Consider the following 69,487-nt stretch of genomic DNA (forward strand, 5'->3'; position numbering starts at 1 on the left):
TTGCATGTAGGAAGCCTCTCGTTGGCTGCACCCAATTAGCACTGTATTTAACAAGGGCCTGCCTCGTTTCCACCTCTCCTGCTGTAATTATTTTCAGCCCTGTTAAGCTGAACGTCACTGGCTGCGGCATGCACATGATGGCAGACGGTATGGAGGCAGAGCACGGACTTCAGGGGCTGATTTAAACACCGGCCTTGTCAAAACTGGTGGGCTTCTCAGAGTTTCAATGTGCCAGAGAGTTTATTGTGTTGAAAAACGTCGAATTATCAGAGGATTAAGGAAAATTAATTCGCTTTTGGAACTTCTTCTCCCACAAAACGTTGCCATAAACAACACCTTAGTACTGACAGAATAAAAACTTTTTTTTTTTTTTTTTTTCCCCCAGAGCAGGGGCTCTGGAATGGGGCTGTCATTTTTTCCCAGTGGACCATGAACTTTAACTTATTTACCTTGGATTGTCGCCTCAATCCCAAAGCACCAGAACACACCAACGAAGAGGTTTGTATTTTGAAGAGCTCCTGAGGCTGACAGCGAAGTGCACAGCGGCAGTTCCATGATTTAGCACCTCAGCGTGGCCCGCAGCCTCTCGTGGGACGGGATTGAATTATGTCAGCTCTGCGTGCTGAGGGAAAGAGGTTTGTCCTCTTGCACCTGACACTTCCCTAGGCCACAGCAAGCTAATGCTCTGTAAAGGAGCTCTTCACTCTGAGAAACCAAGGAGCCGTGGCACTGAGTCAGGGCAGCGCAGGGAAGGGAAGGAGCGAAGGGCTGCTCTGGTGACGGTCTGCGGAGCTGCCAGGAGCGGCCTGGCCTGCGAGCTGGAGCAGCACGAGCGCTGCAGAGAGCTCCTATGACGGGCCCTTGGCACTCCCCTCTCATGGCAAGGCCTTCACTCCCTGCTCCGTCATTCTACCTGGAAGACAAGCCCAAGCTTGGGATAAAAATTAACCCGGGTCAGAATAAAAAAAAAGAGTCCTGGGCCTGGCTCTGTCCAGGGCAGGACGCCACGGTACAGAATCAAGTTGCCCTGCTGTGTGCTGGCATTTTTGCAAGCAAGGGCTTAGGTAAAGCACATGAAGGCGATGGTGGTTCAGCCCAAAGACCCTTCTAGCCCACCACTGCCCAAGGCAGTGCAGGCTGAGGCCTCCAGTACACAACTGTTGTCAACCCAGAGGATTCCTGAGCCAGCAGAGGAGTTCTGCCTAGTTTATAAGTGCCAGCGCAGGCAGTTGGAACTACTGGACTCCGAGTGCTCCATCTCAAACTCTTGTTTTCCAACCACAACAGCTGGATGTGGCTGCACAAAGTATCCTCATGAATTTCATGCAGAGATAACCTCTGTTCAGAACAGCCCAGGATTCACAGTTACCACAGGTTTTGCAGCGGCCAGTAGGACCAGCACATGGCTAAGCTAAGGCTGTGTGCTAGGCCCATCTAGGCCCAGCTCAGATCCCATGACACCAGTTCAGTGCATCCATCCAGCACTGCTCAGGAGCCTCAGAGTTGGTGGAGCAGAAGGGAATCAGAGCATGGCCCATGAGAGCAGGCTAGCTTGGTAGAGGCCTTGTAGTTATTGCCATTTCCACGATGGTTTAGGAAGGAAGCACTGGTCATACACCAAGCATTGGTGATTAATGATCAGAGGAACGCCAGTAAACATACACGTGGAGCAAAACCAAGAACTTTTAGTAAAAATAGCATTGTAAGTATACTTCTAATTTCCATGTCAGGATTTAAGAGAGAATGCCTTTCAAAAGCCAAAAGCAGCAGCAATCTGTACTTTTGTGCATGCATGCATAACCATGAGTCAATTAGATGAGCAACTATAAAGCAAATCCTTCTGTCTTTCGAGCTTCTCTAGTTACCTGGCATCCTTTTAAAATTGGTGTTTTTTTTCTTCCAAGATACTGTAGTAAGACATCAGTAGCGCTTTCTTATCACCCCACACTGTCAGTGTGCAGAGCTGCCACTGACACGCAGTGGATCCATCTCGCTCTTGCCCATCTATCCACTGCAGGGTTTCCACTCTCCCCAAAACCTCAGCTCCACTTTGAATGTAAATTCGTCCTGCGTGTCGGCCTCTAGAGGGCTCTGCCAGCTCAGACTGCTGTCATTCTCCCAAACTGGCTGATAAGCGTCCTTGTGTCTCTGGTAGAGCTGGGCATACAACGTGTCTCAGGTGAACAGAGGCCCTTGCTGCACTCACCGTAGTCTGTGGCTTTGGCTGTCACCCAGCTGGCTGAGAGCAACACGGGCTGTGAATGCTCCCTTTCCCTTTCTCTGTAAGCATGGATGACTTTATGCACATTAGGTTTAGAGGAGGTACAATTTGCTGAGTGGGCTCAGTCTAAAAATTTAGAGCAGATGTCTCCCCTTACAGCATGGCCTGCTGCATGCTGCTAGTGCCTGCACTGCAGGCACACCTGGAATAAAGCACCACTCAGCAGGAAAGCAGGGCAGCAGAATCAGGATAGGGAAAAAAAGCTGTATTTATCTGAAGCGCTTGACTCACTGCGTCTGGAGAACTGAGCTGCAGGACCAAGAGTTAGGGCAGCCCCAGGGCAGAGGAGAAAGCTATCAGATCCCATTCGCTAGAGGCACGAAAGGCACTTCTGTGCTCTAGATCCATGGAGACCAGCAGCTAATTCAGGAACTAGTACCTTTTTTTTTGGGGGGGGTGTTATCCAGTCCAAATGGTTCCACCCCTAAAGTGCTATATCCCATGGGTCAAAGCACCATCCATGCTGGAAACTTGGGCACAGCAAAGAGAAAAGATGGATTCCCTTCAAAACCTCGCAGAAATCGAGTCAGAAAGAACATAGTCATGTGGACTTGCAACGGGTGTCAGAGGCAGGGACATCACTGAAGAAAGAGAAGCATACCTGTGAGGCAGAGAGTGCCACACACTCATCCTGGTCAACTGTGGGTTCAAAGATTCAGCTGTCACCAGCAGTCCAAGCTGCCATGGCATGCCCATAGCCAGCTGGCTTCATACCAAGATGAGACCTCCTCTCTTGTGCAAACTTAGTGTTGTCAAAGGTCTGGCCAGCCAACAGATGGCTCTGCTTAAAGCTGAACAAAGAGTAGGGGTAGTTCCCAGCATTTTCCAGCCAGGCAAGAGACATACCTTGCGCCCCTATGGACTACCACAGGAACCAAAATAAACTGGAGAGACAGCTCCACCCTCCCACATTTCATTTCACCTACCCCAGCCTGAGCCCCATAGCAAGGTGTCCTCCAGCTTCCAGGCCTTCTTCAGGCCCAGCAGTCACCTGGAGAAAGCAGCATGACTCAGCAGCTGCAGGCTTAAGTGCATGCTGTCCTGGCAAGTGAGCCACTGAAGGCACCATGTGTAAAAGAGTAGGTTCCCCTCCTAACCAGTTAAGTTTACGTACCAGTGAGGAAATGCTCTTGGTTTATTTATTTATTTTTGTGATTTTACACGCACAGAAAAATCTCTTTCAAGACTCTCAAGAAAAGCCCTGCCTGGTTGGATCATTTGCACCATGTTGTGGTACCACAATCACTATTTCCTACAGATCTTCAGCTGCATCCCTCAGTCACACAACACAGAGTGAACAGGATGGGTAAAATTCCTCTGACACCTTCCAATCTACCACAAAGCCTGGCTAAGTCCCCAAATGGCCCTACATCTACAGCCTTGCTTCCAGGGGCAGGTGAACTCCTCACAAACATCTGTTCTCTCTCTCTTTCAGATACAGATAGTTGCTACTGGGGACCTTCCACAAGGTGAAAGAGGAGTGATGAGCTCCATTTTTGCTATATCTCTTCTTCCTCTTCACTAACAACTTCCTCCAAGTCCCGAGATCCCTGCTCTGCTCTCCCTTTTACATAGGCTGCTTTGATCTGTTCCAGCTCACACAGCTCTGTCTCCAGCTCTTCCCTGTGAATTCTCCTCCGGTTCCTCAGCAGTTTCATGGGGAAGGGGTTTAAATCATTGAAGGCAATGTTCATCAGCTTCCTACAATGGAAAAGAGGCCCGGTGAACCCATTTACAGGCTGAAATGGTAGCAGATATCCAAGTGTTTTAGGAGAGTGGGACTTCCCAGACCAACCCTCCCTAGTGCAGTTTGTTATTCACTACCCCGGATGCTGCAGAGAGTATTTCAGCTCTCTGCGTTCAACAGTCACCAAGCAGCAGAGTCATAAAGAAATCACAGGCAATTGCTTCTTGCACAAACAACAACCCAAGGGAACCTTTTAAAGTATACTTTTAAGGTACACTTTAAAGGTATGGAGCACACAGTGAGGAGAGGGGCTATCCAAAACCAACTCTGATGACTCATATTCCTTGGAGGAGGAACAGTCACTATGCTCAGCTCTTCTGATTATACAACTGTTCTCCTCAAGCACTTGGTGCTATTAAAGGCCAAGAGCAACGCTGCGTTCCCAGATACCCATATCACTTAAGCTGTAAGAAACCCAGCAGGTAGGCCTGCCAAGTTCCAGCTGCTGAAAGAAGAGGGCTGGCCCAGACTTTCTGGCCAGGCCTGTCGTAGTATGACTTTGTCCCAAGCCAAACAGGCCTTAAGTAAAAGCATGCAGGAAAAGGGAAAAAAGAGGCATGTAGATCTATGTCCCGTTGACATGCTAATGTACACATCTCTGTTAACAGGCAGGTCACATCTCTTTTTAGGCTGATGTAACAGATGAGCAAGTACAGACCTAGGATAGGAGACTGACAACACCCCGCAGTCCGTCCTACCTGCCATCCACGATCATCCTTGTGAAGAAACGCAGGTACTGGTAGATCTCCACATTGTCATGAATTCTTAGGATTTCCTCCTCATTGTATTTAAAAATTGCAAGAGCATAGCGGAAAATCACCTGGAAGGTTGAAAGGCAATTCAGTTGGCAAAGTCTTAGGCAGTCGAGGGATCAGGCTCTCTTGGCTTAAAACATGGGGTAAGGGATGCACACTACAGTACATGGTGGCTTCTGGGCTCCTCCTGTACTCTGTAGGCTGCTTTAGGATGGGCCTAAAGAAGCACAGAGCTAAACCCAAAAGAACAAACCCAAGAGAACAACCCCCTGTAAGCTAATCTACAACTCTAAAGCATACCACAGCCTTCAAAAGGACCCTAAAACTAATCTCACAACAGTTTTCCAGTTCTCCCTAGGCAGGGGGACAGTGCAAAACTCACAGTTATTTTCAGGAATATTAAATCTCTGCCCATCTTCTGATCCCTGTATCTGTCTGCTCTCAGCTGTGTCTGGGTGGTAGAGCAGAGGACACCATGACTTGTCATAGAACTGTTTTATAGCAGGACTACATGCTAAGAAATGCTAGGGGCACCATGCACAATATCAAAGACTTGGTCTGCCTGCAGGCATAAAGTACATAGCAACGGAGGATGAGATGTCAAGGCACCACACTGAAGAGGCAGAACAGGACAACAGGCTCATCCCCACACCTCTTTGACACATGTGAATGTTCATCACTCTGCTGTCATGTCAGATGTGGTGTAGATGGAAGGAAGGCCATATTAAGGGTTTCACCTTAGTTCCTTCATACAAGAAGGCATCCCACACTCGCAGGAGGATGTCACTGACCAAGCTGTCCACAAAGGCCACCAGAAACCAGTTGAAGGTGATGAGTGAGACATCAATCTGATACTGCTCAAAATGAGCCATGAGACGAGGCAGCTTCTCTGCCAGGAAGTCTTTGAAGACTCTCTGATCTACCTAAACTTGACCAAAAAGAAGAAAAAAAAAAATTAGCAAGCAAAAACCATCCTAGTGGTGAAGGAGAGGAACAGTGCAGCAGAACAGTGGCCTACACATGCCACTGGTGTTGCCTTCTAGCCTAGATATAGCCCAGGAAGAGCACAGCATCCTTTGTCTCTCAGCCCTTCAGAATTACTGAGCAGTATACTTCCGTGTGGTACCAAGCGAAAGGTGTGGAGCTGAAACAGGGCTGAGATGTGCAGAAATGTGCTCTTCTCACATAGTAAGAAGAGTTCCACATCTCAAAGTCACAAGGGAAAACACTGACACATCTTTCCACATTAATCTTACTGTAATTTTCTGTGATGTCATGCACAAGCAGCTGAATGACAGGGACTAAAAGCATGCCCAGGTCTGAATGACTGGACATGGCCTAATAGACTAAATACATAAGACCGCTCTCTGCCTTCACAAGAAAGAGCTTATCTTCTCACTTCGCTTCTTTGTGGGCTCACTGCTGTCTGTGCTTTGCTTATAGCTGCATGAACCTCAACACACAAATGCAGCTGGTGAGATCCTTTAATCAAGTTTATAAAGACTTCATCTCAAGGAAGCTGTGGTTCTGTGAGAGGAAGTGTACAGAGCAAGACCAGGGTTAGGTCTTTCCCTACACCATATCATATTACTATACCAGTTCTGTCAGCCTACTTAGCTTTGGCCCTGTAGTACAAACCAGACAAAGTGATATGTTTTAGTCTTTAAAATCTATAAGAACTAAACCTTAACATTCTCAGCCAGCTTTCACTTTATCAAGCCAACTCACAAAGACCCTAGGCCTACCTCTTTACTTGTGCCTTGGCTAGATTTTCAGGGGCCAAACACAAGGCCAGGAAGTCTTTCCAAAAAAGGCTCACTGATGGTCATTTCTCAACAAACATAGGAGAGCCTCCTGTCTTTTTTTTTCCCCTAGCAGTCACTATTTGTCAAGTATTGACCGCAGTCTGTCAAATTTCACTGTCAACACTACCTGCTCCAGATCAGTACACCATAGACATTTTGCTATCTGCACAATAATTTGGCTGCTTCCCAAGTCTCCGTGGGCTGGCCTTTTCCCAGAGACTTGGGAAACAGCATGGCCCTGTCCCAGTAAACTCCAGTCAAACAATTCAGCATCACAATCAGTCACCCTCTGCTACTGATGCCCACAGCAGTAACTCCTTTCTCTGTGAGATGATCATGCACAACAAAGACACCAAGATCATGGCTGGGCACACCAGACTGAGTGCTGTTGGGTGTAAGTGCTACAGTCACACCACTGAACTTCACGGAATGTATCTTGGCTCTGTGTCCATCTGGAGGGACATCTTACATCTGATACCAAACAACATGCCTTAAAACCTTGAAATCCACTGACTTAAAACAGGAAGGTAAAACAACATTTTATATCAAACGGCAACAGAGCTTTCTGATCTGCATGGAGCTCCAAAGCCAAAGTTAAACTGCATTTGATCATAAACTGAAGCACAGTTCCAGTACTTTCCTCCATCTGCACAGGGCTCCAAAGACAGAGAGCAGTTTCCAGAGTAACATCAGCTCTAGAAAGGCATTTTCTTCATATTTGGTTCTACATGTCAGAGTTAGCCACTCCACTTTCACTGGGTCCTCCTAACAATAAATAACTGTGCAGTTAATGGGCACCTTTCCCCTGACTAACCTGACATCCAAGTGATTATTCAGGAGTGGTGCCCCATTTCTTCAACAACTTTGTAACTGCAAAGGAAAGAACTACAAGGTGATGTCAGCTGTCAGAAGTCAAACGCACTGCAAGCTGACTGCTTGTTTTTAAACCTTTACTGTAAATCACTGCATCAGAGTTCAAGCAGGAGTGAGGGTGCCAGCTCACCTGTGATGTTATCAGGGTGTCACTATAGTAGTCTGCTGGCATTAGGTTCTCCACAATATGGACTAGACACCAGAAAGCACTTTCCTCATCTTCCAGGACCAGCAGGGCAACAGCTGCCAATCTGTGATGAACAAGACAAAGTGAGGCATTATGGCAATGCAGGAGGAGACATAGTCCAACATAGGAACAGGAGAATCCAAGATTCTTACTGGCCTGTCTCTAGCTCTGGAAGAGATTGTAGTTGGTCAGAGAATGATCTGTTCTGCAGGCTTCTGAAGGAACCTAGGGTCTATGCTTTCCTTTCCTGTGCGCCTCTGCCAGCAAACAGGAAGCATCAAAAACAAAGCTTCTGCAACAAAAGCAGGCTCCCAAGCTAATGGAATGTTCTGTAGAGATCTTTGCATTTGCAAAATGTGCTGATTATGGCTGTTTCAACGTAAGAAACAGCTCACTCAGAGGTATTTCATATTATGTGACCTGGCTCATCTCATCCTCCCATCCATCCACCCTTACTCCCTCTAGCTCTGACGTACCACTTTTCAGCTAGATGGGAAGAGTTCAAGGCTGGGGAAGCATGCAGAGGCTGGATCAGGCTTTCAGCAGCGTGATCTAGTGGAAAGTGTCCCAAGGAGGGCAGGGCAGGTTGGGACTAAACTATCTTTAAGGGCTCCTTTCAATCTGATCCATTTTTATGATTCTATAATACCTAATTTCAAGGGCTTTCTAGAATGGAAAATGCCTTTCTGAAGACCATCCAAAGAGCAATAGGAATAGCTTACACAGATTTTCCTCGCATAAAAATGTGCAACCAGAAACTTCCTTCTTACAGCTAGTGACTGGTGCCTCTTTCCACTCTTCTAAGAAGTCTGTTTTTATCTTTTCTCTAGCCAAAATTTGAGAAGTGAAAGAAGCTTTCAGATTCCATGAGCCTCACAGACTAATGGAGCTGGAGCTGTTCAGCCTGGAGAAGAGAAGGCTCCAGGAAACCTGGTGGTGGCCTTCCAGCAATTAAAGGGGGGACTATATGAAAGAAGGGACAGACTCTTTAGCAGGATCTGCTGTGATAGAACAAGGGGACATGGTTTCAAACTAAAAGAGGAGGTATTTAGATTGGATATAAGGAAGGAGTTTTTACAATAAGGGTGGTGAGGCACTGGCACAAGTTGCCCAGAGAGGCTGTGGATGTCCCATTCCTGGAGACATTCCGGGTCAGGCACCCTGATCTAGTTGTAGGTGTCCCTGTTTATTGCAGGACAGTCGGACTAGATGACCTTTAAGGGTCCTTTCCAATTCAAACGACTCTGTGATTCTTCTTCAGATACAACAAGACCAATTTCCTTAGCTTCTCCTCGTGCGACATCTGCCCCAGCTTCTAACACTTCCTAACATTTCCTCCAATTGTTGCCAGACAAAAGCAATCACCAGGGTGTTCTGCCGAGCACATTATGACTCACAGATTCAGCCTATATCTCATGACATTACTCTGAGACTGCATCACTCCACCTCTTATAGCTTTTCCTTCCTATTTTGAAACTTACAGAGAAGACAAACAAGTGCATTCTGTTGCTTGCTACAACACAGCAATAACATTGGGTGGAAAAAAGACACCAAATGCAGAATGCTGCAGGAAAATACCTAGAGCTAGTACAGACCTAGAGAGGGACAGGAGCCTGGGACTGTTTGAATCACAGCATAGAGAAAGTATCCACACTGTCTCAGTGCTATCCCATGAAGAAGCAGCATACCTGCTTCCTCACCTGTTCAGTCCCTGGCAGTATCCAATGGCAGGATTGTGCCAGGAGAATGCCAGAAGCACCCTTCGGAGCTTGGGGATGAGCTGGGAAGTGGGAGATGAAAAATGTTTGTTGTTTGTCAGTGTCCGGGGCAGGTCGAGCTCAATCTGCCGGCAGGCAGGGTGCTCAGTGCTCTTGCTCTGTCTTAGCAGCCGCTGGTAGTGGTCGGGCAGATGGCTGCAGTGCCGGCTCACAATCCACTTCCACACCCGCTGCCGATGCTCCACAGGAATGCCACTTCGAATAAGGCTTTTCAGCTCTGCGGAGGGACTCAGCTCTCCAATGCTATTCCACCTGTCACGAAGGGGCTTCTCCACTACCTCTTGGCTCCGCAGGTTGTTGGACTTCATCTCCAGGGCTTGAATTTTGGCCAGAAGTTTCCAGTCCTCAACTTCGTAGTCAGGTACAGTCATAAAGCCGTACTCGTCATACTCACTGGAAGGGCACAAGGCAGAGGTTAATTCAAAAGCCACTTCTGGTCCACGTGTCAAAGGCTACTGCCATGCTCCTGTCACCCATGGCAGAGCACACACACTTCTCTGCTGCTCCTCTGGCAGCCGCGCGCATGAGCCTGTCACATCTGCTGTCACAGAACCATGAAGACAAATGGTGGCCTGCACCAACAGCATAGACAGACATGAACTCAAGGGTAGCTCTGCTCTGAGCTGCAGTCTGACCCCAGCAGACCTTTTCTCTCACTCCATCTGTTCTCCTGCCCACAAGGTAGTATTTTGCTTAACCTGTGTACCTTCTCCCTGCCATGTCCTAGGACAGAGACAGTTCTGCAGGAAAAGACTGCAAAAGCTTCAGAGCATCAGAACAAAGAAAGAGACTAGCAGTCCCTTCAGATGTCTCCCATGCACAATGCAAATCTCTTTCTAATCATAAAACTCCAGAAGTGCTGATAATAGTGCTTGTTGAGGGTTTGTGCACCCTCAGTCCACAGGCTGGGCTACTTGCAAGGTATCACACAGAATCACGTGGGTTGGAAGGGATTGCTGGGGATCATCAAGTCCAACCCCTTAATAAAGCAGGTACCCTACCATAGGTTGCACAGGAAACAAGTCAGTCCACGTCCATGCTTGTTTTATCTTTTCTAATGTATACCTATCATATTTATTATTTTCAAATTAATAGTGTTAATCTCAGCTAACATGGGGAGGTAAAGGGATTACAGCTCACCTCTACCTTAATACTTCCTGATCTCAAGGTAGAGCAAGAGCCACACACCCACACCCATACAGAACCAGGCAGGCATCATGCAAGAGACTTGCCAGAGAGACCAAGCCTGGCCTGAGAGTCTTAAGGCTAGCTGGAGAATCTGAGACTGATCAACCACTGATCAGATGTAACAGAATCTGCAATGAAACTAGGGCAGTAATTGTGTAGAAAAGCATAAACACAAAGGTCCTCAGCAGCATTGGTGGCAAAGCACTCTGGGGGACTGCAGTTCAGCCCCACTCCTTACTGCAAGACTGACCCACAGCTAGAAACAGGGCAGTCATGGCTTTGTATGAATGGGCCTAGAAAACTCTAAGGGATAAATATTCTCTACTCTTCAGGGGACCTCTCCTGCATCTCTGTACTCTGCTCTGGTGAGGCTGCACCTCAATTATGTCAGGCCGCACCTCAGGTACTGTGTTCAATTTGGGGTCCCTCACTACAAGAAAGGCACTGAGGCACTGGAGCACATCCAAAGAAGTGCAGAAAAGCTGGTGATACATCTGGAACACAAGGGTTAAGGGTACAGTTAAAGGAGCTGGCATTATTTACTCTGGAGAAGAGGATGCTCAGAGGAGACCTTATCACTCTCTACAACCACCTGAAAAGAAGCTGTAAGCGAGGTGGGGGTCAGCCTCTTCTCCTACGTAACTGGTGATAGGGTTTATATCATTTTTAACTCCCCTTCCTGCAGTGATATGCTACTAGCAGCTGTGCATGGTTTCCATGTTACCATGCTTCCTCTCTCTCTCCTTGTAGGTCATGGCTCCAACTCCCTGCTATAGAGCTGTCTCAGATCTTTCTTGCCTGCAGATTCCCCTCCACTGACAGACTCCTGCAAGGATGTGAACGTCCCCATGTGTTTCCCTCTTACCTCACAGGGTTCAGGTTCAGATCTTCTGCTCCTTCCTTCACATCCCACTGGAGTGCTTCCTGGATCAGGTTCCTCACCAACTCAGCATGGGAGCTGGGCAGGCCACAGACAGTCTCCTGCAGCTTCCGCAAGACCGTCAGGTATTTGCTCTCCATCTGGCAGTTCTGGGCTTGCAGGTAGGCACACTGATGGGAAAACAAGAAGGAATGAGTGAGCTCATTGACTATTCTTCCTGCATTGCCACTGCTCTCTACTAGCTTGGCCCACACATAAAACAAAGACTCCTGAATAGCAAAACCCCAGAAAACACATCCAACTGTTTTCCACAGTTTTTTCCCTGCTGCTTAGAACAGTTCTCTACCACAGACTGAGCTGTACCCTGACAATTTACACCACTCAAGGGACTGAGCTGGAACTTCAACAGCTTCAGCATACACAGTAGCATCACAAAGTGAACATGCCCCTGAGCAACCTCAGTACCATCATGCTGCTACACAACATTTCTCAAGCACAGGAAGCTCGAGTGAGTTCAAACAGAGCAAAACCACCACACTCCAGAGCACGCACAAAGAAAAGAAAAAAAGAAAAAAAGAGAGAGAAATGAGGATTGTTATCACCACTTCACAATTCACAACTGAGGCCATACAGGTGACAAGACTCACCCAATAAATGTTTCACAGGAAGCACAATGAAGATTCTTGCTCAGTGGGAAGCAGCAATTAAAAACAAAACAGAAATCGCAGAAAGAATTAGGCTGCATAGAGAGTGGACAGAAAAGAGCATAGGACACTGCCACACTACCACTTTAATCAGCATTTTGCCTGAAGTCAAGCTTGTCAGTCTGATTACTTCCATTCTGAAGGTGACAGCAGTTGCAGGATCAGAGAATGGCAATAAGCTGAGGTGTACTGGGTTTAAAAAGACTGGGAAGCAAACAGATAAAAGAATGACAATAACACCTCAGAAGCAGCTGTTTGCCCTGTTCCAGCATACAGAGCTATGGGGACATTCCTTGCAACCTAGTAAGAAAGTAACAGGGAAAACCTAGAGAACAAATGCCAGCCTGGAGCAGTGGTTTAGGACCAGAAAGACAAGTCTGATAATAACTAGGTTATGCATACTTACAACACTAGAAATAAAAACAGAGCCTGAAAAAAGAAATTAACTCTGAACTAGCTGCAGGAACTGAGAGAATTGCTACTTTTACAGACCAGGCCTTGTGCAGAAATCAAAACTCGATGGATCCATGACTTAGCCTGCCAAGTCTCAAGAAAATTTTCTCATTCTCTAAGCATAGCAATTTCTTTATTTGTTTCCAAAAGCATAGCTGAATCTACAGGAATCTGAGTTAGTTTTCAGCATCCCTAAGACTGAACTTTGCAAGCATTTGACTGGAGAAAGAAAACAATCATATCTAATCTGGGAACAATACAAAGCAAGAAAATGTTAAACTAAAAATAATTAAGAAAAAAAAAAAACAGAAAGCAAACTTCTTCCTGGTGTGTTTTGTATCAAAATCCATCCCGGTACCCGCTTTGGAAAGAACTTAGGAAAAGCTGTCCCCAAGGAAAAAGAATCACTTTGCCTCACCTTCATCAGAAGGGCTTTTTCATTCTCAGCAACTCTTGTCCAGAGTCGAGTAACCTGGTGGATCTCCGAGTTGAGAAACTGGTTCTGGGTTTTGTATGCATCAATATCATCCTGCCACAAAGCAAAACAGTCAGAGAGGAAGAGTTTTTGAGGGTCTCCAGAGAGACTTCGGGTATGGAATGAGTTAAGGACAAGAAACTATCTCAAAAATGTCATGTTCTGGAGACAAGACAGGACTTTCCAGGACAAATATTGTCTATAAAGGAAATGAAGGCACAACATTAAATAGAAGTGTTATGCACAGAGAAGATACTTGGCAAGTACTAAATGGACTTTGAAAACATATGCACTTTTAAAACACAGAGACAGTTGGATGACAGGAAGCTAAAGAAACAGCTAAATGAGATCAAGAATATTTTTTTTCTATTAAGAAACAGATGCAGATTCCAGCCTCACAACTGGCAGAAAAAAAACACTCCCCATAACAAAGTGGCTCTTTTGGCAATTCTCCACCCCACGCTAACAGTTCATTATAATGGTGCATATGGCAATAGTACAACAGGCTGGATTTGAAAGAACTAGGATGTGTCGGGAAACTGTTTGCAAGAGGGAAACACACACCAACAGAGCAAGTGAAGGCAGGAGGTTAGATTGCAGTAAGCAAAATAGAAGAGCAAACAAAGAGGTGGGCAATCAATGTTGACAGGAACTAGAGCAAAACAGTGTTTTGTTCTACCAGGCTGAAGCTGAGCTACATGCTTTTGAGAACTCTATCAGTACAAGGTGAGGCCCTCCCACCCTGTCTCTAATGCTCATAGAACTAGAAATACATTCTGTGCTTTCCACTAGGAACAGCCTCCCACTCAACTAGAGGGTACAGGAACGGGAGCTCCCAAATAAACTGTGTAATCTCCACACACCTTCAGGTGCTCAATCTCCTCCTGTTGTTTATACAGCGTCTCTGCAGTGATAGTGTTTGCTTCTTGCAGGGGGTCAGAGAGTTTTTGGGCCATCTGCTCTGTCAAGGCCATGATGACTTGCTGTTTGGCATGGTTCTTCTCCATCAGAAGCTGCACGTGCTCTTTGAGTTCCTGGATATGGCTGTCTCTCAGAGCAAGTATCTGCTCAAGTTCTTTCTTTTCCTGCTCAAGAGCTTCCAATCGACTGGTGAGATCTGCAATTTGTCTCACTTTGTGGCGCACTAACTCCAGCCTGTCCTTATCTTCTGCTGCAGTGAGATACATGCTAGATACTCGCTTCTCCCACTGGGCTGCCTCCAGGGCTTTGTGGAGAAGCTTAACCAGCTCCTGGAAAGAGAAAGCAAACTCATTACATCACAGTGCTGCCCAGGGCACTGGCGTTAAGGGACACTACAGACCTGCCATGTAATGAGTGAACAGCTAAAGATCCTCAGGATATCAAAACTGACTCATCTCTGAAGGAAAACGGAATGGAAATTGCTGTATTCATTTCAACTTTCCCACTGCAAAAGTTCTCCCTCGCTCCAAGACACACAAAGGTACGAAAGCTTGCCCCAGCACCGTGCTGCTGATTCATGCTCTGCTGTCTCAGACATTGAAGGAAGAAAATCAAGGATGTAGCTCAGTTACCCACCGTGGGACCTGGTTCTTTTGTCTCTTTTGCTAGAAGAGATACCAGAATTACTGGGGAACCTGGCATTGCTCCAGGCTTGTGGAGAACAGCATCACTCAGAAGAGAGAGGCCTTGCAGTGACCCATGTGCTTGGCTTCTGCAGTCACATCACATCTTAAAGGTGGATCATTGTTCAAAAAAAACATGACACAACTCAACCTGGCAGCTCCTGCCAGCATCATGATACCTACCCAAGACTGCACTTCATATGTATGTTAAGCAATGCAACACCAGCATGACAACTGCAGAACACACATGGATTTTTTTTAACCTCTCTTTTCCAGCCGGACTGCTAGATGTGTTTCCTAGCAATGGTTGACGGACATCTGTGTTTCCCTTGTGCTGGGCACCATCAGGTTATGTACACAAGGGTGACACTAGGAGCTTCAGCTGAGTGCCTGCTCAGCCTAACACCAAGGTCAAGGGAGTCCCTGTGACCACTTTCAGGGTCCTGCCCCTAGAAGCAGCAGATTCTTCACCACACTCACCTTCTGTGACTTGACCTCCTCTGTGAGTGTCAGCATCTGTTGCTGTAGGACGCTCACTTTATCCACTGAGTTCCTCTCCCGGGGCAGCTCTTCTGCCAAGCTACTGTTCATCCACTTGGCTTTCCTAAACAAGTTTAACCTAGACTCCATCCTCCCATCCTCTGGGGTCTCCTTCACTGAAAAGAAATAGAGTTAATTTACACAGAACCAAGTTTCTCGCTACAAATTCCTATGTCTTGCTGTGAGGGAACTCACAGCAGCTCCAACTAGAAGACTGACACACAGGATAAGAAACATTGATCCGCTGAGATTCACAAATTGCAGGGATCAGAACCACAGGTGCTTCCAGAATAAATAAATGATGACATTTTATGGCACCTGTAAACCTTCCTTTCACCCTACCTGTCTTACCTACAGCAAATGGAAGCTAGCATCTGTGGAGAGTGCAGGCTAAACTCAGCAGCCCCACCCTACATTTGGGAAGAAAGGGTTGAGGAGAATGAGAGTGTGCAGTAGTCTAACTTCCAACTCAAAGAAACAGTACGGACTAGCAACATGGATGATATTTTTGCCTCTGGAAAAGACTCCTCAGGTAAGAGATGGGCAGATACAGCCTAAAGCAGAGCAAAATGAGTCTTTCTTGTGCAACACTCAGGAAGGAGTGAGACAACATGGTCAAGCTTTCATGTCCCAGAACTACTCGCCACTCTATCCTTCAATTTCCTGCTGAGTCTGACTCACTGGTGAATTATGTCATACCCATACACATCTGAGTAACAGGCACCTGCACACTGTGCTTCCACTTCTGCTTCTTGTTCAAGGTGCTCTTGGAATTTATTGAAATTAAAGACATTCCCATCATTCCCCCCGAGTTGCTTGGAGCCACAGATATTGTAGACAGTGTTTCTGAAACAAGAAGAGATCAAAACAGACTAGTGAACAGAAGAAGCGATGAACAGTGCAGCCAGTGTATATTCAAACTACCCAGTGACACACTTCTCGTTTTTCGTGCTTCCTCACATCTCGTCCCTCCTCCCAGAACCTGCTTCCACCACTTGATTAAAAAAAAAAAAAAAAAAAAGAACCATTCATGGCACTGGCAAATCTAAGGAAAGCAAAGTTAAAACTGGCATATATGAGGAAGATGCTACAAAATTGCTACCATCGTAGCCAAGTGAATCAGGTGGAGATGTTCCTCACGTCCTTCAGCTCTGTACATACAGGCTGGACAGAAGGCAACAACAGATCAACCACAATCATTCCTTCCTTCTCTCTCTCCCTCTCCTCTTCCTCCCTTTGCTCAGTTCATTGCAGAAGCCCTCAGATAGAAACAAAAGCTCAGCTCTCTACAGCACAGCCAAAACTGCCACAACAGTCCCAGTTGAAGCTGCCACAGGTCCTGTGATCTGAGTCACATTTAATAACCTTGCCACAACTGATTTGATAAGCTTTGATACAGTAGAGAGATTCTGGAATAAAAATGCAATCAGATCTAGAAGCAGTCCATCACAGACTGTTTGTTACAGTTGCTGCTTTCAGATGCTGCCGGAACTAAAAGATGCCTCCACAGGATCATGAAGAACAAGCAACATGCCAGCATTTTTTGTAAAACCTATACAAGAAAGTGAGACTTGCTTATCTCTACATAAGTCCTTTGCCTTCCCATCAGCTGAAAGAAAATAAGCCCCTTGTTCTGATACCTACAAAAGACTTCACGTTAGCTACTTCTTTACTGTTAATGAAGCTGGGACTTAGATATTATTCTCCTTTTTTTTCTGAGGGTCTAGAGCAGAAGAGCAGAAATTTCTGACTTTGGGAAATTGTATTGGCAGAAAAGATCAGCAGACCTCCATTCCCTGTAGGCTGCAGTGGACATTCACCTGATGCAATTTTCCTGCTTTTCTTTATCTCATGCTACACTGTTTTTCCCATGAAACCAGAACAGCTCAGGGATCTGATGAACTTAGCTGAAATCATACACACTACACAACAGAACCTGCAGAAACGTTCACAGAACCAAGGCAGCAATTTGATCTGAGGATGAAAAGAAGCAATTATTATGCAAGCTAGCAAAAGGAAGGCTGGGGAGGAGTTTTAATTATAGTATTTTTAATCAAAGTGCAGAGGAGAGAATGCATATCCCACAAAACAGTACAGCTGAGACTGCTAACCTTTGGTACCATAGGAGGTTGTTCTTCGCACCAGCATCAGACTGTAGCCAAAGCAGCAGTGATAAAAAACTACAGACAACCTCCCTTTCAAAAACATTTGGCAAGTTCCAGGCTACCTACTGCACCTGTGACCACCTGCATGCTGTTGGTTATACGTAAATAAGCAATAAGGACACGCTTAAGGACACACTGGTGCAGACTGTCTTTGAGCAACAGTAACTGCTCAAGGTGTGTAATGTGTAAACCCCAACAGAGCCACAACTTGCAATCATAAACATGAAATCAGTGCAGGCAGGCGGACCATTCACATGCCTGAAACTCAGCCAAGGGACAGCAAGCTGTGTAATGTCAGGGCCTTATTATGGGCTCAAATGCCTTGTGCTTGAAGTACCTGCTCTGCAAAGTATTCAGGGTCCTCTGAAGCCACTGGAAAGGGCTTCTGTTGCTAACCTACAGAGTACAGTTCAACCTGCCCAAAAGTCCTTCCAAGAGCAATGTTCAGATGCACCACAGAAGGTAAGCAAACCACCAGCTGCACCTAGGAAAGCCTAGTCAAGCTCTAAGTCTGCCTCTAGGATCTACTGTAAGACAGCTAGATTTTGTGAAGTGGATTAGAACAAGGGGATGTCAAAGAAGTTCCAACAGAAAGTTTGTTTCTTCATAAAACTGCTTCATGGTTTATCTAAGTAGAAAAGTGAAACCAAACCAAACAATATAAAATAGGCAAGTAAGGCATAAAGGTGCAGGCGAGCATGTCAGCTACGCTGCAACTCTCCTCACACACTTACTGTATCTCTGTCCAAGGGTGCTTAAGGGAGATGTTCTGCAAAGCTGTAGCTGTTTGGGGTGCAGGCAAGGAGGCTGCCTGTAAACCCACCACTTCTGTTGGTGTTTTCACTGGAGGCAGAAAGCCCTCATCATCGGCAACGTCTACGTAGAAACAAACCAGAACATGAAAGGCAAGACAGACTTTCATTGGATTTTGACTCCTTAACATAACTTAAGAACCACAACATTTTCTTATATGTAGACATTCTGTGTGCAACACATCAGGATCAAAAGCAGCAGAGCAGGTTTCCCTTATATAAGATCAAATTACAGAAGGTTCCATGTAGAAATAAATTATCTGCTCAGGGACTACCAAGTGACTTCCGGCACTTGCACATGAGAAAGACTAACCTTAAGAAATCAAAATTCAACCCCCTAAACAAATAAAGAACAGAGTTATTGCCGTTCCCTACCTCTGTCACAGTGTTTGATAGTTTTACTGTGTAGGTTACAGTTCACAAATATTTTTTGTTGTAGTACTACTGCTTTCATAGTGAAATGCCAAGGTATTTAAAGCAGACGTTTAGCAGGGAGCAGGTTGGTTGTTTTAAATAAAACATGCATCTAGTAATAGCTAAATATACAGATGCTCTGTCTCTACCCTCCACTGATCCATCAGCCTCTATACTCAAACTGCTAGTAATGTGCATCCTTATTCCACCACCTCTACAAGATTTGCTTACTGCAGACTTCACAGTGGAAAGGAACACCACCAAATATGCAAGCTTCACATGTGTGAGGAAAACCAAGATGGGATTCATGACCATAAGATACCTGAATATTGCCAAACATATGCCGTGGTGGATCAGGAGACAGCGTATTCATGTTCATCTCCAGTAAGGCCACGACCTCCAAACATCAATCCAGGCATTGATAGTTGGCCCATGCATCTAAATAGCTGGGCAGTGCCCCCATCCACTTAGAGATGAGGAGCACCATTCACCACTGGGAGGCTGAAAGCAAATGAAGGGCTTACATACGTGACACTTACTTGTTCTGCCAACTAGAGGTTCATTTACAAGCTGGGAGCTGCCCACAGGAAATCTGCTCTGAGCACTGCAAAATTCCCAACGTCTCACTTGTAGCTGCTGCAGCCAGTACATCATTGCCTGTTTGCTGATTGCCTAAGATAACAGAAAACAGGAAGAAGCAGGCAATCTTATGAGCATAAAACATAATCTGTAGGGCTGACAACCATTGCTCTGCTCACATTAGCAAAATGAAAGCCATCTGAGTCATGCTTATGCTACATTCTCCAGTCCCAAATCTTAATTTGGAAAGACAAAGTAAATCTTCAGCATGGCCTTAGCAACACAACCTCAACAGACAGATGACCAAATTTTAACTGTTTCTGGCTTACTATGTTCCAAGACTAAGCAGAAATGTCAAGATTACTTCAGGTGGGAATCATGAACAGAATTCTCTAAATAGAGACATTCCCAGAGATAAGAATCTAACTAAGCTTCCTGCTGCAGGAACCATTTCATACAGGGGAGCTCATTTTTATTCAGTAAGTTACGCATGGATGCAGGACTCTTAAATTACTTCAGTTCAGCACCCAGTTTGGCTTTTATTCCTATTCTGTTAAAGAAAAGCCATCTCAGTAATGGAAACCCAGTCTTGCAAAAACAGTGCAAGGAACTTAGGTCTACAAGTTAACAGTCCAGGCTGAGAGGATTAACACAAAACTCAAGCTGAGGTGGATTAGCAGTGATGTATCTGTCCTAATGGGAAATGTTTTGTAACAGCCCTCAAATGAAGATGCTGCCTCTTACCTTTAAAGTAAAAACTCTGTTTGGTGTTCTGACCTCAAAAACCCCTTCATCATTTTCCACTTTGCAATCAAAGCTGGCACTGGAGAGATCAATAGAGCCCAAAGGGTTGATGTCCTGTGCAGTCCTGTAGTATAGTAAATGACATTTATTTTCATCGTAAAAGAACCATCGAGACTTCCAGGTCTTGATTGGACCCCTGATGCCTAGCTTATTTAAATAGCCACAGAGTTTTTTTCTGTGGCTTTCTCTGCTGGGTTTCAGCTGTATATTTTCCAGTTCTCCAGGAGTGAGAAGCATATCCTTCTCTTTTGCTGAGGCTCCATTACTCCTACTGTCATCTGAGTTTGGCTCTGTTATCTTGTCTGGAACGGCAGCAACAGGACAAGCACCACTCCCTGGTCCTTTCTTCATCTCTTTCAGGAAATATGCTCAGAATCAAATTGAAACAGGAGAACTTCCAGGTAAATGAGGTACAGCAGACACCAACTATATCAACATTATTATACAACCTGCAGAAGACAAAAATGAGGAATATGCTTAGTTCTCATATATGACAAAAGAAAAAAACCATTCCCTAGCTTTCAAATTACACAGCAGATGTCTCCAGTGTCTACTTTTGCTCATCACTCTTTCCCTTCCTGGGCTTTAATGATCTCTGCATCTCAGCTTTCAGTCTACAATTCCTAAAGTCTCTACTAGCAGCCAGAAACAGTGCTACAATCTTTCAGGAGAAAAGTAAGTACATCCCGTGGCCCTTTCAAGTCAATAGTAACAATCAGGGCATTTGAAGTCACAGACAAGAATATTAAGTATTAGCTGCAGAAAACAAGGTAACAAGCTCTGAAGGGACGCATATTCAGGTCAGTGGCTTTCAAGTAAGCTTACTGCTGCACGCTCAGCTAGTATTTTGAACCACAGTACCTGAAGAAAAACCCATCCTTATGCTTCACTTTTGTCAGCTGAAGACTGCTGTAGAAAAGCCTGCGTACCATGTCCTAGGTCTTATCCAGCAGGCTTCACCTGATGGATTATGCACCAGAGAAAGGGATTCCATGATTCCTACTAAATAGACTTGGTTAATCTATTGTCTAAAGCACCCTGCCGGGTTTCTGAGAGGAATGCAATGAAAAACAGAAAAATAAGGCTGGAAGGGATTCAGGTAGATTCTGAGCCCAGTCTTCCTCTCAGAGAAGGGGCCAACTTCAAATCTGTACCTGACTACTCGGGTTCACATCCACGTGAATTCTGATCTAGGTTCTGGGCAAGTTAGGGAGGAATGACTTTTTGCTCACAGCTGCACACAATTGCCAATGGCCCTTGCATAACCAAAAATAACAACACCCGAGAATAACACCCATTGATAATTTGGTAGGGCTTGTTTTTTTCTTCAGTAAGAGCATAGTTTAAAGCTCAGCTAACGGAAAATCTGCCAGAGGCTGCAGGTTAGATACTGCAGTATCAGAAGCAAATATGGAAGCAAACACATTCTTGCAGGGTTGAGTTGGTGGGAATCCAACTGCAGCCGCAAAACCGTTGAACACTGAACCAGTGGTGTGATGACAACAGGTCAATGGGGAAAATACAAAGGAGTACAAAGAGACACCGGCCAAGCTCATGCTTTTAGGAGCAGCATCCTCCCTACTGATACAGGCTTACACACGTTAGTGCTGGTTAAGTTCCATTATTTTAATGCTGTTTTCTCCTTTTCATTCATTCGCTTTTTAGAAAGTGACAGACAAGGCTCGCTATTTTTTTTTTCTTGAACTTCTTTGACCTTCTTCTTTTTTACTGCCAGGGAGAAGCAGCAGCCTCAAGCTTCCCTGCCAGCATAAGGACTTGCTGTACTGTCCAAAGACTCCAACACGCTTCTGCCTCTGGCCACGGCGATGCTCCGTGGGTCCACCACACAGGTTCAAGTATACTGTCAGAAGAGCTCTGGTCAGATCTGCATTACCAAGAACTCGAGAGAAAGTCTCACCTACTTGCAGGAACTGGAGAGATGCCCCTGGGAGCCACTGTCTCCTGGTGTAGAGCTGCAGGCACCCCCAGCCAGGTAACCACGGCCCCCAGAACAGCTCCCACAGCGAGAGGAGCCCCAGCTTCAAGCCTCCCTCCGCCCAGCCGCTGCCTGGGAGCCGTCTGAAAGAGTCGTTCAGCCGAACGCGGCTCCGGCACCGACTCACCAACGAAAAGGGAAGATCTGCACAGATGTTTCTGGAGCTGCGGGCGCACCAGGCAGCTCCCCCCGCGCTCCCAGAGCCTCCCAGCCCAGCTGCATCCCCGCCGGGGAACAGCAGCGCCTGGCACCGGCTGCGCCGCCTGGCGCGGGGCTGGGAGGCGGGGAAGGGAAGGGGACCCAGAGTGCCCGGCCGGGGGGCGAGGACGGGACGGGACGGGACAGCGGGGGGGGGGAGGCGCCGAAGGGCACGTCCTGCGGCCGCGGGCTGCCACCGCCCCGCGCTTCCTGCCCGCCGGCGTGACGGCACCGCACGGCGGGGCGGGGCGGGGAGCGGCCGAGCGAGCAGAAATAAGTAAGTCCACACAGAAGGTGGAGCTCGAAGCCATGGGAGGCCGGAGTCCCGAGCGCCGCCTGACAACGCCGCAGACAGCGACAACACAGCGAAGGGAGTGAACCACCAGAAGCGACGCGGCAACGCTACCCCGCCCCTCAGCCCGCCGAAGGTGGGGGGGGGCGCCGCGCCTGCGCACTACGCGCACCGCCTACTGCGCCTGCGCCTCCCGCGGGCTGTGCGCGCTCTGCGCCTGCGCCTGCAGGGGGAAAGATGGCGGCGCCGTGTGAGCCCTGCGTGCTCTGCCGCTGCCGCTGATCTCTCCCGCTATGAGGAATCTGCGGCTGTCGAGGACCGGCGGCTGCCGCCCCGCCGCCGCCCGCGGCAGCCCGCAGTGCTTCTGCCTCGGCGTCGATCCCGGCACGGTCTTTGTGGGCTCCCAGAGCGGCCTCCTGGAGCTGGACTCGGGCGCGCAGTCGGTGAGGCGGCGGTCAGGGCCTGCCAGCCTGCTGCTGGGACCCGCTCCGTGCAGCGTTTGGAAGCGGGTGGGGACGGGCATTTCGGCCCACACAGAGCTGCTGGCGGGCTTCTTGGGCTGTTTTGAGTCTATAATATTTACCCGATTGTTTTTTCTTTTTTTCCTTGATGTTTCGATGTGTGAAACACTCATGTAGTTAAATAGTGAAGTACTTGTACATCCTCTGTTTCTCATTGCCATCCATGTGCTGACCTCTCGTGTGCAGCGCTTTGTACGACTGCAGTAGAGGAAATATGCCCACAGTTGCTATTCTGTTATTTTTGTAAAAATTTAAGTGAGATGATGTGTAGTTATTAAGCTGTTGGCCTTTTCTTGTCAAGGTGGTGAGAGAAGTTTCTTTGGCTGTGGAGGGTTTTATGCCAGAGGATGGAAGTGGCTGCATCGTTGGTATCGAGTATCTTCCAGAGCAGGAGTGTGTGTGTGTTGCCACAGCAGCTGGAGACATCCTTCTGTGCAATGTCGGCACAAAGCAGGTAACATCATGGAAAAGAGAACAATGCTGAGGGATTGCAAAGGAAAGCAAAAAGTTTATGGGTTAGTTGTGTATTTATTGCATACCGTGCGTCAGTTAGTCTCCGTTTTCTGGGCAGGTGAGCTGATTTCTGTGGAAACTTCGGGCAGAATCAAGTACAGAGTCTACACTGCATAAACGCACAGAATCCAAACTGTAACTTGAACTTGCATATCCATAGCTCCAGTCCTGCATGCTTGCTCAGTGGGCTGTTGACATACAGTCAGCACTGAATGTCACATCCTGCCCATAACAGGAGGGAAAAGATGACCAGATTCACACATAGTTAGATTAAGGTAAAACAATCCACAGGTGTTTACACACAATCATCAATTTTGGTGAGAATCCATATACTACAGTTATCCCCAAAATACTGGCACTCTAATACTTAGAATCTGTCTTAAATTGTGCAAGTAACCTATATGCCATTAAGGAACAAAAATAAGTCTTGCAGTTACTTAACAACTTTACGAGAGATACAGATTTCAAGAAACAGTAATAGATCTTGGAATTCTTAATGATTTGATGAGAGAAAAAGAACGACAAGAGAAAATGGAGGAAAATGGAGAAAGAATGAGAGTCAGAAAAATGGACAGGAAAAAGGTTGATCTCTAATCTATTTTGAAGGTCTGTTTTGTGGAGTTCCAGTGTCAGCCTGTAGCACTGGAGAACAGGGAATGGGGTGAGTGGTCATCTGGAGGTCATAGTCTCAAACCGGCAAACAGATACAATGACCACAAAGAAGGCGACCCCACAGGGTCCTTCTCAGGCATCCTTTTATGCCTGCTGTGTTTGCAGATGCACTGTCCCAGGGCTGTAAATAAGCAAGTTTGCTAGAACAGGTTTGTCAGAAATAAGTTGGTAGCCAAAACTTGCAGGAAGGGTAGGCCTTATCCCGTTGAGAAAACAGAATATCATACTTGATGAGAGCAGCTTTCAGCTGGCTGTCATGATGATGGCACAACAAGTGTCTGAGACATACCATGCACACCCCATAAAATCATGAAGAGTTTTTTGTTGGTCCTTTACACTGGATTCATTTGACAAACAGTCTCACAGCTATTAGATACTGCTGAAACCAGATACAGACCTCTGCTGTGAAGAAAGGCTGAGGGAGCTGTTCGGCCTGGAGAAGACTCCAGGAAGACCTCATTGTGGCCTTCCAGTACTCAAAGAGAACTTACAAATAGGAGGAAGACAGACTTTACACAGTCTGATAATGACAAGGGGGAACAGTTTTAAACTGTAGATTTAGGTTAGATTTTAGGAGGAAATTCCTCACTTAGAGAGCAGTGAGGTGTTTGCACAGACTGCCCAGGGAAGCTGTGGGTGCTCCATCCCTGAAGGCATTCGAGGCCAGGTTGGATGGGGCCCTGAGCTACCTGATCTGGTGGCTGGCAACCCTGCCCATGGGTAGCAGTTTGAAAATAGATGATCTTTAATGTCCCTTTTAACCTAAATCATTCTATGATAACCTACAGGTTTGTTAACTCTTGTTTTATCAGTCACTAAAGAATACTGTGCTGACATGACTTAACTGAAGAGATAAGAAATCATTGTTATGATTTGTAGATTACTTGGAATAAAATAACAGAGCTTGAAAACACTGAAGGGAAATTAATATATCCCGGCTGAATAAATGGGGCAGAAACTGAGATGCTATCTTTCTGTTGTCTCATTATCCGATTTATACCGTCTTCACTAAAACACTACAACAGCATCCTCTGAAATTTTCATCACTCCCTACATTATTAGCCTAAAAGTCTAAGCAGGTGGAAGTAGGCTTGAGATGACAGTGGTCTGTTTGGGCTGGCTGTCACTGGTTACTTGCAGCTCACCTACTTTGGTTTCTGTTTGAGTTTGATTTGCAAATAGTACTTAAACACAAAACCAGCTGTATCTGAAAAGTGTGTCCTGCATTGCAACTCAATAAAGATGATAAAAGATGTGATATGTGTAAATTTTCTTGCACTATGTGTTAGCATACAGATTTAATTTCAGATCCCTTCCATCAAGGCTTTTTGGCTCATTTTCTTGATTATAAAGTTGTATACTTTTGGTTCAGTTTAGGCACCAAAACAAAAGCCTTGAAGATTACTCTTGGCTTCTGAAACCTTTTGCATGTGGATAGTAGTTACTCTGTATACCAGTACGTGTTCATACTCTGAAAAAAACACGTGCTATTCAATCTTAATTTCTCGAATTGCATTATCTTCTTGTTCATAATAATTGTCTGTTCCACAGCCTTTTGCAAATCAGATGAGGTGGGCAGAGATCTTCTGTCACGCTGTTGTTTATACACCCATAATAGCTCACTGAATCACTGAAGGGGTTGGAAGGGGCCTCTGGAGGTCGTCTCACCCAACCCCCCTTGCTAAAGCAGGTTCCCTACAGTAGGATGCATGCACAGGAATGTGTCCAGGCAAGTTTTGAATGTCTCCAGAGAAGGAGACTCCACAGTCTCTCTGGGCAGCTCATTCCAGTGCTCTGTAACCCTCAAAATAAAGAAGTTTTTCCTCATCTTTGGATTGAACTGCCTGAGTTCCAGTTTGTTCCCATTCTCCCTTTGTCCTGTCACTGGGCACCGCTGGAAAGATCTTGGCCCCATCCACTTCTGTCTGTAGAGGCACATCCAGGACACAGGAATTCTTAATTGCATGTATCTATGGAGGAAGGAAGGAATGCTTGCCAAAGACAAGATAATTCAGTAAGTTACTGATCACCAGCTGATTACATGCATCTGATCACATTTTCCAGTCAGATTTGTAGCATGTAGTTTTTCATAAAAGATTTTAAAAAGACTAACCCCTTCTCTAACTCTTAAGGTTATTTGAATTCTCAACAAAAGGAAGAACTTAGACTAATTTCAAATGTGTTTCTTGACATAATTTCCCTGTCTGTCTTCTTAATGTTTGAATCATTCTCACTACATGGCCACCTGAGTGCAGTCTCCATGGGTATGTAAATCCCATTTCATGTGCAGGAACCTAGATATTCCTTGGGTTTATTTCTGCTACAGAAGAAGGTCCTCTGTCTGGAGTGAGTTCTTCTAGAATACCAATCCATAGAATTTCTGGGCTGTTGTACGTAAGCGTTATGGATGATCTTTGGTTAGAAACGTTTGTTTCTTTCAACACAAAAAGTAAATTATGTCTTCTGACTTTTCTGAGTACGAGAGGATTTCCCTCGGTCAGTGACTGATGGCTTTTGTGCTGCGATGGTGCTACACTGGTGTTCTTGCTCATCTGGGATCTTCTGTCTTACAGGTGGAATGTGTTGGAAGCGTGGACAGTGGCCTGAGTGCCATGAGCTGGAGTCCTGACCAAGAGCTTGTTTTGCTTGCGACAGGTAGTATCAGCTAGCTAGCTTTCTGCCCTTTGGAGTGAAATTCTGTGATCAAAATGTAAAATACAGATGATTTTAAGATACGAAATACAAGATGTAAAATTACAAAATTGCGACTAAGATCTAAAGAAGAGAAAAAACGTCACCTGATTCTATATGTTAGGTTTTGTTTAATTATCAGTGAGGTGCTTTGGTGATCCAAGCTGCAGCTGTACAGGTCCGAAAAGCTGAGCTTTATAGAGAACAATATTGCATTAATCTTTCAGGTCTTCAGGGAGGTATATTTTCCATGTTGAACTAAAGTGTAAAGACTGTGTTCTAAGTCCTTTTGATTGCTTAATCGAAAGGGAACTTTGGCAAGAAATATCTGAATTAAAAGCTCAATGTTATTGACAAGGATACATAGATCTGTAGTAAGTTTCAGGCAAAACAGAATCACAGTACTTGAGGTTGGAAGGGAACTCTGGAGATCATCTATTCCAGCCCAGTCCTTGTGACTCTCACAGTAAACAAAAAAAGTCCCCAAACAGCACATTTTCTTACATTTGAATGGATTTTTTTTTTTTTTAGATTCCATTTTGTGCTCATTGCCTCTTTGGGTACTACTAGTTGTCTTGTCTTCTTTCCTGCACTCCACCTCCCCATCGCTTCCCTCCCCCATAAGATGTTGATGCACACCAATGATTCCCTCAGAGCCTTCTCTTCAGAGCAGTCTGTTTTTTTTCAACCTCTCCCCTTCTATCTGATTCTCCAAGACTTTAATAATCTGTGTGACCGTTTTCTGGACCCATTCCTCTGTGACATTGCCTGCCTTGTACTGGTGAGCCTAGAACTGGAACCAGCGCTCCAGATTTGTTTCACCAGTGCTGAGTAAAAAAGGAGGATCACCTCCCCGAACCTCCTGCATGTGCAGCAGGGGCATGTTGATGATTCTTGCTCATGCCCCATAACATCCACAACGTTTTCTGCCAAACTCCTTTCTATCCAGTTGGTCCTCACATCTGTCATAGTTCCTGATGTGCGGGACTTGGTTTTTCTCCTTGTTAAACTTCAAGAGATTCCTGTCAGATTCTCTCTTCCACATGCATCTGTGTGGCAGCACAGCCTCCTGCTGTACCTGTCACTCCTCCCAGTTTTGTGCCATCTGCAAACTTGGCCAACAATCTAGTCATTCAGGCACTAATGAAGATGTTAAACATTAGCCCAAGGTCCAGCAGTGGTGACATGCCACTGGTGACAGGCCTGAAGCTGGATTTTTTGCCAGAAATAACAAGCTTCCAGACCTCACAGTTCAGCTAGTTTTCAGTCCATGTTCTCTACTAATCAGTCTATGCCATCTTTCTTGAGTTTTTCTGTGATGTTGTGGGAGACTGTAAAAAGCCTCAGAAGAGTCAAGATAAATGACTTCACCTGATCTTCCCATATCCAGAAGCCAGTTGCATGAGTTCACCTTTATAAATCCGTACTGACTGCTCATCGCCTTCTTCCTATCTTAAGTAAAAATGTTTAGATGTTTAGGAAGTGCCAGGTACTTATTTTGAAAGTGGAAAGAAATAACTTTTTAAGGGTAGTCCAGGAAGTATGTTTCTGAATACAGTGAATTTGAGGTGTCCTTTTCCAGTTTCAGATTTTCATTTTTGAAGGAGGTGTTCTGTTTTGTATCATATTACCATTAGAAATGTTTCCATGTTCAAGTCTATCACTGAATAACAGGATAAGTGAGGTCATTTATAAAAAAAAAATCTGCTGAAGATTTCATTACCAATATTGTATTTGATATCTCCCTTCAGGTCAACAAACGCTCATCATGATGACAAGAGATTTTGAACCAATTACTGAGAAGCAAATCCACCAGGATGAGTTTGGGGAAGGTAAGAGATGCATGAAATAAAGTTGCTGAGACTGGTTGTACTGATGTGTTGTAAGCACATATAAAAACCAGGAGTGGAGTGCTTACTAGAGCCAGCAAGGCATTTCAGACTGTAGGGGTGCTGGGGAGCTGAAAGGGAATGTCAATATGAACTTGTCAGTGGAAATGGAAGCAATTTTTTAGAATTAAACTTGCATGGTTGGAGCAGGTGGCATACTGTTGTAGTCATTTACCACCCTTTGCAAAGTAACTCTGTAAATTCCACCACAATGATTGTTTCTTCCTCAGGAAAGTTTATTACTGTTGGCTGGGGTAAAAAGGAGACGCAGTTCCATGGATCAGAGGGAAAACAGGCAGCACAGCGGAAGCAAACGGTACTGTGCTAGTTTTCTTGTGTTATGCTCATGCTTTCTGAAGGGAGGATGTGTATAAAAGGAGTTTCTGATATCTCTGATACCTTTCCAGGTAGTTGTCCTTGTAGGCTCCTTCTGTTTGTTTCTGTTATCTGGAATTCAGCGTTTTTATCCTCCTCATAAATCAGAACAACTGGAAGTACATAAGACTGGTTCATACAGAGCTCAAAGCAAGATTTGCAGGAGTTAGTGCTTTCGGATGTAAAGCCTCGTGACAGATGTTGCTGACTTTTGCTGTATTTATATCATAATGTTCATATGACCAAAATCTGTAACAGTAGTTCAGCTGAGGAGAAATAATGATTTTTTTTTTTCTCTATGAAGTCAAGAATTTAAGGATTTGATCTGCTGAACGTTACATCACTGTCAAGTGAAGTGATTCCCTGTGCCTGCAGGTTTTAGGTCTTTGCTCCCTTGTCTGAGGCTTCCTGAAATTACTGAGTAATGAACTCTTAATTTTGCAGTTGTATGACTGCTTAATGGGTTGCCTTCATGTCAAGGCTCTTGAAAGAGCAGGCTTGGCAGTGCAGTCTAAGCAGGCAAAGCCAGCTGTTGCCTTTCTAAACTTTTGTGTAACTTCAGGAAATATCACCTGCTTCATCCTGGGATGATGGCAAGCCTCGGGTGACTTGGAGAGGAGATGGGCAGTTTGTTGCTGTGAGTGCTATCTGTCCAGAGACAGGTATGGAACCAAGTTTCATTGCAATAACAACTTGTTTAAAAGGCTTTTTAAGTGGAAATGTGACAAGGCAAGGACCAGCTAGTATTCATGATCTCTTGGCCACTAAAAATCAGAAATTTGAGCTAATGAATTGTTCCTTCCTCTATTTTGATCTCAAAGGTACAGAACAAACATTTTATATACTTGATGTTTTGAAAACTTTTTTAGCAGATTGGTTTCCAGTCCAGTGAGAGGCCAGGAGAGTTTACTACTGAGCAGTTACTACCTGAACTGCTTTTTTTCACCACTTTAAAGTCAGTACTCAAGCTCTAAGTAGTATGTAACAGACTGCTAGTGCCAAATGGATCTGTTTGGCTGTTACAGTACTCACAGTCCCTCATAGTAAGAATTCAGCCTTGCATGCTTTTGTTTAATTACTGGTAATGTTTTTCCATAGGTTTTGCCATAAAGTCAAAGAGCATACATTTTTTGTAAGACCATAATTGTGATCTTCCATGAATAATATTACTGAGAAGTTTAAAGGCATTTGTTTGGCATATTGAATTGAAGGAAAGACCCGCTCTTCCACTAGTTTGGGTTTTGATTCTCAGTACTTCAGATAAGGCAGGTTTAGCATATATGGAACAATTTTAATATTTTACTGAGAGAGCTGGAGAGTGAAATGGCTACCACTAAGCTACAACAGACTGACATTCCTGCTTACTTGTGTAGTTACTTGATTACAACGGGAGAAGAGCCTGAGACACGAGAAGTTCTGATGTGCTGTTCTTAGCCCTTAAGGTGTACAAAAGCTATTCCTTTCTATTCACATGCATCAAAATTTGCTCTTCCATCCTCATAAAATTAAGAGTCTCTTCCTATTGTTTTCTTACACTCTTTTTTCCCTGTCTTCTGAACCTGTAGGTGCTCGAAAGGTTCGAGTATGGAACAGAGAGCTCATGCTGCAGTCCACAAGTGAGCCTATCTCAGGATTAGAGCAAGCACTGGCCTGGAAGTGAGTGTCAAGGTGTCTGCGTGCAGGCACTAGAGTGCTTGTTTTTATTCTCTGGTCACAGTCTTTGCTTAGCATTTATTTAATTCTCCGGTGTTCATTTTCCTAAAACTTTTAAGAAAGCTTGATCAGCATGTGGATCAGAAGGTCCCTTAAGCCCCGAAAAAAGGCTAATACTTGCATTACAGCTTCTCTGTACTGTCTCAGTGTCAGATGTTTTGGGATTGAACTGTATAAATAGGAATATTACAGGTGCCTATATTACATGTACTGACAACTACTTGCTCACCTGAAGATGTTAGGAGCCCTAAGGAAATGTCTGTGCTGCACCTATGGCTTTGTCTGAACAGAGCTGTGGAATAAAGATGCTCTGCCGCCCTTTTCTTGATGTCTTGTGTAAAAATTTTGTCTCTGGAGAAGGGGATGTTTAAAGTGACAGCTGTTGATTCTGTGAACAACTCATTTTTGTTTTACTCTTCTATTTATTTTTTTTAAGGCCCTCTGGAAACTTGATAGCATCCACACAAGAAAAACCCAACAGACATGATGTGGTTTTCTTGGAGAAGAATGGTCTTCTACATGGGGAGTTCACCCTCCCATTCCAGAAAGGGCAGGTCAAAGTAAGTGCTCTGTCTGGGCTTCTTTGATTAAACTATACTGAAAGGGAAAACTAGATCTTTTTCAGTGTTCTTGGAGGAAGTTTTTAACCTTGCAGTCAGTGCTGATCCTAATGGGAAAAGGTGGTCTTTGCTTTTAGGCCTGAAAATAGAACAGTGAAGATGCAAAGTCCTCTGCAGGCTCTAGTACAGAGATAAACTGGGGGGTTGTACCCCTGACACTTTTCTGATCTCTGTACACTTTCTATGAGGTAAATGCTTCAGGAGTGTTCTTCAGCTTGTGTAGGAGTGAGGTGAAATACATACCCCAAATGAAGGAAATGCAGATCTACTTCTAGAGTGTTGTTTCAGATTTTGCCTTTGGATTCTGAGGAGTCTTTTGGCAGGTTATATCTCAGTGTCAAGAGCAGTGAAGAGAACTCTGCATTCACATTTGGGATTGTATCACCTCTCTAGCTGTGTAGAACTGCTGTGATGGGTTCTGCTTCAGGACACTTTGCTCCAACTGCCAGAAACTCCACGAGTGCTATGCTAGTACACTAACACTTGCACCTTATATTGTTGAAAAGATGGAGTAACTGGTGATCTTGCAAATCAGTCTGGAGTGTACCCACACTGTGCAGCTGCAACAGTACCCAGTAAAAGCAATGCTTGTTTCTGCAGGTTAATGAACTGCTTTGGAATGCAGATTCCACGGTCTTGGCCATATGGCTGGAAGAACTGAAGACTGTAAACTCCAACCCAAACAGTTACGGTGAGAGGACTCTGTGAAGCTCTAGATTTTACACTTGCCTGTGAACTTGGTCAGCATTGGGTATTCCTCTGTAGGATTGGAGAGTTTGGGGAGGCTTACTGAAAGCTTTGGGATCCCTGTACAGCTCAGGAAGAAATGGTAGTTCAGCTTGAGCTTGAAGCATCTTCCAAGTTGCTGTATTTGGAAGTGATATTAAATGAAATGTTTATGATGCCTTCCTAAAACCATAGATGCCTTCTCACAATGAGGAGATGGAGGAATTCTAAGATTGATTCTTCTGAGCAAAATCTGTGGTTAAGATTTTATTTTTCTGGATGTTGTATGAATATGAATGTTATTTTTGCTGCAGTTTTTTCCAGCTGCACAAGAGCATACTAGGGAGGATTTGAGATGGGTTTAAAGTAGTCTCTGGTAACCATTTCTTTATCTATAGTCCAGCTGTGGACTACAGGGAACTATCACTGGTACCTGAAGCAAAGTCTGCACTTTGGCAACTTGGAGAAAAATAAGTTGGTGTCGCTGCTGTGGGACTCAGTGCTTCCATATAGACTGCACATACTCTGCCAGAGTTGGCATTACCTCTTCTATGACTGGCACTGGACTACAGATCGCGGAATGGGAGATAACAGCCTGCATGTGGCAAATGTGGCTGTCATAGATGGAGGTAAGCAGTGGGACTGCTTTGCAGCTCAAGGAAGTGCCATAGCCCTTTGAATGCAAGCTGTTGGTGATTATGGTAGTACTGCTACCTTCTATTTATGCAGCGCTTTTTACTGGGGGGGACACATGATACTGGGGGGAGTTTCAGAGGTGGTTTAATGGGATTCCCTGCAAAGGGCACAGCAGCTGTATTTTCATAGAATCATAGAATGGTTTGCGTTGGAAGGGACCCTTAAACTCATCTAGTTCCTACCCCCTGCTATAGGCAGGGACACCTCCCTCTAGACCAGGTTGCTCACAGCCCCATCCAGCCTGGCCTTGAATGCTTCCAGGGAGTGGCCATCCACAACCTCACTGGGCAACCTGTTCCAGTGTTTCACCTCCCTCATGGTAAAGAATTTCTTCTTAATATCTAGTCTAAATCTGCACTCTTCCAGTTTAAAGCCACTTCCCCTCGTCCTGTTGCTACCTGCCCTTATAAAAGTCCGTCCCCAGCTTTCTTGTGGGTCCCCTTTGAGTACTGGAAGGCTGCCATAAGGTCTCCCCATAACCTTCTCCAGGCTGAAGAGCTCCAACTCTCTCAGCCTATCCTTGTAGCGTTGTTACTACATTAGTGCGCTGTTAATACTTCTCAGCCTGTCCTCTAGCATTGTTTCTGTATCCAGTAGAGAACCCCAATAACATTTTAACTGTATTACAGCTTGATTTCTTTTTCTTTTCTTCCACAGCTAAAGTACTTGTCACTGCATTCCAGCATGCTGTAGTGCCTCCACCCATGTGCACCTATGAGCTGCAGCTCAAACAGGCAGTTAATCAGATTGCATTTCATACAGATCCCAAATGTAGTGGAGACATGGCTATCCTGGATGCTGATAACAAGATCTACGTGTACAGATACGGTGAGAGCATGTTGCACTGTCTTTTTAAATGAAACAGTCTCTCCTTGAGAGTGGTGTAATATTCGATGTCCTGCGAGACAAGGGACAGTTGCTGTTATCTGTGAGTTTTGTACTGTAACATTATAAGGTAGTTGTGTTCCTCAGGATGATGGTTAATTAATTGTTAATGAGGTATAGGTAGGTGGTAGTTGTGCGTGTAGGTGTGGTATATTTTGACTTTCATAACTTCCTGGTGACATCTGTTTTTATTCATGAGAATGAAGATGGAAGTGGTTCAGCTGGCAAGATGTATAAACTCTGCTTTGTTCTATGCTTACTAGGTCAGAGCACGGTAAAGGACCCCACCGTCAGGTTAGGAGCTACAGGTGGAAATGGATTTAAAGCAAATGTGGAAATGCCACACCTGGATAAAACATACAGGTAATACACAGCTAGTGCAACTGTAGTAAAGAGAAAAAGGGTGGCTGGCTGGCTGATTTAGAGGTCACCGCTGTGACCACTGTCTGAAGTTTTTGAAGAGCTTGTCTGGTAACATGGCTTCACTGTACTGAGGCTGTGCCTTCAATTAGTGCTAAGGATTGCAGAATGCAGTTGGCAGTTTATCCTGAGTCCTTTGGCAGAGGTCTTGGTCTAGTGGGAGCTGTGACTGCTAGTGAGATGGCCTTTCCTTTGCCTGGTGCTCTTGACATTGTGATGCTTCACTTTGTTCTCCTGTTCCCAGAGCCATATGAGTGTCTGTGCATTGTACAGGGGTGTGAAGGAGCACAAAATAACCAAACTGGACAGGGCTAGGACAAAGTCAAAAAGAAAGCAAATGCAAACAAACGAATAAACCTACTCTGCATTTAATCCTGTACTCCACTGGCATGGGGACAGCACTACCTAGGGAAAAGAAATGGGACTCCCTAATTCTCGTACTTCCTCTCTAGTCTCTGCCTGTGGCAGGATTCATGCTTTCACTGACTGTTGTTTTATGCACTGGAGTCCTCTTAGCCATGCTGTGTGTCTGTATAGCTGATCTGTGCCTAGGAAGACATGGTGTGGATGGCCCTGTTCTGAAGGGATGGCCTGCATCCATGCTGAAGAAAAACAAGGATGAGCACCACTGGGACTGACGTAGAAAGAGAAGGATGGGGAGTGGGAAAGGGAGATGAAGCACAAAAAATAGTCATGCAGAATGCTGGTAGAAGATATGGGCAAAACTAAGGCCGGGATTTAGACTTACAGAAAGAGAGAGAGAGAGGAAAACAGAGGCAGAGGACAGGAGGAAAGTATTGTGAGGTTACAAACTGCAGGAGAGAGTGGTGTTCAGCTGTAGTGCTGAGATGGAACCAGAAGAAGGACGGGGAGCAGGACAGACAGACTAAAGAAGGCCCAAGCAAAACAAGACAGCTGTAGAAGGGGTAATGGTGGGGAAGAGCATGGAGGGATTGAGACAGAGAAAGAAGAGTTTAGGGCAGAGGTGGAGGAAGAATGTATGTCCAATGATGGGCAGGAGAACCAAGAAATGGAGCAAGGAAAGGTAAGACAGGGGAGCAGGTCAGGTGGATATAGAGTGGAAGAAGTGGGCCGCCAGTTGGATAGAGGGATATAGTGAGAAACACTGGGGCGAGAAGGGGACAGACAGAGCGCAGAAAGGGACAGAAAGTGGCACAAGGTTCAGACTGGACATCAGCAAAAGTTTGTTAGCGTGAGGGTGGTCAAAACACTTGGAAAAGCTTCCTAGATAGGTGGTCAATGCCCTGTGCTAGCCACTATTGAAAAGGCATTTAGATAATACTCATGGCAAGGGAGTTGGAACTAGATGATCTTTAAGATCCCTTGCAACCCAAGCTGTTCAATAGTCATAGAATCATTGAATCATAGAACTAGCTAGGTTGGAAAAGGCCTACAAGATCATCCAGTCCAACCATCCACCTACCACCAATAACCCCACTAAACCATGTCTCTCAACACAACATCTAAACGTTTCTTGAACACCTGCAGGGATGGTGACTCAGCCACCTCCCTGGGCAGCCCATTCCAGCACCTGACCACTCTTTCAGAGTGCCCTTACACTTCAATTTTTATGAGTCCAGAAATGGTCAGGCAGTAGGACTAGATGATATTTGGCAGTCCCTTCCAACTGAACTATTTTATTCTATTGTAATTTTTTATTCTGTTGTAAGACCTTAGCCTTCTGCAGTGTAGTTCTTGATGTGGCCTGCTGAAATCAGGTTCTACTTACTTCCCATCTCTTTTATTTCATGACAGAATTGATCTAGGCAGCAACACCAATGAGATGATGAATCCTCTGGGACTCCGTTTTCTGACCTGGCTGCCAGATGACAGCTTCTTGGTGGTTGGTGAGGATCAGCTTGCTGCCCAGTCTGTCCTTCACCATCTCACTGCAGCACCTGACATAACTGGAGCTGAGGAGGAGCGCCTCGATTTACGGTACTAGAGATCTGTCAGTTGTGGGTGAGGTCTGAGAGTGCCTCTGGACAGGGTTTAAAAGAAATTAAGTCTTTCATGTGTCTTTGAGGCTGTGGGGTGGATTTGTCTATCTTTCTGCAGGAGGAAAAAACAACTTATGAAACTGCCTATTATGCATGTAATCCCAGTGCCCACAGCTAGCTTGACAAGATGTGGTGTGCTAACATGCCTGTGTCAGTAACAGGATACCTCTGCTCCTTTGTCTGAAGTCCAGGCCTCTGAACTCTGAGACTGAATTTCTCCATTCTACCCTTTATCCACTATTACCAACGTCCAGAGAGCACTGGTAGCCCTTGTTATTCTTGTCATCTGCTGCTGGGCTTTGTGCAATCAGAGCAGAAAGAAAGTCAAATGGACTGAGGTCTTGACAGTCACTTTCTTTTAGCACTCTCACAGCAAAAGCAGGGTAATTTGCATATAAACATGCTGTAAGTATGCAGACAGTGGCTAGCACTGCTAGGCGAATGCCTCTTGACTCAGGTTGTTGGTGCTGCTTTTTGCCAATCACATCTGACGTAAGTGTGAAAAGAGTAAAGGAGGATGAAAGGATTTATATGAATAAGATGCAGGTCCATGCTGGAGATCTAGAAGTAAAACACTGCAAGCTTTTTAGAAGAGAGGAGCAGGGAGGGAGGGGCAGAGGAGTTGCCTTCTATGTTAAGTAATGGATGACTGCAAAGAGCTGCCTCTGAAAAGCAGCCATGAATGGGTTGGGAGCTTGTGGGTAAAAATTTGGGACCAGACTGATAAAGGACATCGGTGGTCGGGTTCTACTTCAGGCCACCTGATGAAGGGGAGCCTGTTGATGAGGCCTTCTTGCTTCATCTACAAGAAACATTGCGTTCAAAGAATCTCATCCTATTGGGGGTATCTCAACTGCCTGGATGTCTGCTGGGAAAACAAAGCAGCAGGTTGAAAGCAATCCAGAAGACTCCTGGAGTGTATTGAGGTCTAGGTATTAGACAGGCCAAAAAGGGGTAAAGCATTACCAGACCTGGTGCTCACCAATGCAGATGAGCTTGCTAAAGAGATTAAGACTGAAGACAGTGTGGGCTGTAGTGTCCATGCCGTGGTTGGGTTGTGATCTCCAGGAAGATGGGCCTAGCAAAGAGCAAAGTCAGGACCCTGAACTTCAGGATACCATTCAGTGGGAAGCTGTCCTTAGGCACAAAGGAAAGGAACAGAGCTAGCAACTCTTGAAAGACACCTTTCTGAGAGCACAAGAGCTCTCCATCCCCCAGCATATGAAATAAAGCAGAAGAGGCAGGAACCAGCATGACTGAACAAGGACCTATTGGTCAAAGTGGTTGAACTGAAGGATGAGAAGGAAATGCACAGGCAGTGGAAGCATAGATGTATGATCAAGAAAGAATACAAGAATGCCATACAGATTTATAGAGATGGTATCTGGAAAGCCAGGGCACAGATGGTACGAAACATGGCAAGGGGTATGAAAAATAAGAAGGGGTTCTGTAGTGACACTGATCAGAAGAGAAAGACCAGGAAGAGCATACGCCATCTGATAAATGAGAAGGGAGAACCGGCAACAATAGCCATGGGGACAAATTCTTTGCCTCAGTCTTCACTGGAAGTCAAGCTTCCTACATCTCTCATGTCCCTGAACCTTTAGGCAGGGGATGGGGGTGCAAAATCCTTCTCACTGTAAGAGCAGAGCAAGTTTGAGAACACACGATGAGTCTGAACATGTACAAGTCTGTGGAACCAGACGACATGCATTTCCAGGGTCCTGAAGGAACTTGGGGTTGTAGTTGCCAAGCCACTCTCCATCATATTAAAAAAGTCATGGCCAAAGTCCCCAGTGACAGGAAAAAGGGAAACATCATTGCGAGTTTTAAGTAGAAAGGAAGACCTAGGAAACTACAGACCAGTGAGCCTCACATCTGTGACTCGGAAGATAATGGGACAGATCCTCCTGGAGGCTATGTTAAGGCACATGTGAGACTTGGAGGTGATCCGAGACAGCCAGCACAGCTTCACCAAAGGCAGATTGTTCCTTGCCAGTCTGGTGGCTTGTGAAAGAGAAACTGTTATCATCCACCTGGACTTCTGCAAGGCCTTTGACATGGTCCCTCACCACATCCTTATCTCTAAATTGGAGAGTTGAATTTGAAGACTTGACTGTTCAGTGGATAAGGAATTGGTTGGATGTTTGCAGACAGAGGTTTGTGGTCGACAGCTCTATGAATGGTGTCCTTCAGAGGTCCTTTTAGGAACCAGTGCTCTTCAACATCTTATCAATGACCTGGAGAGTGAGACTGAGTGCACCCTCAGCAGTTTGCTGACAACACTAAGCTGAGTGGTGCAAGTGATACAACAGAAGGAAGGGATGCCACCTGAAGGGTCCTATATAAGCTTGAAAAGTAGGCCCACGTGAACCTGAGGTTCAGCAAGGCCAAGTGCAAGGTATTGCACCTGGGTCAGGGCAGTCTGAGATGTGTACAGACTGGGAGAAGAATTAATTGAGAGCAGCCCTTCAGAGGAGGGCTTGGGGGTCCTGGTGGATGAAAAACTTGACAGTGCGTGCTTGCAGCACTGCAAGACCAACTGTATCCTGGGCTGCATCAGAAGAGAGGTAGCCAGCAGGGCCAAGGAGGTGATTGTCCCCCCATTATTGTGACCTTCTTGTGGAAGCTCTGCCTGCATTACTGCATCCAGGCCTGAGGCCCCCAGCACAAGAAAGACACGGAACTGTGGGAGCAGGTTCAGAGGAGGCCCATGAAGATGGTCAGAAGGCTGGAGCACCTCTCCTGTGACAAAAGGCTGAGGGAGCTGGGCTTGTTCAGCCTGGAGAAGGCTCCAGGGAGACCTCATTGTGGTCTTCCAGTACTTCCAGCTTATAAACAGAAATGAGACCAATGTTTTACGTGGGCAGGTAGTGATAGGGTAAGGGGGAACAGTTTTAAACTAAAGAGTTAAGATTTAATTAGATATTAGGAGGAAGTTTTTTCTCAGAAGGTAGTGAGGCTATGGAACAGGTTGTTCTGAGAAGGTGTGGATGCCCCATCCCTGGAGGCATTCAAGGCCAGCTTGGATGGGGCCCTGGGCAACCTGATCTGGTGGTTGGCAACCCAGACTGAGGGCAAGGGGTTGGAAATGGATGATCTTTAATGTCCCTTTTAATCTAAACTGTTCGGTGATTCTATGTGCACCCTCCAATTACTCCGATATCCTGTGTCTTCTGTATCTTCTTTCAGGTTGTCTCTGCCTGTAGATGGAGAAGTGATCAGCCTGTGCTGCAGCCCAGTGACAAAAACTGTAGCTCTACAGCTGGCTGATAGACGGATCCTGAAGTACCTGTGGGGTAAGCTGAGCTCTGTTAAGGTGCCTGGACTGAGATTTAGTTGTTAAAAATTTATTAAAAGGTTTAATGGTGATTTGACTTGCACTGACAATGGGTGACATGCTGGTAGTCGAGGTAGCATTTCTTGTTCCATCTGCTCATAGAAACTGATTAAAATTAGTGATTCTTTTTGAAAGCACTTAAGTGTTGTTGGGAATGATAGCTGAATTTGAGATTTGAAAAGCGCATGACTGTTTTAGAGCCTCCAGAAGTGATGACTGACTGCCACACCACTGGCACTTCGCAATATGTAGTGGAATAAAGGTGCTGCAGAGCCCTAGAAGTTATCACCTTTGTTTCTGCCATTATCATGGACTTATGTCAGCATTCCTCTTCTCTCTGTTAGTTATTGTACCTTATTCCCAGATGCACTTTTCTTGAGGTTTACATTATATGGTTGTAATGTCTGGATCTCTGGCTGAATGAAAAACTATCTGATCTTTGCTCTCTAGAGGCTTCTACTCCAGTTCTTGAGCCCTGGCAGACTAGCAGTGGCTGTCCTGTCCAATTCCCTCACCTCTGCATGCAGACTTCTATCACAAGGATTGGTGGTGAAGTGAGTAAGACTGAGTAGTCTGAATTCCTAAGTCTTTTGCACCATAATACTCTGCCAGTGGGCCAATGATACTTCTCAGCTGTGTCCTTCATAAGGCACTATGTGGAGCTGAGAGCATGTATTTCCTTTTTTTCTAGAGCATTTCTGATGATTTGCAGTTAAAAGCAAATCTTCTCTTTCTGTTAATATAATAAATAATGTCATTTAAGAACAGGAAATTTCATTTTTAAGATTTCTAGCAGTCACTGTAGCATTTTACTCTCTTTTATCTGATGTTATTTTATTAGCAAATGTGGCCGCACTGTTTTACTGCAGAGGTACTACTGTTGTTTTCTATTAGTGATGATTTCTTGATAGACATTCCTTAAACTGTTGCAGCTAGCTGTTTTGCTGGTATTTTCAGGTTTTCTTTCCTTCACTGAGTACCTAGATGAAGACTGTATAGAGTTGCTTTATCCTTCTCTTCTATCCTCTGTAATTTTGGACCAAAGGCTACTGAAAAAAAAACCCAAAAACTGAATGGTCTGGTGTGTCTTCTGCATCTGTTTTGTTACTTTGCTGTTTGTGTGACAGGGTAACCCGAGCTGGGTTTCCATCTAAGAGTGTTCAGAAACACTTAAGTGAGTTCTGGGTACAGAGGTTGCATGATTTCTTTTCAGTTCCTCTAGGTAATTCACATGAGGTTCTTGATACTTAACCAAAAGGTACATGAATCCATTGGCGGTCAGTGTGGTGAAACTGGGGGTTGTGACACTGATACCTTATGCTTGTCATCCTTTTTGTTTACAGGAGATGATCTTGGGCCTCACAGATCGATGTCGGTTTTTTGTTAATGATACTGAGGTACCAACGTGTTTGCCCCTCATTCCATCCCCTTTTCCTCTGCCAAAGATTTCTCCTGTTCTGCTTCATACAGCAATAAAAGTAGTCATTTTTCTGCAGGTTGCTTCCAACATCACCTCGTTTGCAACGTACAATGAGTTCTTGTTGGTGACAACCAACTCCCACACCTGTCAGTGCTTCTGTTTGAAGAACATGTCAGTGAAAGGTAAATGCCAGTTCTGCCTGCCTGCTCCTGCCAGCTCATGGCCATTGTCTTGGAGCTGCAATATTTCCCCATTTTTCACTTCCAAACCTGCTGTAGTTGGGTCACTCAAAGCAGCTACTTAAGAGAGAGAGGTAGAGAGCTGTTTTTAAAAATCTGTCAGACAGCAAGGAGCACAGGGGACGTTAAAAATCATGCGCTGCTCCCAGGGAGCAGGTTTTGTCCTAGAGTTGTTGTCCCTTTGTTCTCTCCCTCCCCTTCAGATCCAAAAAAAAAAGAAAACGTTCTCTGTTCTTCAAAGGTTTGTGGTAGAGAACAGGTCCCAGTAGGAAGAGTTTCTGGTAGTATCTGACTATGAAGGAGGTGAGGACCTCAGGAAAGGTGCGATGACAGTTTGCTTGTGCTATACACTTTCCCTGCTTCTCTCATCTGATGCATTAAGCATTAATCTTGGTGAACAGAGGACATTACTTTGTACAGCGGCGCTCAGCGCTCTCAGCAGCCATTCAGGATGTCATTGTCAGAGCTGGTACAACGTTGCAGAGCTACATACCAAAGCCTGACTGGGTGGCACTGTGCTATGGTCTGTATGGATGCTAATAACTGTGCTATCTTCAGCCCTTCAGGTTGGCCTGAGCAGTGTTGCAGCCCCCAACAGCGAGACCTTGCGTAAGGTGGAGAGAGGATCACGTATCATCACTGTTGTACCTGAGGACACAAAGGTTGTGCTGCAGGTCAGTGCTCTACTCATGGCTGTTGAGGTCTGCTATCTGGGTGTAGAAGGGTTGTCTCAGTAGGTAGCTGGTCAGACTGCAGATAATACGTGCAGTGCTGCAGGGCTGCTCTCCTGTCCTTCTCCAGCTCATTGACTTCAATCTCCAGCTTCCTGGCTAGAAAGGAGTGGTTTTGAGTATGGCTCTGGGAGTTAGATTCAGCACAGGCATCTGAGCGTGTAGTGAAGTGAGGAGGACTGTTCAGATTCCTATGGCTGAGGTAGTGTAATGGTATATGTTTTGGCCTCTCCCGTGAATCTCAGACCCACTTCTTAAATACTTACTGTATGTGGTAGCAGCTCTCCATTAGGCTTGGAACTGAATTTGTCCAAAATTTGCAGAGCTGTGCTCACTCACGAGAATCAGCATGAGCTCACAGAGAAGGATTTTGTTTGAAATGCGTCTCTAGAGGTCTGTAGTTTGACATCCTCTTTAATGCACCACTAACACGAAAGTTAGATCAGAATACTCTGGGTTTAGTCTCATTAAGTGGAGTCCAGTCTTCTGAGGAAGCAATGTTTTTGAGCTGAAACAATTTTCAGGTATTTTTCCAGGTTCATTTGAGCTGTCCTTTGAAGTGAAAAAATAGGCCCATGTCACCTGCAAGTAGCAGCCTGGTCTGTCCTCACTTTGCCTTTGACGTAGGCAGAGTAGCTACAAATAAATAATTGTGTGGATCTTTTGCTATAGATGCCAAGAGGAAATCTGGAGACCATTCACCACCGAGCTCTCGTTCTTGCCCAGATTCGAAAGTGGCTTGACAGGTAAACGGCACCAGTGTGCTCTGGTCTTCCCTAACCCATTCTGAGCTGTCGAGCAGCTGGCTGGCTGATCCTGTGCTGCAGGTGGGAGGGAGACTAGTCTGAAATAAACTTTCTTCACCACTAGGAGTGAAACAGTTTCTAGGGTCCCCAGCTACCAGTCTAGGTTTTGGTACTGCTGTCCATCCTATGCTTCATCACTGAGGGGCTTGTTTGCTGAGACTGTGTGGGTGGGAGAGATCTTGGTTTGTTCCTTTCTTCAGACATCTTGACTGTTTCGTGATTTAGCTTGCTATTTTTCATACTGCATTTATTTAATCATTTTACATTCAAGTTTTCTGAAGCAGAATTTGGTCCATGAGATTCAAATGTACTTCTGTAGGAGAGGAATAAGAAACCAGTGCCTGTCTCACTTTCCCAGCATGACCTGCTGGTCTGTTCCACTGCAGAGGCAGCAATGAGTGGAATTGACCTCACATGTTTTTTCTGGAGAGCAATTTACATGGCTTATTGCCTCGCCTGTTGTCCCCTCCACTTGGCTCTGTGGTTGCCTCTAGTCAGTTACCTCTATTTGTGGGTATTGCATCTATCCAGAATATGAACTGTCCTGCTTGACTCTTTCCCTTAGGCTTATGTTCAGAGAAGCATTTCAGTGTATGAGGAAGCTGAGAATCAACCTCAATCTTCTCTATGACCACAATCCCAAGGCAAGTATAACCAGTTCTGTGGTGTCCTTTTCCATATCCATCCAGACTGGTGGGACTCTGTCATACTGTACATTCAGATAAGGTCTTTGAACATGCTCCTGTGAACAGTGTACTTTTTCAGAGTAACAGTAGTAATACTCTTGTTCATTTTCAGGTATTTCTGGAAAATGTAGAAACCTTTATCAAGCAAATAGATTCTGTGAACTATATCAACTTGTTTTTCACAGAACTGAAGTGAGTATAATTCTGCACATGGAAGCAAGCAAGTAATCAGTGGTGGTGGATTATTTCACCAAAATATTGGCAGCTCTTCAGTCTGAGTGGAATGACTCAGCCTGAAGTCTGGCATGTTGGGTCGTAAAAACTCGAGTAAGCTGAATAGTTTCAGTGTATCTTTTTGAGAATTCATATTTACAGGCTGTCATTAGATTTTTCCAGTAACGGATTAGGACACCATCTGATTGCTTTGGCCTGTCTTCTGCTTTGCTCTAACAGGCTAAATGTGAATAGAGAATGTTTTGTGCCTTCATAAAGAGGGGCAAGACAGCCTTAATGTCAAGGCTTTAAAGCATTCATTGCTTCAGGGCTTTTCAGACTTGTTGAATTAAATAACTGTTTGGGATCTGGAGCTATCACTCAGCTGCTCTGTTTTTTTTTCAGTTTTGACCTGACCTTAAATCTTTGCCTAGAAGTAAAAGCAAATGACTTTAATTTTCAAAAGTGCCCTGTGCTCAGCATCTGTACAGTGGATTTAGTAGAATACTGAGAATGTAAACTAGAGTAGTTCCGACCAGTTGTTTTTCAGTACCTCTCGTGGTAGAGAACCAGTTGAGTTGGATGAGAAATATTGGCAGCTTTGTAATAGTGTGGCAGATTGTGTCTGCACTGAATGACTTATGAGCTATTTTGTTGAGTAGTTACCTTCTGCATGTTTTAATATTATTGTCTTTGTGCTGAGCTACATGGTGAACCACACGTCGTTCACAGTGTCTCTTTTTATTTAGAGACGAAGATTTCACAAAGACTATGTACCCATCTCTGAGCTGTAGCAGTAATGATCAACCACGTCAGCAACCAGAACAGAAAAAAGTAAACCTCATCTGTGACGTGATGAGAGTTGCCATGGAATGCATTGACCCTGAAAAGTGAGCGTTTTCTTATTGTGGGTGAGGGAACGACTAAAGAGTCTTCTTTTAAGTCATTTACTGAAAAGGGAAACTGTCCTTAATATCAGTTTTTTTGCTTCGGATCCCTTGAGGGGAACTTGTGCTCTGCAAAACTTATGTAGCTATACCTTTTATCTTCTGAGGATGGTCTCCTGAAAAGCACCATGTACAGTAAATTCATCAGATAGCAAAACGTGTTTTCCCATCAGTATTTGAGTAACAGAGGCAGGAGGCCTACAAGGGTTTAAAAAATAAAGCCAGTGTAGGAACACTCTGTGTAGCACGGAGGATGGGAGATATGAGCAAGATTGTCATCCCAGGAGCATCACAGAATCACAGAATTGTAGAATCATTAAGGTTGGAAAAGACCTCTAAGATCGTGTAGTTCAACCACCCACCTGCCACCACTACTGCCCACAAAACCATGTCCCTAAGTACCAAACCTACCCTTTCTTTAAACACCTTTGCTTTAAGGAGCAGATGGCCTTTCTGAAAAATCTCAGCTGTTCTGTCTGAGACTGAACTATTTTTGTACATCTTCAGCTGTATTTCTGAATGGTTACCTTTTTGTCACCATCCTTCTTGGATGAATTGAGCCTGGACAGAGGGTGGGAAAGTATGATCATAGTGGTGGTTAGTGAAGTGTTAAACCATGGGTAGTTTATATGTGAAACAGTGGATAGAGGAGCAACAGACAGTGGGTTGCTGCTGAAGCCTGAACGTTTAGATGGTTGATGTCAAACAGTTTTGGTAAACAAAGCATACCATTAGCTAGGAAACCTAGCTAAAAACCTAGGAAACCTATTTTGAAATAGTACATGGGAAATGTATGAAAGTGTAAGTAACCTCCTAAAAAGCTTTCTCTTCCTTTGCAAGAAAAGACCATTTTCATGCCAAGATTTGATCTGGAATGTTGTGCCCAGCTATCTGAGCTTTCAGAGGGTTGTTTTCTCTCCGTTTATGTTGTCTGGCATGGTAAAAAAGCTTATTCTACTCAAAACGCACCTCCAGTGTAGTGTTATTAAGGGAAACATGCTGAATTAAACAAAACAAATATTTAAAAAAATTCTGTATACTCTGTTCTCTTACCTTTTACTGCTTTCTTTGAGAAAGCTTGGAATGCTGAGTACTTTATTTTTAGAGAGTGGTTTTGGTTGACAGGGGCCTGTAAGGATTATCTAATCCAACCCCTCTGCTGTTGGGCAGGTGCATCTTTCACTGGATCCAGTTGCTCAAATCTCCATCTGACCTTATACTTAAATGTAAACTAGGCCTTGTATATGCTAAAATAGGAACAAGCAGTCTTTCTGCTGTCCTGCTTTTTCATTTACTGCTTCTGTTTTCTTCAGATACTGCCTATCAATACTGACAGCACACGTAAAGAAAAATCCTCCAGAACTGGAAACTGCTCTCCAGAAGGTTCATGATCTTCGAGGTGTTGTATCAAGAACCCAAGTGTTGAAAATGTGTGGAGTTTGCAGGAGCTTTCATTGTTATGAATCATAATTTACCCTGAAAATTAGTTTAACATGGCTGTTTGCGGAGGCTGTCAGAAAACAAACGTTTCTGAAAGTGCTGTTAATGAAACAGCAGTTTGTCAGCTAAAAATTTTGTATTTGCCCTCAGCTAATCCTTTCATCTAGGTATGCCAGCAAATAGCCCAGAGCTGGAGGTGTTCTCCAGGTCAGAACTCCATTTCTCCCAGCATGATGTAGGCGGTTCCTGTTCTAGGTCCTGGTATCTCAAATTGTCAAACTTTACTTTTCAGTCTTTGCCGTTAATTCTGACTTGTCACTATTGCACATTTCAAAAGTTACTGTGCTTGGGTGAGTACCTGAAGTTGCCTAGGAAAGCCTCTGCAAACAGCCAAATAACCCTCTCCTGCAAGACAGGATTAGCCATTAATTTGATGGTCTTTATTGCAGTGTTAAGTACGTGCTATACATTGCATCCCTCCCTCAGAGCAGGGCTCCACTGATAATAACGTAATCTTATGCTTCTTTCTCTTATTACAGAGAACATTTCTCCAAATGTTGCATCTGTGAGTGCAGAGGAAGCACTAAAGTACCTGCTTTTCCTTGTGGATGTCAATGAATTGTATGATTATTCCCTGGGCACATACGACTTTGATTTAGTCATCATGGTGGCAGAAAAGTCTCAAAAGGTCTTGGCTTATGGTTCCAGTGAATCATTTTTCTACATTCCCAAAGGTTCCTCGTAGCCTGTGAATCAGCCCACACGTTTTGTTAGTTGTAGCTCTCCGCCTGGCAGGATTTCAGTCGCTCAGAAGTCCTGTGTGTGTTTGGGATAATGCTAGGAACGTGGCCTACCTTTGCCTCCATTGTCACTTTCTGAGTGCATTTTGGGGATCTTGCTCATACTCAAGGTGACATAGGGCTCTTTTAGAGCAGCACCGCTGAGCTGGGGAGGACTGTGATCTATGGTGTTGTGGCTGTATGCATTATGTTCCCAATTCCGTGCCTGTTCAGTTTTTACTCAGTTGGCAGTGGCTACAATAATTCAGTGTATCTTGCAGTGTGTGTATTTGAAATCTTTTCAAGTTCGAAATCTTCACAGGGTTCTCTGAGTTTACTACAGAGCCTGTTACCCAACAACTAAAACGCACTGCTCACGTGAACAGAAATGTCATTTTTACAACTTCTGGTGTGGAAGATACCAATCTGTTTTACCACTGCAAATTTATACGTGATAATAGCTATTAGTAAACAATATTTGACGTGATACATATCGTATAGACAGACTTGAATTTTAAATGGCATCAGTCTTTGGATACTGCTGAGGTAATTTACTAATTCCTGGCAAGAATACATACACTGAATTAATTCTTTAACATAGCTTACATGTAAACAAAAAGCCTTTCCTAGAGTATTAACGCATAATTTCAAATATGGGACTGTCTGCTGGTGAAGACTGGGATGAGTAAGGATCTTAGCAGACTAACTAAATCACAGTTTTTATTCTTTACAGGACCCAAAAGAATACCTACCCTTCTTAAATGCTCTCCGGAAAATGGAAACCAATTATCAGCGTTACACAATAGACAAACACTTGAAGAGATACACCAAAGCTCTTGGACATCTCAGCAAATGTGGTAGGTGTTCTGCACGTGCAGCATATTGAAGGAGAAATTCTGCAGTGTAGCATTTTTATTTTGGAGAACCTGTTGGGGGAAGGAAGAGAAGGATTGCACCAGGTCATCTCCTCTCCTGGTAATTCACGGTTAACTTACTTACACTCTGTGGTTTCTGTAGTGTAGCTTAAGGCAGAGAGAATCATGAAGGACAAGTCTTGTTTTCTTCTGGCTGGAGGTGATGTTTCCCCAGTTGATACTCTTGGCAAAAGTGAAGCGGACCTTAAGGAAGTGAATCCCTTGGGTTTACAGTGGTAGAAAGTGTATTTATGCTCTCACACCCAAGCACCTCTAGTTGCTTGTTGTTGCAGTAAATCCAAACTGCCTGGGAGCCATAAGAGGCATTGCGTTCTGTTTTGTTGCTGTAAGAATTAAAATGTTTCTACAGGTCCTGAACACTTCTCTGAATTTCTGAACTTGGTGAAGGATCAGAATCTATATTGTGAAGCCTTGAAGCTGTATCCCTCCAGCAGCCAGGAGTACAAGGTGTGTAAGCATGTGACCCTGTAGTGTGCAAGTTTTTCATTCTCTCAGTTGTGTTTACATGTATCTCCAGCACCTTGAGTGAGGGCAGGAATGAGACAACAGCTGCTTGCCTTCGAGTTCTGCAGGGCTTTTGCTGTTTCAGTGTTGTCTGAGACCTTTCTCCAACATAATACAGAGAATGACCCTCAGCACTGAGCCTGCAAGGTCTGGGCATTGAGAGGATAACTGTTATTTCTTTGATCCCATGACCTGGGAGTCTGATGTTTGCTGCGCTGTCTTGTGGTGTGCTAGTCTTGGTGTTTGTGCTACAGGATTTTTCTGTGGCACTACAGGAGACGTTCTGTATAGAGACATTTTGTTGTGTGTAGACATTTCTGGAGAGTGGTTAAGAGCTTGCAGCTATTCTAGATATACTGCAGGGTCTGTTGTTGATGTCAGTGCTGTTGAAGAACTGTAGCTCACTCAAAGCTAAGGTAAAATATAAATGAATGCATTTAATTTTGTTTAATTTAGATTATGTAAATATACAGCGAACAAGCCTTTATAAAAGAAGTTGATGAAGTAAGAGGGGAGATGCAGAAACTGTCTGTTTGCAGCAAGATGAGTGTGGAAAGGATTCCCCTGTTGAGGATGACTCCAGTGGCTCTGGCCTATTGGAGACTTTCTTTATTCCTTCTGTATTCTTCCAGGCAAATCCATCATCCTCTTCTTGATAGAGACTATGAGTTTTGAGAAGACTAGAGAAGCTCCATCTATTGATTCCCAGCAGCCTGTGCCTACAGAGTTAACAGGGCCTGCATTATCCCTTGTCTTTCCATCCTGGAGTGACATAGTTCAGATGGACCTTCTCACAGACTTTACTCATCTGAGTAGGAAGGAAGGGGCTGATTTTCTGCAGTCTGTAGTTTACCCAGCTTGGAAAGTTAGATTCCTCTTTGAGTCTCTTGCTTTAGCTCTGTGTGAAATTTCTGCATATGTTGATCATCAACCCTTGGGCTGATATAAAGTTTGAAATGTAGGAACATTGTGCCTGGCGGTTCCTCAGGGAAGGGGAGAGAAGGATTTTGGTGGTGGCTGCACAATTCTTAGTAGCGGAGAACTGCTGCTAACTCTACAGCTAATTTCTTACTTCTCTTTTGTCCCTGTCTTACAGGATATCAGCAGTGCATATGGGGAGTATTTGATTCAGAAGCAGCTTTATGAACAGGCTGCATTGATACTTGCTCGGGCTGGCATCTTTGCAGAAGCTCTGGATGCCTTTCTGAGCAGTGGCAGCTGGCAGCAAGCCCTGTGCATGGCCACTCGGCTAGGTTACACAAAGGATAAGCTTTCCAGCCTGGCACGGACCATGGCAGGTAGGCCTTGAGAAGATGGAAGCAAGCAGACCAAAACCACCTGTTCTTATTTCTGTTTCATTGTGATTTTTACTAAAAATCAGTGAAAACCTCAGTCTTCAGCAGTGTTTTTCTTAAAGGCCTGTGATATCCAAGGGTTTGCGTGGTTGCACGTTGCTTTTGTTTCTCACTGGAACCAAAAAATGCTGGAGCTGAGTTGCTGGGCACCCAGGAGTTGCTAAGCTAGGTGTGGCCTTGGTTGCCCCAGACTGTCTGGTTCTTGCACTCGCCTTGCAACCTGAAACCAAACCTTTTCCTTGGTTATCCTCTGTAAATGAAGATTCCTCGAAGTGTCTGACATGACTGAGGCCTCTAGATATCATTGACACAAATACTGCGTGATCACAGAGCTTAAGGGCTGTTGGATAATTCAGTTCTGCATCTTCGTGTTTGCTCCTTGATTGCTGCTGGTAGCCAGGACCAGCTGATATTTGTAAAGCAATCTGTGTTCCTACTGCAGGGGAAAAAAAAAAAAAGGATTGTCTTAGGGTTTGTGCTCACTAGGAAACATCACACTGTGTGTGTGCATGAGATGTGCTGTGGGCCTGGCATATATTTCAGCAAGACCAGTGGAGCATCATCCTGATTTTAGCTTACTCAGAGGCAGAGTTTATGAAACATCACATAAACAGTGGGAATATGGGTCCTGGGAGCGGTCTTCCAGATTTGGATGTTGCAGTATTTTCCTCTTTTCTGTCAGTAAATGCAATTTGGATAGTTCATATCTTGGTGCTGCTTCTAGCAAATCTCTTACATCACATCTGTAATTTAGTGGGATGTGCAGATATAAGTTTCTTGGATGCGAATGCTTTGCTCAGGTAATTTCTTCTGGCTCTGTGTGTCACTTTCTCTCTTACACCATAGCACACAAGTCAGTTACAAAGCTGGTGCTGGCTTTTAGGGGACTGGAGGTCCTGAACCTCACAGATTTGATGCTTGCTGTCTGTAGCTCAGAGAGCAGGAGGCAATCTCCTCCCAGCAGGTAGGCTGAAGCTTTCATGAGAGATTTCCTGTTTGCATCCTGCCTCCCTCCTGTTAGGAGGTTTCTGTCTCACACTGCTGGGGAGAAGTTCTTCAAGTGGCAGTGAGGAACAGGCACCAGCAATTTTACAAGCAACAGGCAGATGAAGTGGCATCACGCAGCCCTTATTTTATCAGGCAAATTAAGTAAGTGTGTAAGCAAGTGGAAAGTGCTACAGTGAATGTCATGTTCCTCTGCTTGATTGTTTTCTAGTAGAAAATTCAGCTGCTGATGACAAACCGAAATCTGCCTTTTCTTGTAGGAAAACTGATTGAACAGAGAAAGCACGCCGAGGCAGCCACGCTCCTGGAGCAGTACACTGAGGTAATGCCATTACCCTCTTGTCTGTCCCTGCTTCCTCTGTTCTCCTGTGCCACGTGAGACTCAGTGTGTGCTGACTATAGAGCAGTCCGTGCCACAGGCCCTCTCTGGGAGAACAGAGCAGGTCCAGGGGATACAGTCAGCAGGGGGTGGATGGATGCTCTGTTGCCAGGTTTCCTACTGATGAAGTTGCCTCTGCTTTGGTATGAGAAGCTTTTGGTTCCGAGATCTGGAGCATGAGTGTTAGAACAAAGAAGACTTAGTTCTGGGGGGACTTTCCCTTAGAAAGGGACTTTTATTTTTAAGGTCAGCCTTATGCTGTAGTTTTAGTGCTTCAGAATACGTGTCACAGCGGTGCTGTCCTGACCAGTACTGCTGAGTAGAGCTGTGCCTCTGGGCTGGTGCTGCCTGAATGTGTGTTACTAGCATCGGCAGCAGCACATGATTGCTCTTACTTTACAGGACTATGAAGAGGCTGTTATCCTGCTCTTAGAAGGTGCTTTCTGGGAAGAGGCTTTAAGACTGGTAAGGCATTTCATATCTCAAGAGCCAGAAGTATTGTCTGGATTGTAAGAAGCAGAAAGTACTTTTTTTAGAGTGCAAGTACAGGGATGGAATCTGGGTTATATCTTTAAATAATACCTTGTTTCCTTTTCCTGATCCAGATTCACAAGTATGATAGACTGGATATTTTGGAGACCAACTTCAAACCTGCCATAATAGAAGGTGAATATGTGCAAGAATCTGAGACTTGCTTGTGTTTTGGTGGTGAAAGGAGGTTTTTACTGGGTCTGTGGGAAGCCACAGCACGCTAATACTGGAAGCTCCGTGGAAGGATGCTTTGATTCCACCCAACTGACCTTGGCCAGTTAGCTGAAACAGTGATTTCGTATCTTTATTCTCTCTTCAGTCGTGAAAGGATGAGTAATTGATACTGGATGTTCTTTGTTCTCATGCTATGGGCAGTGAGTTCTATGAATTGAGGAATATTTTCATTTAGCTTAAGCCTAATTAATGTGAAGGCGTGGCCACATGGCCACAGAGCTTTCTCTTACTGTGTAAGAAGCAGGCTCTTGTTCGAAAGATGCTTGTCTGGCAAGTTAGTTCATTCCATAGACAGATGCATCTAAGTTTGGTGACCTCCTGTGCTACAGGCTTCAATTTTTTTCCACTCTAGTCATTTTATCAGCTTTGCAGCTGATTTCCAAGGTTCCTGAAGGACTGTGCTCCTTCAAGCTCCTTGTGTAAAAATGCTCTTCTGACTCCTTGTACAAATCTTTGTGTTCTTATCTCGGACCTGTTTTTGTTTTTTTTTAATTGAACAGCTCAGAAAAGTCAGCTGATATTCCTAGACTCTCAGAAAACAGCATTTCTTCGTCATAAGAGTCGCCTGCGAGTGGTCCGAGAACTGAAGGAGAAGGCCTGTGAGAGCCTGCAGGGTTGGTATTGAAATGCATATGGCTTTCTCCTGCATAAGTAAATGTGGTCATCTTTTCTTTGGTTGTTTTTCGTGGTTCCTATATACCCTTGTGCAGCTGTGCTCTTGTGCCTCCAGTAGTATCTGTGACTGTAGAAACAGCATTCGACTCAGCTGCTACTCTCACCGTAGTTCACTTGACCTTGATCTTCCATAAAGGTGCCTTTATTTTCAGTACAATCTGTATCACAGCTTTCCTGGGATAAAAAGGCTAAACACCACTGAAAGCTCTTCAGAATGAGACACCATTGTCTGTGTAGTGCTAGCTTACCTGGGTCAGACAGTGCCCAGCACATCCTTTGTGCTGAGAATCTACTATGCACATTCACCTACCAGCTTACAGAGGCTTGGGGAAATTTTCTAAAAGCAGAATGTTCTGTTCTGGTCCAGATCTGTTTCTCTGAGATTGTTATTCTTCTGACTGTGCTGTTTCAATTGATAATCACAGTCCTTGCCAGGGCAGAGGAGCAGCGTTCTCACAATTTCTTTTTCTTCTTGTGGGCTGAGTTGACTCGAGAGCCACCAGGCTCCAGTGTGCCAGCAGGTAGAATGAATCTACAAGGCTGCTTTTCCAGAAAGTACATAGATTACCCAGAGAGAAAGCCTGAAATAACTGTGATCTTTTCCTATACTGTGACAGTTGTCAATGTGTTTTGCAGATTATGAAGTGCCAAACTGCCCAGAATTTGACCTTTTGTCTGAAACCAGCAGTGTTATGACAGCCAGCGACATGAACAGCAGATATTCACACAGCAATTCAAGAATATCAGCGTAGGTATCTGCCTTTAAATTAGATGGTGGCTGGCCTGGCATCAGCCTTTGTTTGGGAGGGCAGCTTACTCGTGTTTGTCATGCTCCTCCTAGCAGCTGTACATATCTTGAAGCTGCTTTAATTACAGGCATTTCTTGATTGTTTTAACTCTTACTGGGGGAGATAGAGCAGAAAATGCCAGAAGCTAGTAGTGCAGCAGGAACAGATTGACCAGCAGAGGAGCTGTGAGCACAGATTCTGCAGGAGCTGTCTCTGTAGGCAGCAGGCATGTTGCCAGAATAGCTGACTGTAGGAGGATTGGCACAGGAAATGGGCAGAGTTTCTCAAACATTAACAGCTTGTGCGAAGGGCTTATTTTCTTTGTCTCAAGTTTTGCATTTTTAGTAGTTAATAGAACTATAGAATGGTTTGGGTTGGTAAGAACCTTAAAGCTCATCCAGTTCCAACCCCCTGCCATGGGCAGAGTTGCCTCCCACCAGCTCAGTCCGCCCAGGCTGTCTGGCCTTGAACACCTCCAGGGATGAGGCATCCTTGTCTTTGGACAGCCTGTGCCAGTGCCTCATCACCCTAATTGGGGGTTGTTATTCAATTTAATAACTATTCTCTTTTCACAGTGGGCTTCTTTGTTGCTTTTGAGCGCTTTTAATATGACCTCCAGTATTAGGCGGCTGCATTAAAGACTGATGTGATTTGTAGTTCCACTTCTGAATTACCTATCTGAAATGCAGAGAAGATGCACTTGTGGAAAAAGCGTGGGCTTTTCGGGGCGCTGTCTGTGGCTCAGATTGAACAGGGAAGAAAATGCAACCTTAATCTTCAGCATATCTGTATCAGACTGAGATGGTTGTATTGGGGCATTAAGTTACCCATACTGACTTGCGATTAGAAGTTGCTTTCCTGTGATAATGGATCAGGAGCTGTATTAGCACACAGATGGAGGAGATAGCAGAAAGGAAGATGTGCAAAGGCAAGTGCGGACTCTGACACCAAACTGTTGTAAGTGAAGTTCAGCTGCTAGCGACTATTGTCAAACAGTTTATCCTACGCTGTACTTGGAGGGATGCTTTAACCTTGCTGGAACAGAGGAGATGAGATTGTACAGCTTGCCAGCCCAGCTACGGGCTCGTGTTTCAGTGAGCAGGGGGTATTGGTGGAGTATTATGGAAAACATTGATACAGATCTATCAGCCTACAGGCAGCCCCTTCTTACTGAAGAGCTAAGGGAACTGAGTAAGAAGTTGCACGACCATTGCTGACTTCCCTTCAGTCTTACCCTGCTGCAGCTCATCCTGCTGTGCAGGGTGAAATGAGGCATCCTCCTTTCCTAGGCGATCCTCAAAGAACCGTCGCAAGGCTGAGCGCAAGAGGTACAGCTTGAAAGAGGGGAGTCCTTTTGAAGAGATGGCCCTTCTGGAAGTTCTGGGTGAAAACGTCCGTGCCGTTGATTCTGTGAAGGGTATGATACGGTGATTTTAATCTGCTCTCTAACTTCAGAGATGTGGCAGTGTGCTCCGTCTCGTTCGTAATGGGTGTGCTGGGGAGAGGAGCTTCACGGTGCATAGGCTGTCTGTGGTGGACTTTGATTTGGTTTGTCTGCCTCTGCTGGGAGGAGCACCTAGGAGTGTGATGAGCTCTCCTCATTTGGAAATTCGGGAGCAGAGAAATGAGGACTTCTCAGTGCCAGGATTGGCTCACGTTTATACTCGGGCACTATAGTGGCTGGGTAGGAGCAGAGAACCAGTCCCGGTTTGCAGCTCTTTCCTACACCTCTATACCAGAACAGTACTGCTGTTTATTTAGCACACCTGTGTGAGGTGCCATTACTTGTGTTCCTGTTCCTTCTGCAGGAGACATACATGTTCTTCTGAAGCAGCTCGTGCTGTTTGGTTTTGATGAGCAGGCTGAGGAGCTGCAGCAAGTCCTGGAACAAGTTCTGCAGTTGATGGAGACCTCAATCCCAGAAATCTGGACTCCAGCTTTGCAGCAGAGTTCTCTCAACCCGGTCTGTGCTTGTCCTCATTACCTGTAATGCCTGCTATACAATATCAAGCAATTGGTAGTGTTCTGTGTTCTCCAGTAATGAGTACAGAACGTTTCCCTGGCTTTCTAAATCTGCCCTTTTCTACAGAGTTGAAGCAAATACTTTGTGCAGGATATTGTAGGAGCACTGCGCCTCCTGAATCAATATGCAGTATAAAATGTATGATAGATACAGCTTCCTGTGGAACAGAGGAAAACTGTGTTATTTTCTAGCCCACGTGGTTGAATTTTAGCATAGCTTTTATGTAATGGAATGGTGGCTGTCCACCCTCATTGTCATGAGATGAACAGCTAACAGATTGGTCAGTGTAATCTGAACCAGTGTGTCATGAGGAGTGTATTGCAAGTAGATGGGTTTTGTCACGCTTCTGGGCTTCAGCTTTGCACGTAATTAGAAAATCGTGAGGACAGTACTAGTTCCCTTGCGAAGTAGAATATCCAAAATAGTTTTTAAGCATTCGGGGTGAACACAAAGTATTCCCCAGTATCTTCCCCATTTAAGGGCAGATTGAAACTGCTGAATGCGATCGGATGCTGAGGCTCCCCAGTGAACTTTAAATGTTGCTGGTACTGTAATGAAAGTAGTTCTGCCAATTCGTGACACTTAAAGCACAGTAAAGAAGTGCTGAGATGGGGATTCTGTGTCTTGAGAAGCTGTCTCAAAGCAGTTCTGCATTTCTGCCCCTCCTTTGGTTTTCCTGAGACACGACTGGGCTTTGATCCCGTATTTCTGATCATTTTAAACTGTGAGATCTCCTGCAGCTGCTTCCATTCTTGTTGACAGTTTTCTCTGTAGGCATCCATCCTTACCCTGTGCCTTGCTTTGTGCAGGTTTGAACATGGGTATTGTTTCTTCACAGGTCCTGGGACCCAATTCAACTGCAAACAGCATTATGGCTGCCTATCAGCAGAAGAGGATGGTGGTTCCTGCTGTACAAGGTTAGTTCAGGCTCCTGGCCACGTGTGGGTGTGAAGCATCATTGCAGCCAGAGAGAGCTCCGGGGCTCTCCAGGCATTGCAGTGTTCTTCATCTCTAGGAGTTTATTGCTTTACATTAGGTTGTCAGCTTCCTTTTGGCAAGTGAGCAGCCATCTTAATAAGGTTTTGTTTGCTCTGAAGTACGGTGTTAAAACTGCTGCCTGAACTGTGCTGCTCCTGGTTTCCCGTGTGTTTAGCCTCTGTGTGTTGTGAGGGAACTGGAAGTCCCTTTCCATAGGGGTGCGTCAGATAATTCTGCTTGTACTTTCTGAATTTATCCTTTTGTCTAATGTTGGCTGGGTTCTGGAGCAGGTGAGTCTATGGCATTTCATACTTTGCCACCTTGAAGCCCTTGCAGCTGATAGAATTTTAAGGCTGAGAGAGCCGCCATTTGTCTTCCCTCTCTCCACCTAGTACTGGAATTGCCAGGAAAAAATTAACAAACCCCTAGATGTGAGCCACCCATTGCTGCTTGGCTGGGCTGGCTGCAGAGGAAACTCTGCCTTCTAGGCACAGCCCACAGGTCTGGATGGCTGCTGAGTGCGACAGCGCAGCAGGGATGTCCCAGCTGCTGATGAATGAACCGAGTCCTGCTTTCTGCCACAAGTTGTTGCTCTTTGTTCCAAATGATAACACTGAGTAGAGACGGGACTTGATTTGTCAAAGGGAATCCATTTCTGCGTGCGGTTCTGCTGGGCAGCCTTCAGTGTGGGCTGGTGATCTGTCGCTGAAAGGTGATGCTGGCTGAGGCTTCTCGGTGTTCTTTGATGGGAAAGAAAGCAAGCTGACTAGATGACGGGACCTGAGGAAACCATGCTGCTCTTACCTTCTGTTCTGACATTTGTCATCTTTGCCTTTCAGATCCAGAATTACTCATTGCACCAAAACTCAATGCAAATCTACAGTGGAAACTGCATCTTTTCCAGTAATAAAAAGTCAAAGAATCCTGATGGACTCGGAAATGTTACTTTTCATATACTTTCATTACACCTTTATTAAAACGTTGTTGTCCTGGCATTCCTGCTTATATTGCTCCTGGGGCTGTGCAAGTGAATGATCCTTCCAGCTGATGCAGCTGTAACTTTGACCCACAGTTTGTTTGTGAGGTAGGGGAATAACAGGCTGTGTTGCTCTGAGCACTGCTGGCTAAATCCAACTCCTGCCACTACTATTCCCTCTCTTCTGGATGAAACAAATCCCCCTGTGGATTCAGTTCTCTGCCGTCACTTCCTCCTGTGGATGATGAAGGCAGGCCATATTTTAAGCTGTTCATCCTGATTTAGCTACATCACCAGTAAGTCTGTGCTAATAGCAAACTGCAGTTGTTGAACAAATAAGTTCTGTTTTCTCTGCTGAAGTTGGCTGCTGGTAACGGGAGATTTTCATTAGAATCATTTTGTTGCATCAGAGTGAACGCTGTAGCTGTAGCAGCCATCGCTGTCCTGGGAACTTGCACCAGGGAGGTCTGGGTACACGAGGACGTGCATAACAGTGGGGGTGGGTATCAGGTGGACAAGCTCAGCAGGCAAGGCTGGATACTGCTTCAGGAGGAAGCCCCCGTGCCCCTCCTTCCCCTCGGTTATCTTGGCCAGGCAGCTGTTCTGTTTGATGAAAGCCTCCTGGTGAGGTGCTGCTCAAACGCTGCCAGCACCAGCAGGATAATTCCTGTCCCTGAGCAATGGGCTGTGTTCTTGCTGCGTGGCATTAGCGCGCCCGGTGCTGCAGGTTGTTTGCTTGGTGCGAGAGCCCCACGTGCTGGGGTGGCCTTGAGGGTTTGCACTGTACGCGCTGTGCTGGCCTGGGATTGATGGAGAGCAGCGGTGGAACAAACCCTTTGTCAGCGTTGTGTAAAGCACTGGAGTGACCTTATTTTTTAGCCGCCTCGAGGTCCATGGCTTAAGCCTATTTCCAAGTGTGCTGATGAGGCTGGAGAGAGGTTCTCCAAGCACGAACTCTTTTAAGATAGCAAATGACATGAAAGGCTGCAGTGGGTAGCAGGTTTTTGGATGGATTTGGGCTTTCGAATTTGGTAGGCAAACCTAGTCCAAAATAACATGGAAACGATCTCGGTGCGCTCGGTACGTGGTCTGATAGTGGTGGGACAAGGGGGAACGGTTTTCAACTTACAGAAGGGAAATGAACATTGGATATTACAAGGAAATCTTCATCCAGAGGGTGGTGAGGCCCTGGCACAGCCACCCAGAGCAGCTGTGCTGCCCCATCCCTGGAGGTGCTTCCAGCCTGGATGAGCCCTGGGCAGCCTGAGCTGGTGGGGGGCAGCCCTGCCCATGGCACAGGGTTGGAACTGGATGGGCTTTAAGGTCCTTTCCGACCCAAGCCATTCTACCACCGTGTGATTTTTCAGATTTGGAAAAAGAAGTGACGGGGAGCACGCAGCGCTCTCCAGCTCTGGCCCTGCAGCTGAATTGCAGCTGTGCCACCGCTAATTCCTGACACTCTTACACGTGGTGCTAGGAAATGCCCAGGTCTTGCTCAGCCTCCTGTACTGCCCAGAATGTTTCCTTATTAAGGAACCCAAGAAAAGGTAAAACTGGATTGATGAGGATTTGATTTCCCTAAACACATCAGTTCCTTTAAAGTGCGTCTTTCTTTTCTTTTTCCTGTCATGCCGGTGGTTCAAATCTGCCATCCAGGAGGGAGGCTGCTTCCTAATCATTCCTATGGCAACTCATCTCTGAGCTCCCTTGTTGTTTCTCTCTACCTCACCTGTCCTGAGTGAGCTTGGACAACGCTGGAGCCAGCGCGTGCTGCCGCTGAGCCTGCAGAGGGGCAGCCCTGCACCCTGCTTCTTCCACGACTGAGCTTCAGCTTCTGCTTCAGCAGCAACCCGGAGTTTCCCTCCCCTGCATTTCTCCATTGATGTTTCTTTTGCTTTCTTTGCACTGCATCTCAAATACACTGTGGCTTAGCTACCACCTTTGCAGACACATTGCATTTTCTCTGCAGCGGCTCTTACAAACAGGTGCAGAAACAACTACAGGGGAAATGCAGTTAATTTAAGAAATGTCCAAATTTCTGAGTAACTATGCTTCTGTGGAAGCCTACTTCTCTCATTAGAATTTTGTCACCCATCTCCTTCACATGCAAAAAAGGCACACTCACAAAAATAATACAGCTGCAGCAGACATCCTTTAATATAACCATAGCGAAGAGGTGAAGGTATTTGCTCTGCATTGATGCAGGTACCCTTGGTGTAAGATACACAGAGTCCTAGAAGAAGCACTTCCTAAAAATGCAGGAAGCACCACGTAGCTTGTACTCACGCCTGTAAACCCAGAGCATCTGAACAGTGGAACAAGGCAGTGGTGGGCAAGGGGTACGGCAGGCACCTGGAGGCCTGCTAACAGGTCAGTGCATTTCTTGTCAGCGCTGGGACACAGCACAGGCACTGACACCAGAACAGCATGGTCCCCTGGCTGAGTTTTCCTCTCTGTCTTGAGAACGCAGCACAACGTATCTTGGATGCAACTCCAGCCCATCGCTGCGCCCTGTGCTGAGCCGATGAGTTTTAAGGGTATGGGGGCATTGCAAAGCTCTCTTTGTTTGTGCCCCTCTTCCTGTGCGTACTTAACACTGTGGATGAAACAATGCAGCAAGGCAACAGCTCCCCTGCAAAGCCACACTTCAAGTTACCTGTGCTAATGTCTACAGCTACAGTGCTACTTCCCCTTGTGGCCTTCGGGCAATCCGTGGTCCCTGGGCCATGACCATCCTGTACAGTGCCTAGTGCTGGTGTATTTGCAGAGCTTTCCAGGGCAGCTGTGACTTCCATAGGGCAAGGGCTGGAAATGCCCCTGGCTGGCATTGCTCTGCCACTGCGCCGGCTGGGCTCTGGCCCAGCAGGTGGATGCTGCCTGCTGCCCTGGCCGCAGTGGTTCTGCTGTCACTGACTTACAGCATCAGATGGATTTCCTTTCTGACCTCTCTGGCATGTGAGTAAGATCAGTTCTCCAACAATCTGCAATTGTTGGTGATGCGAAGTAGTTCCTACTGCTAAGCATTAGCACTGTTACACCTCTGGAACCAAGTGCACCCCTCACCTGTGTCAAAAATGAACCCCCATACTGATTTTTATTTTTTATTTTTTTTGGTAGTAGTTTCTCTCTTTGTGGGTTTTACAAAGTCATGCTTTCTAAACGAAGACATACCATGTCTAGTGTCAGCAAGGACTAAAGAAAGCGTGAGCAGCGTTTGTAATCGGGACACAGCCAGCCCCTCGCTGCCCTCCATGTCACTACAGGAAGGTCTCTGTTCTCTTCCAGCAGCAAAAGGGTCACACTTGTGCACGCTGGCATATGCAGTAACACCACTGCACACGGACACAAAAGCGAGGAACACCCTGTCCCGGAGAAATACATTATCAAGATTTGCAAAAAGCATTTTCCCTTTATGAAGAAGAGGTCTGTATGCTTTTACTGAAAGCCACTTCATCCAGAGGGCATCTTAACAAATCCAAGCCGCACTTAAATGCGTTTCAACCCTGCTGATTGGTTCTGGGCCCAGGAACAGATTTCTATTACTAATGACCCGCTGCCGGTCTGGGAGCTCTTATCTCGACAACAATCAGAATAAAGACCCACCAAAACCCACAGCAGCACCGGACCATGCTACCTTTTGTGTAGCGTGCTCAAAATAAGCAGCCAAGCAATTGCAAACCTTGATAGTGCACTACTCTACATGGGGACAGCAAAGCTAATCATGGTGTATTATACGTTCACCTGTTATATATAAATGGTTAAATAAGTCCCTGCGGGTGAAAATGTTAGGCTTCTTGACATCCGAGCAGAGAACACCTGGCACCCTGGAAGGGCAATGCCAGCTCCATAGCAAAGTGGAAACCCTGCAGCTCTGCCCTCTTTGAGCAGCACTGTGGCATGGTGTGGCTGGGATGCTAAGGCTGATACTTCTTTTCCCGTTCTTTCTCAGCACATTCTGATTGCAGTTTTGCTGTCATCCACACCAGCCTCTCCAATATTCTTTCTTCAGAGAATCCTCAGCGATGGGCAGGATACGCTGAAAGGAAGCGCTCTAAATCACTGCTTCATCCCCTCCTCTCCTGAAACCTACATCTGGGTGCAGAACCTCTGAAGTTCTGAATTAAAATGAATCCATTCATCCAAAGAAAACGCTTCTTCCAGGCTTCCATTCACACACAGCAGCGGGGTGGTGTCACAACACAGCTGCAAACACCTCTGATTTCAGAAGTCACTTTATTTCATTCTTTTTGTCTAACCTCTGACAATGCTAATATGCTGCTGTTAACAAGCTATGTTTTCCCATATTACATTTCTCACTCCAGTTAACAAAAACCATACACGTCCCTTCATACCCTGAGGTCTTAGTGTTAGCCTGAAGTCTGAACACACGGGTTGCCAGATGATTTTTTGCAGTCATTTTGTCCAGTGTTTCTTGAGATGTTCCTTTAGCTGTGGGATAGTGGACAGCTGTTGTTTGCAGAGATGGCATCTGAGGGGCAATTTGAGAAGCTCGGAGGCGTGATCTTTCACCGTTACTTTTCCCTTGCTTCTTACCATCTCTATCACATCTGAAATGAGATCAGACAGGAGGTACTGGGACCAGGGAACATCGTGAAATGTGTGGCACTACCGAGTCTGCACACTGCTTAACAGACATCACATAGCATTGCTGCATTTTTATTCAAACCATCCACGCAATTTGGCTGACTTCTACTTAGTGCTGATCCTCAAAATCTGAAATCACACAAAACCTTTCAATTACTGCAATAGAATTTAGGGCTTACACTACTTCTACGGAAAAAAGCTCAAAAGTCAGAGCCCACAGACACGATGATGGTATGAAATACCTTTTCTACTGATTACCTTCGGAGTTTAGGAAGTATTCTGTGGTAAAAGAGTTCCAGTGCTTTTTGGTTTTCAGAGCGGGAGAATCAAAGTCCTGGCTGATCACATGCAAATGCAGCTGACTGAAACAGATCACACAGATACGACAGAAAAAAACAGTGTTAATGTGTGAAGTTCTTCTGCAGTAGTATCAGTTGCAAACATGACTGGAAAGAGGCAGGGTGCCAGTCTTATGGATCAGTCTTAAGGGTCCGTCCTGCGACCCACAGTCCTGACACAGAAAAAAACACTCTCTGTGTTTTCAAAGTACTATCCATGCTAAGTGTTTTGCTTAAATAGCTTATGTCACTACCCTGCACGTTCCATTTGCCCCTAACTACGGTCTGCATGCCTGCTAGTTTCCTAAGAATCAAAGGCAGCGGTTTTAATGGACAAAAGGATTAAGCTTTGTGGAGCAGCTGAACAGGACACTTTATCAGCAGCTCAAAGCTTACTCCAGCAATTGGAGAACAGCTCGGGAACACCGACAGCCAAATCCTCAGCAGGCGTTTGGGCACCGCAATGTCACTTATTTACACACAAGATTAAAATCCTTGCTCGCTGTCAGGCTGGACCATGCGGGCTTAAGAGTTCCTCTGATCCCAGATAAACACCAGGGAGGAGCGTGCTCGCACCCAGCAGCTGGCAGCACACCCGGCAGCAGAACTCTCTGGGCAGCCCTACGGGCATTTCCCCGCCGACCCAAGAAGCTTACAGAGCCCGCAGTTACCACTGAAGGCTCGGGGTGGAAGGAGCCCTACGAGCCCTTAAAAAAGGGCACCCAGCCCCAGCGCCGCGGGCAGGGCAAAAGCACTGTGCTCCAGGTGAGGCTCGAACTCACAACCTCGGCATTGCTCCAGTACTGCCGTATAAGTACCGCGCGCTAACCGATTGCGCCACTGGAGCCAGCACGGATGGGGACAGCAGAGGCTCAGCCACACCCACGGGACCTGGAACCGAACCCGAGTCCGTGCGGGGACAGAGCAAAGCCTGTGCCAACACTCAGCCCCAGCTCCGCACGCCCGGGAGGGCACGGGCTCCTCCTGATGGCTCCTCCAGGGCCTACCTCATACTGGGGATGGCGTGGTAGCCCAGCCGGAACTCCAGGCTCTCTTTAGCAGGGCACTGCTGAATCATTTTCTGCCCGACGGCGTGCATGTGCTCCAGGAGTCCGAGATGCTCTCTGGTGACTGATTTCAGGTTGGAAATGGAGTCCCACGGTAAAACAAGCCAGTGGTAACGTGCTTTGGGGTATTTATCCTTGATGACTACAGTCTTCTCATCCTTATAAACCTAGCAAAACAAGAAGCTTGATTACTTACGGGAGTTAACTGTCCTGTCCCTATCAGCACTGCCCTGCGTGAGCTTTGAGCTGCCATCCTCATGCACATCCCACCACGGCTGCAAAAGCACACGGATGTGCTGCCAGTGGAACTGCGACCGCCAGGAAGAAAAGCCAGGAAAAATCTCTACCCAGGAGAAACACCGAGCAGCAGGGTGTTTGCCTTCATGACTTGGACTGGAACCACGCTGCACCACGCACCTAGCAGCTACAGGGAGGTGTTCGAGTGTTCTTCTTTATATACCCCAAGGAAAAAGCCTTCTGTTCTTATTCAGCAAGAAATACATTCACCATCACTACAAGTCGGTGTGAGCTCTCTAGAAAATAACCTAGACTCATAACCAGTGCGGTCGAGGGTCCTTCCTCCATCAGGCCACATCCAAGGTTTGTGGGCTCTGAAGACAGCAATGGCCCCATGCTCGATGCGGAGCACACACGAGCAGGCTCCCTGTGCTCTGTGGTGAAACATGAGCCTCAGGGGTGCAGCACAGCACTCAGCACTGTACACCTCCTCCAGCACTTCGAAGCCAAAAACCTTAAAATCTAAGCTGTTTCAGTTGATGCTACCCAACATGCCACTTTTAAAGATCATTCACATAAAGAACAGGTTTCTGTCTCTCAAGCCCTCCTTTCTCTTGATTTTATTTTTTTTGCCCCGTGCATCAACTAGATGCAGCTGATCAAGAGAAACAGCACCAAAGCACGAGGAGAGCAGGGCAGCAGTCTGCCCATGGCAATAAAAATCTGCCAGCATCTGAAGCAGAAACTGCGTGCCCTCTCTCTGCTCTGTTAGCAGCAAGTCTGCTCGTGAGAGATGGATGATGTCTCTGTCATCTCTGCTAACTCTTTTTGTATGTGTATATTCAGAGCTGATCAGTCTTGCCCTACAGGAAGGGAGATAAAAGTTTTATCAGCACACAAATCATTACACTGACTTTCAGCAGCAAGTCTAGTCCATGTCCTATTTCCATGCACTTTGGTCTTTGCATTACACAGACAGTGGAAAGTGAATCAAGGCAGCCGTGAGCAGGTGCTTCCAGAAAAAGGAATTCTGTCATTTCTTTAAGGCATGTTTAAGAAGCAAAGGGGGGGAAGTCTGTTGTTTATACATTTAATTCTGAACCACAAGTAACAAAGCTAACACTAAGCCACAGCTTCTGCGTTCTAACATTCAAACAAGAGTTTTAAGAACAGCTTATCTTTTGGGTCAAGAAAACACCGTTTTCTTAAGTGCTATGGGAACCTCTTCTTAAGGAGTGAAGATTGAGCTTCAGGTTTAAAAGGTAAGCAAGTACTTTGATAGATTTATCATTCCTGATAGACTCATTTGAAACTGCCGACAGACACCTGAATTATTAAAAAAAAAAAGAAAAACAAGAAATTGGGACATTCTGGTGGGTGATCAATGAAATTATTTTCAGCCTAAGGGTGATTATCTCCTGGAGGGGCCCGCTGTGGCTGTGGAGTCTTTAGCTCTGGACCAGCTCAACTCAAACACACAAGGGCTCAGGTGGTCAGACTGGCCCCAAAGCTCAAGGAAAAGCATGATGCAGCCACAGGGAAGCAGAGCAAAAGAGAAGCACCTGGAGCATCTACAGAAGGTTAAAAGAAGGCACCTAGGAAATTCCTGCGGTCACAGGGAAATAGAGTAAGAAGGAGCCAGAGGTCACATCCCGTCAGCTGCTGCCCAGGTGTTGCACAGTTAAAGTTTACTGGAAATGATGAAGCTGCACCAGACTTGGAAATACAACGGTGCTGACTGCCAGAAAATAGGAATATCAGCTTTAAACCACTGCTCTGCTCTAACTGGTTTCCATGCTAAAGTGACCTCGCTGCTCACCTGCTCTCCCTGCAACTTTTTTAAAATGTTGGACAAATTTGAGAGCGTAGAGAGCTCCAAGAGAAGGAAGTTCTGACACTGCACAAAATCAGTATAGTAGAGACTCCCAAATTCTATCACAGGGAGATGCAGCTCTTGTGCAGTACTCCCCCAGTTAATCGCATTATTAATGTAAACTGATGAAGGAACAAAGGATGCTCACTTTCTTAGACAAGAAGTACTGTAAAGTACAAGTGCATAGTTCTCACCTGCACTTCTGGATCTTGCATGGAGCTCTTCAGACCTTGACTCCAGTGTCCTAAATGTTCCTAAAACATAGAAGGAAGAAAAAAAACCCACATTTTTATAAGAGAATTAAGAATCTAATTATGTATCTTAAAACATTTTGTTACGTACTTGCACTGGAACTACAGTGATAACACCTAAATGAGAGCTGAATCATTTCCTTTTTATGAACACCAGCACAACCCTCCATCCAGCTGACCCACAAAGCTACTTTTGAACATTTTAACCGGGTGCTATTAGGATTCAAAGCTGGAAATTTAACAACTCTAGATCTGCTTGGATTTGTTAACTTGCATGCATATGTTACAGCACAGACCTTTTTTTACCAATGATGACAGATCATTTTACTACAAGACCTGCTTCTTCATGCATCACAAGGGCCAGAGGAGGTACGAGGATCACCATTTACTGTCTCATCACATGCTGCTCTGCACAGAACAAAGAAGCACTGTTGTGGTGCCTGGCCCTACTCTTGGATGTATTTATCTTTCAATACTGTGCAAGACAGAGTGCCTTGTAAACAAAACAATAAAAGTACCAGACAATCATGCCAGAATTAGCAGATTATCTCTTAATTTTGTTATCCAACTCCTAATAAACGACACTTAGCGTGCACATTTTGGAAAAACATCATATTTTATCTACTCAGAGCCCCACACAGGCATTGCCAATGATGATCTTCATCAGATTCTTACAACAGCAAGACATTCAAATGTTATTCCAGTACTGACAGGGAAACAGTGAATCGCCATCTCTCTCTGATCACAGCATCCCAAATTTGATCCTAATATAATCAGTGCGAGGTCTACACTGATGTAATTGGTCAGCCCACCAGAATCTGAGACTGAAATTTGGTCCTGCACTCTTACTGTTTCAGAGGCACTAAACGGGCATTTGCATTTTGCCCATGTCAGCAGGGCTAAAAATTTCTTCAAAAGATTGTGGCTGGCAATATGAACATAAATATGGTTCTACTTGAAGGAATGACCCACATAGCAGGAAAAAAAAGGAAAAAAAAAAAAAAAGAAAAAAGGTCAAGATGTTCCATTCTCTGTAAGCTTTTTAGATAACCACTGTTCTACTTGTAAGAGAGCAGATCTCATCTCAAGAGCCTGCACACCGTGCTACTCCAAGCTCAGTGGAGCTCCGCTCTTCTAGCAGAAACTGCAGCAGGAACCAGAGATTAAGAACTCACTTCCTGAAGCAAGCTCATTACTTTAGCACTCCCCAGCTCAGGTTAACATGGGATCCAGGTCGTGTTCTCAGGAGCTACATGACATCAGGTGCAGACCTCTGCCTTTGTATATGCCAGATCATGCTCTGAACACTCCTAGGACTCAGGTTCACCTGGGAAGTTCCCCATAGGTAGCACCTACAGAAGTAAAGATGAAAGCCCTCCAATGGAGGAGACAATTCCAGGAGAAACAGCAGAAGCACTGATACCAATACACTTGCCTTTCTGCTCGATGTCCCTTCATGCGGAGATACATTGCTCTTGCTTGGCCTGAGGTCTGCAGAACTGCCTTGTGCATCCACCACCTCCACCTTCTTTGCCTTTCTGGGCACACTTTCTATATCATTGTTCTCACAGGAGTCCTCACACGGCCTCTTTTCAGTTTGTATTTTCTCTTCTGCTTCCATAACGGTTTCCCCTGATTCTTCGCCAAATTGCACCACAAAGGGATAAAGTTTATTCACAATATGCAGAACTTGGCCTGGCCTCATTTTCACCTCTTCATCCTTGCCAACATCCACTAAGTCAACACTAGTTGGATTGACTCCTATCTTTGGTAGAGAGAAAAATAACAGAAAAAGCTGATGTTGTAACTGAAATGACCAGCAGCTACTGGTCAGCTGCCCCGGAGTATCACCATGCTGGAAAGCAAACGTGTTTGGTTTTCATTCCACCCCTGTCCCATTCTGGGAAGTTCAAGATCAGTGTCAGCCAGCAACAACCAGTCTTGTGACTGCAGCCATTAGGACACAAGCCACAGCTTTAGCAACAATTACTTCTGAAAAAATAACAGCAGTTTTCACAAATTATTTCAAACCAACAATCCCCAGAGAGCTTCCCAAGTTCAAATTATTTTCTATTTCTTCTATTTTCTTTTTTACTACATTTTGTATTCTGTCCAGCACCTACTGAATGCTGTCCCATTGACACATCTACCTTCAAATACCTAAGTCTGCTCTTGTAGCTCATTTCAAGAGATGGGTGTTTGGGCTCACACCAGCAGGCTCTCTAACCACAGCACGCTGCTAACACTTCCAATGCACTCCCTGCTGTGTAATGAAAAGGAAAGAGAAACGAGCAAATAAGTTTACTGGAGCTCCCAGAGGACACCACTGCATGGGGATCAGCTCCCAGCCTCTGTTCTTGTTTCCCAGGCCAGATGTGATAACCACTGCCCAGTCCACGTGTGACTGTGTTCAAGCACACCTGCCTGTTCCTTGGAATGACACTAAACCTCTCTGCCCGCCTCAGCTTGTGCCAAGTATATACGGGACGACGTACATTTTAATGCTTTTAATTTTGCATGCCCCACTCGCAAAAAATAAAAATAAAAAATACAAATTTCCGCTGACTGTTTAATAGCAGAAACTCAGGTCAGCAAGGTCACAACTGGTTTTGCCCTCTCATTTCACCATTTCATGGACCTGTGCAACTCTAAAATGATTTTCCACCCAGAACAATCTTTTAAAGCCTCAGAAGCTACTGAAGTTCAGCTGGTTACAGAAGAGCAGGACTTTTTCCTCTGCCTCAGTTCCACCTGATAACACAAAGTGGCACGGGCAACCTACACTGATCAACTGAGCAGGTTTTGTCTGATGATGAGGATGACCCTAGGAAAGGAGCCTCTGCCTTCAGCTACATGCTTCTGCTTCATGTTTATATATAAAGTAAGTTTTAAAAAACCAGCTCTTGCTTTTGACTGATAAACTTTGTCGTGTTTCTTTAACCCTGGCTGTCGGACACCTGCTTGTTTCACAAGACAGCACCACGTCTCTCATCACCTCGTGTTTGATCTGACGGAATGCCTGCCCGACCCCAGCCAGAATCTCCTCATCCTACAGTGCCACAGTTTCACTCAAACAAAGCACATTTCGCATCTCCCTGCCCAACGTGCTGTTTAGCTACTGATTGTTGAAACCCCATACTGGGAAGCAACTCGAGAGCTGGCAGTGCAAGCATGCTAACGCCCACTGCCAGAAAGCACTCGTGCCTCTGAAACAGCAGTAACATTGCATGCAAATTGTGGCAAAGACTGGCTTTGGTGAAACAGAGATTTCTGCAGGATTCATCAGAGACCAGTGGGGGCTCAGCGTTCACTGAGTGCTGGCAGATATTTTGATGGAAGAGGACAACACAGAACATCCTGCTGTGTTACCCACACGGATGCTGGTGCTCTGGGATCTTTCACGTGCCCCTGCACCAGAGGCCAGAACATTTTCCCTTCACATTATCTCGGATACTGGTCGTTGTCAGTAAGAGGGTAGGCCTACATCCCTCAACACGTGAATGCCTTCTGTGCTGCCTCACATCCCACCCCTCCTTAGAAGAGAGAACGTCTTTGGCTCTATCACTCACCAAAGCAAAACCCTCAACAGCAGCCCAGTCCCTGCAATACAGAACCACTGTGACTTTAAATGAAGGGCTGCAATAACTTCAGAAATACAAGCCTAATGATCAGAAGGAAGGTCAGTCAGTTTAGGGGAAGAACTTGAAGACCTCCAGAGCACAGAGCCTGGAAGAAGCACACGGTGAGGATTCAGTGTTTTTTTTCCTCAGGATTCACTGATGCAAGACGGCAGTACGGCGGTGGCTGTGCACTCCTGCACTGAGACACACAAATGGAAAACAGATCCCTTCTGAGGACCA

General features: G+C 45.4%; 3 protein-coding genes and 1 non-coding gene across 11 annotated transcripts in view; 1 reads left to right on the plus strand and 3 right to left on the minus strand.

The window, feature by feature from the left end:
* TBC1D2 (TBC1 domain family member 2) lies at positions 3,399 to 22,632 on the minus strand. Of its 5 annotated transcripts, none has more exons than XM_021380215.1 (14): positions 22,168 to 22,632; positions 19,985 to 20,493; positions 19,201 to 19,333; positions 18,170 to 18,311; positions 15,995 to 16,116; positions 15,211 to 15,386; positions 13,990 to 14,376; positions 13,070 to 13,180; positions 11,480 to 11,664; positions 9,349 to 9,819; positions 7,592 to 7,712; positions 5,521 to 5,706; positions 4,727 to 4,848; positions 3,399 to 3,982 (listed from the first exon to the last, which is right to left on the minus strand). In XM_021380215.1, the coding sequence occupies exons 2-14, from the start codon at positions 20,393 to 20,395 to the stop codon at positions 3,781 to 3,783; spliced, it is 2,769 nt and encodes a 922-aa protein (XP_021235890.1). In that variant the 5' UTR covers positions 20,396 to 20,493; positions 22,168 to 22,632; the 3' UTR covers positions 3,399 to 3,780. The 5 variants fall into 5 exon arrangements, with proteins under 5 accessions (XP_021235890.1, XP_021235889.1, XP_021235888.1 ...); XM_021380214.1 differs by having other exon boundaries at positions 21,967 to 22,632; XM_021380213.1 differs by having other exon boundaries at positions 21,963 to 22,632.
* On the plus strand, positions 22,824 to 57,275 carry ELP1 (elongator complex protein 1). Its single transcript, XM_021380212.1, has 36 exons — positions 22,824 to 22,973; positions 23,353 to 23,505; positions 26,810 to 26,891; positions 28,679 to 28,759; positions 29,047 to 29,132; positions 29,754 to 29,853; positions 30,757 to 30,847; positions 31,341 to 31,464; positions 32,125 to 32,215; positions 32,649 to 32,879; positions 33,604 to 33,774; positions 34,095 to 34,194; positions 36,028 to 36,210; positions 39,465 to 39,571; positions 40,063 to 40,166; positions 40,956 to 41,009; positions 41,109 to 41,214; positions 41,830 to 41,945; positions 42,675 to 42,748; positions 43,374 to 43,452; positions 43,607 to 43,686; positions 44,457 to 44,597; positions 45,968 to 46,053; positions 46,634 to 46,782; positions 47,607 to 47,730; positions 48,158 to 48,255; positions 49,409 to 49,610; positions 50,933 to 50,994; positions 51,454 to 51,516; positions 51,657 to 51,717; positions 52,317 to 52,430; positions 53,128 to 53,239; positions 54,569 to 54,696; positions 55,088 to 55,242; positions 56,141 to 56,219; positions 57,120 to 57,275. Exons 1-36 carry the CDS (start codon positions 22,824 to 22,826, stop codon positions 57,185 to 57,187), a joined length of 4,005 nt encoding a protein of 1,334 aa, XP_021235887.1. The 3' UTR covers positions 57,188 to 57,275.
* The window catches only part of APTX (aprataxin), an 8,814-nt gene continuing 797 nt past the window's right edge, over positions 61,471 to 69,487 (minus strand). For 2 of the 4 annotated variants that reach the window (XM_021380135.1, XM_021380134.1), the window contains 5 exons: positions 67,063 to 67,392; positions 65,571 to 65,630; positions 63,207 to 63,433; positions 62,120 to 62,223; positions 61,471 to 61,824 (listed from right to left, as the gene is read on the minus strand). In XM_021380135.1, the coding sequence (XP_021235810.1) occupies positions 61,670 to 61,824; positions 62,120 to 62,223; positions 63,207 to 63,433; positions 65,571 to 65,630; positions 67,063 to 67,392 (876 nt within the window). In that variant the 3' untranslated portion in view covers positions 61,471 to 61,669. The other 2 variants (XM_021380136.1, XM_021380137.1) reach the window with 2 other exon arrangements.
* Positions 62,957 to 63,046, minus strand: TRNAI-UAU. The gene is given in 2 exon segments: positions 62,957 to 62,992; positions 63,009 to 63,046. It is a non-coding gene; the product is annotated as a tRNA-Ile (tRNA).

Source organism: Numida meleagris, chromosome Z (genome assembly GCF_002078875.1).
Source record: "Numida meleagris isolate 19003 breed g44 Domestic line chromosome Z, NumMel1.0, whole genome shotgun sequence".
NCBI classification, from domain to species: Eukaryota; Metazoa; Chordata; class Aves; order Galliformes; family Numididae; genus Numida; species Numida meleagris.

What these genes read in the sequence shown, in the direction of transcription:
- TBC1D2 (XM_021380215.1), bottom strand. Translation starts at nt 20,395, where the DNA reads ATGAAGAAAGGACCAGGGAGTGGTGCTTGTCCTGTTGCTGCCGTTCCA. An exon ending in AAAAAGCCCTTCTGATGAAG is followed by an intron (nt 11,665 to 13,069) that starts GTGAGGCAAAGT and finishes TTTTCCCATCAG; the next exon opens with TGTGCCTACCTGCAAGCCCA. An exon ending in ACACCCTGATAACATCACAG is followed by an intron (nt 5,707 to 7,591) that starts GTGAGCTGGCAC and finishes GGTCAAGTTTAG; the next exon opens with GTAGATCAGAGAGTCTTCAA.
- ELP1 (XM_021380212.1), top strand. Translation starts at nt 22,824, where the DNA reads ATGAGGAATCTGCGGCTGTCGAGGACCGGCGGCTGCCGCCCCGCCGCC. An exon ending in CACCTGGATAAAACATACAG is followed by an intron (nt 34,195 to 36,027) that starts GTAATACACAGC and finishes ATTTCATGACAG; the next exon opens with AATTGATCTAGGCAGCAACA. An exon ending in GGTGGTTCCTGCTGTACAAG is followed by an intron (nt 56,220 to 57,119) that starts GTTAGTTCAGGC and finishes TTTGCCTTTCAG; the next exon opens with ATCCAGAATTACTCATTGCA.